This window comes from Tenrec ecaudatus, chromosome 17 (genome assembly GCF_050624435.1).
Source record: "Tenrec ecaudatus isolate mTenEca1 chromosome 17, mTenEca1.hap1, whole genome shotgun sequence".
Lineage (NCBI taxonomy): Eukaryota > Metazoa > Chordata > Mammalia > Afrosoricida > Tenrecidae > Tenrec > Tenrec ecaudatus.
In genome coordinates this window covers 55,225,364-55,280,077 of record NC_134546.1, presented here as the reverse complement: position 1 = coordinate 55,280,077, position 54,714 = coordinate 55,225,364, and the positions used below count along the sequence as shown (strand labels likewise).

At 50.3% G+C, this 54,714-nt stretch overlaps 2 protein-coding genes across 2 annotated transcripts; one reads left to right on the top strand and one right to left on the bottom strand.

Annotated features, from left to right (window-relative positions):
- Window positions 1-19,291: 19,291 nt before the first annotated feature.
- Window positions 19,292-24,545, bottom strand: CYP1A1 (cytochrome P450 family 1 subfamily A member 1). Its single transcript, XM_075535694.1, has 7 exons — window positions 24,437-24,545; window positions 21,946-22,800; window positions 21,172-21,298; window positions 20,994-21,083; window positions 20,776-20,899; window positions 20,540-20,626; window positions 19,292-20,380 (listed from the first exon to the last, which is right to left on the bottom strand). Exons 2-7 carry the CDS (start codon window positions 22,774-22,776, stop codon window positions 20,095-20,097), a joined length of 1,545 nt encoding a protein of 514 aa, XP_075391809.1. The 5' UTR covers window positions 22,777-22,800; window positions 24,437-24,545; the 3' UTR covers window positions 19,292-20,094.
- A 15,990-nt stretch (window positions 24,546-40,535) lies between these two features.
- CYP1A2 (cytochrome P450 family 1 subfamily A member 2) lies at window positions 40,536-44,909 on the top strand. The gene is made up of 6 exons (XM_075535475.1): window positions 40,536-41,366; window positions 41,735-41,858; window positions 42,271-42,360; window positions 42,596-42,719; window positions 43,878-43,964; window positions 44,612-44,909. The coding sequence occupies exons 1-6, from the start codon at window positions 40,536-40,538 to the stop codon at window positions 44,907-44,909; spliced, it is 1,554 nt and encodes a 517-aa protein (XP_075391590.1).
- The last annotated feature ends 9,805 nt before the right edge of the window (window positions 44,910-54,714 follow it).

Here is a 54,714-nt window from a genome sequence, read left to right as displayed (position 1 = left end):
GGCTAAAATAAGTGTTGAACGTATGAAGGAAGTACCCTAAGACTCCCTACATAGATGGATTTTTCCCAGAGCTAGGATGTTCTAGGCACCCCTGAAGTTGCAGGTGGCCCCCCATTAAACCTTTTGAAAAAGAGGCCAGCAGCTACCTTAATCCAGTGTGTGTTCTATTGACCTGAGTAACTGCTACATTGAGAGAATTGTGCTACACTCATATCGTTTGACCTGCACTTAATGGAAGACTCAATCACCCAATATTAAAAGCACTGTCATTTCGCCTCTGACCTATAGAGTGTAACAAAGAAGTTCATAATTAGAAAGATGAATATTCTTTCTCTAAACTTTCCACATTCTATTTCCAGGGCTGGCCATTCAAGAACTGAGAGAAAAAAAAATGTTTCCCCTTCCCGATTGAACCTGGAAAAGTTGTTCTTATTAACCTCTTTGAGAAACCCAAAGTGAGTACCCAAACCCAGGATTCCAACTCACAATGGTCCTATATAGGGTTTCCAAGGTAGGAAATCATTATGGAGAAAAAAATTAAGGCATTTTCCTACTGTAAGAAACACTCCATTGATAGCAGAGTGGGAAGGGAAGCGGAAGCGATAAGCTACAGAGTGGACCTGTGTTGATGGGTAAACAGTAAGAAAGAGGGAGAGGGGGTAAAGCGCGGAGATGGGACTAGGGCAAGCCATGGGTAGGATTGATGTTATGGAAGTTGTTGACTGTACAATGATCCGATACATAAACACCCCACCTAATTTACAAGAAAAAGTTAATTACAATCTTGATGGGACAGATGGCCTCATCTTTTCCCTGTGAAACAGCGGTTTTGAACCCCAAACTTGTGGTCAATGGTTCAACACTTACCATCAGCAGTCCTTAAAAGCGAGGACCAACCCAAGGCCCAAGTGTCGGCCAATGGAGATCCCCTCATAGAGGGGCTTAGGAAAGGAGATGGGTTAATTAGGGTGTGAGGTAGTATCGATGAAGAACACAGCTTTCCCCCAGATCCTGGATGCTTCCTCCCCCCAACTACCATGATCCGAATTCTACCTTGCAGGGCTGGATAGGACAGAGGCTGTGCACTGGTACATATGAGGGTTGGAGATACAGGGAATCCAGGGTGGATGATACCTCCAGGACCAAGGGCGTGAGGGACGATGCTGGGAGAGTGGAGGGTGAGTGGGTTGGAAAGGGGGAACTGATTACAAGGAGCCACATGTGACCTCTTCCCTGGGAGAGGGACAGCAGAGAAGGGGGGAAGGGAGACCCCGAATAGGGCAAGATATGACAAAATAACGAGGTATAAATTACCAAGGGCATATGAGGGAGGGGGGAAAAGGGAGGGAGGGGGGGGGGAAAAAAGAGGACCTGATGCAAGGGGCTTAAGTGAAGAGCAAATGCCTTGAGAATGATTGGGGCAGGGAATGTATGGGTGTGCTTTATACAATTGATGTATGTATATGTATGGATTGTGGTAAGAGTTGTTGGAGTCCCTAATAAAATGTAAAAGAAGAAAAGAGGAGAAAAAAATGATTAGGGCAAAGACTGTACAGATGTGCTTTATACAATTGATGTATGTATATGTATGAACTGTGAAAAGAATTGTATCAGCCCCAATAATTTGTTAAAAAATAAAAAATAATTAAAAAAAAAAAAAAGCGAGGACCATTCTGTATACTCAGACTCACTGCCAGCAAGTCCATTCCACCTAGCGATCCTACAGGACAGAGCAGAACTGCCTCGCGGGCCCACTGAGACCCCACATCTTTCACAGAGCCGCTGGGGAGTGAAGCGGCGGACCTTGTGGATTCAAACTGCAGCCCAACACAGAACCCACTCTGCCACCAGGGCTCCTGCATAGTTGTTAAAAACACAGGTCCGATGGGTTCGCCCCGAGAGAGGGGCTGGCATCTTGGAAAGCATCGCGGTAAAAAACAAACAAAACAAAACAAAAAAAACACAGGTCCGAGGCCTCCCTCTCAGAGCCTGACTCAGTAACTCTCAGGTTGTGCTTCCTAGGTGCCAACAAGTCCGTTCTGGCCCTAATGTAACAGCAGAGCAAAATGCTGCCAGGACCTGCGCCAGCCTCACAATGCCTGCGACTGAGCCCCTTGCTAACAGCCCCTGCATCAGTCCATCTCATGGAAGGCCTTCCTCTTTTCCACTGCCCTTCTATTTTACCACGCACGATGTCCCTTTCCATAGACCCGTCTCTCCTGCCTCTAAACAGCATTCTGGTTATACTTCTTGGAAGATCCGTCTGTTCTAGTAAGACCTGGTATATTTGCCAACATCATAATTCTTTGCCAACATCATAATTCAAATGCATCGATTCATCTTCAGCCTTTCTTTATTCAGTGTCCGACTTTCAGAATGTGGATGAGGCGACTGAAAAGATCACGGCTTGGAAGTGACCTACCAGTAGCCGGACAACAGCAGCAACATTATGTGGATGGTTTGTTGTTCACCCTTCCAGTCTCTCTCCCAGGGGCACAGTGATCGTGATGTGTTCTCTTCAGTGATGCGCACCATGTGCCTAGAATGGTGCCTGGTGCAGAGAGTTCCCAATAAAGATTTATTGATGGAATGAAAAGAAATAAAGTATGGCTTGGGCTAGGTGCACCATAGTCCTCAAAGTGACATCCTGTGCAGCAGATTTTTCCATTGCAATATGTCATTTGACTTCGTGACTGCTGCTTCCATGAGCATTGATTGTTGATCCAAACAAAATCAATTCCTCGGTGCGATAGTTTATTGTGCCAGCCTGGGCGATAAACACAAGTAGGATTAACTGAAGGGCAGAGGGATAAATGGCTCGGTGAGCCTCGCCTTGCTTGTTCTGTGCCTCAGTTTAAAGGGGTACACTACCTGTGGGATGCCTAGCCTGCGAACTGTGTCGCTGTAAGTTGAGGTCTCTATAAGCCCACACAATTGGAATGTTCATCACTGGAGCTGGGGACCGACAGTTGGGGACCTGCCTTGCTGTTTGCTGGCTGGTTATATATAACCCAGCTCTCTCTACAGAAGGGGACTGGCAACTGGCGGCTCTCAAGACTTAAAGGACTGCTAGTGTCTCACTGCTTTATAATTTAACTGTTAATTTCTTATATTATCTATCTGTATATAATTTAACGGTTCATTTCTTGTATTATAGATCTATCTTTATAAATATATTTATATATAATTACTAGCAATCTGGTTTGTCTCTCTAGAGAACCCTGTCCAACACACTCGGAAACTTTGATCTCTCTGTTGATCAGAATGTTCCCTAATGGTGCAGATGTGAGGAGTTTAGTTTTATTTGCATTGAGTTGTGATCCACACTGAAGGCTGCAGTCCTGGATCTTTCATCAGCAAGTGCTTCCAGTCCTCCTCACTTTGAACAAGCGAGGTTGTATCATGTGTCTCTCAGATTGTTAGTAAGGCGTTCTTCCAATGAAGTGAAAGAGCCTAACAACATTTCAAAGGGCAACTTGAGAAGAAGACAAAGTAAAGTATTATAATTAAATGTTCAGAGACCCGGAGTTAGAAAACCAAAACACAATATGCCCAGCATATCTCAAGCTAAAAGAGTTGAAGAAAAAAATTCGAGCCTCAAGTTTCAATACTGAAAGATGCCATGGGCAAAATATTGATTGATACAGAATGTGTCAAGAGGAGGTGAGAGAAATACACAGTCACTGTCCCAAGAATAATTAGTTGGCAGTCAATCATTTCAAGAGGTAGCATATGGTCATGAACTAATGGTACTGAAGGAAGAAATCCAAGCTTCATTGAAGAGATTAGGCAAAAACAAGGCTCCAGGAATTGATGGAATGCCAATCGAAAGGTTTCAAAAAGCTGATGAAGCACTCCCTCATCCTTGTCAAGAAATCTGAAAGAAAACTACCTGGCCAAGAGATCCATGTCTGTACCCATTCCGAAGAAAGTTGGCCTGACAGACTGTGGGAATTATCAAACAATATCATTTATATCATATGCAAGTAAAATGTTGCTGAAGATCATCCAACAATCGTTGCAGCTGTACATTGACAGGGAGCTGCCAGATTCAGAAGACGATGTGGAATTGGGGATATCATTGCTGATGTCAGATGGATCTTGGCTCAAAGCAGAGACTACCAGAAAGCTGTTGCTTGTTTTACTATGCAAAGGCATTCAACTGTTGAAACAAACCATGGATAACATTGAGAAGAATGGAAATTCCAGAACCCTTAATTGTGCTCTTGCGAAACCTATACATGAATAAGAGCTAATCATTCAAGCAGAACAAGAGAACACTAAGTGCTTGAAAATCAGAAAAGGTGTGTGTCGAGGCTGTATCCTTTCACTGTATTTATTCAATCTGTATACTGAGTTAATAATCCTAAAAGTTGGACTTACACAAAGGCTAATGTGGCATCAGTATTGGAGGAAGTCTCAGGCAGGATCTGGAAATCTTTGTTGGAACAGTTCCTCAAGGGATTATGATATTGGTGGCCAGAAGACTACATTTTTAGAGCTACTTCCAGCTCTTTGCTTAACATTACCTGGAAAAGCCACTCTGCACCACCTTGTCCAGTCCACGTACAGAAGTTGATTAGGTTCGCTGCTACAAACCCTGATTCGGTGCTTCATTAATTGGTGCAGGCAATGGGCACCACACACCCACTAGGATGGCTATTATAAGATAAAAAATGGAAGTCAACAAGTGCTCGTAAGGATTCAAAAGGTTGGAACCCCTGTGGATTTGCTGGTGGAAATGTAGGCTGGTGCACTCACTGAGGAAATCCATCGGAACTTCTTCAAAAAGCCAAACAAAATTACCATCTGACCCAGTAATTCCACTCATCCAGGCACTCGTAGACGAATGTAGCCAAATGTTCATGGAAGCTTTACTCACAATAGCCCAAAGTAGAAACACCCCACAAGATGAATGGATAAATAAAATGTGGTATAAATATTCAATGAGAGGGAAGTTCCAAGAGGGGAGAAGAAAGCTCTCCACGTGTGACGTTCACACCGAGGTTCTCATTCGCTAGGATGAGAAGAGATTAATCAGATAACATAGAAAGGAAGGTCATTCCTATAAGGTAAAGAAAGAGTCATGGTTGACGAGATAGGGAAAGCACCACACACCTGGGGAAATGCAAGTAGTTCAACGTAGAGCATTCGTGTAAAGGGAGGAAATAGTGACACGCTGATGGACAAAGGCAAGCAGGAACAGATAGGAGAGGATCTTCTCTGCCCCAAGGGGCTTGGATTTTATCTTAAACACAATAGGAAGCCAGTGAGGACTCTCAGGCCAGAAATGCCCTGGCCAGGTTTGTATTATGGGAAATGTACTTGACAATAGCCAACTGGAGGGAGGCAGGGCAAATGGCAAATGATAAGAGTACAAACTCAGGCCATAGCAAGTGCGGTTGAAGAGGAAACAGAAATCATGGAGAGATTTCGGTGATTGGATCCGTCTCAAGTTAAGGCCGAGGCAGATTATTTGAGGTTGCTGGGTTCTCAGATATGGACAAGAATAAAGAGGCAGGTAATAATGGAGGAGGAAAATAGGTAGAAGATAAATTCAAATCTGTATGTGTTGGTTTTGAGATAGTAATAATAATAACTATAGATAACCTTGAGAAGAATAGGAACTCCTGAACACTTCACTGTGCTTATTTGGAACTTGTACGTGGATCAAGAGGCATTTGTGTGAACAGAACAAGGGAGGACTGCATAGTTTAAAATCAGGAAAGGTGTGTGTCTGGGTTGTATTCTCTCACCATATTTATTCAATCTGTATGGAGTCAATCATCAGAGAAGCTGAAATCTATGAAGGAAACTGATATCAGGACTGGAGGAAGGCTGATTAACCACATACGATATGCAGACGACACTCCCTTGCTTGCTGAAAGTGAGGAGGACCTGAAACACTTGCTGATGAAGCCAAAGAAACAGCCTTCAGTCTGAATTACAACTCAATGTAAAGAAAACGCAAATCCTCACAACTGGCTCATTCGGTAACATCAGGATAAATGGAGGAAAGCTTGACGTTATCAGGGATCTCAGCTTGCTTGGATCCACAGCCAATGCTCACAGAAGCAGCCCTCGTCAAGAGAGCAAGGGACATGTTGTACTGGGTGGCACCAGATCTCGCTTTAGAGCGTTGAAAGGCAAGGTTGTTTGGTGAGTATGGCTTAGATTGTTTTTACATGTTAGCAAGGGCGTGGAGCACTTACTGGGTGCAGCCACTGCAGAGAACAGCGTGGTAGTGCATCCAAAAGTCAAAACTATCTGACCCAACAATTCTCAAAGAGAGTTATTCACCAATGTGTGTGTGTGTGTGTGGGGGGGTATATATAAATGCACGCGGCACTATTCAGAATAGCCAAAAGTTAGAGACACCCTAAATCAACAGATGAATGTTTAACCAAAATGTGGTACGTTCATATAAAGAATGCTACTCACCAGTAGAGAAGTGAAGTCTGGAGACGGGCTGCAGGCCCAATAGAAGTGGAAGACGTGGAGCTTAGGGAAATAAAGAAAAAGAGATGGAGCGCGTTTCCACAAATTGAAGAATGTAGCCAATGTCACTGAATTGCGCATGTCAGAGGAGTTGAATTGGTGTGTTTTTTCCATGGATAGTCTCAACAGGTGACTATAAATTTTTCTCAGCAGTTTTAGTCACAAGTAATTTACATATCCTATAATTCAATAGTTCCATTGTTCAATCATATCACAATCACCCCCACATCAATTTTAAAACATCCCCCTCCCCCATGGCCAAGTCGCCTTTAAGATGACTCATGCATTCTAGTACACCCTCCCCGCCCCCGGCTTCATTAATTACTCCTGAAATCCCCTTTCCCTCCCTATCTGAGCCCTCCCGCCTTATATTCCCTATATCCCTTGTATCAGTTATTATGCCTCCACTCCTACACTTCACAGCTGGGAGCCCCAATAGAAAACAAAATCGTGGTAAGGGTAAAACACAATGGTAAACAGACAAAAATACTAATAATGCGTAAGAAGACAAAGGCCCCCAACAATAATCAAAAAGGCAGGGACACAATTTCTGTCATTGACCAATAAGAGATACTTGCACACAGAACAAATTCAGGATGCATCAATAGGGTGGACAACTGGCCAAGTGTCGAGTTCAATCCAGCGTAATCAAGATTACAATGGTCGCTGCCTGATAGTAAGGCTGAGAGCAGATCTGCCAGTAGCTCAGTCTGATCAAACACTCTGCGGGCGGGTTTGGGGCTCTCACCGTGCCCCCCCAAAGCCCTCCACAAATTAGGTGCTCATAATTTCTGCTCTGGTGCTTTTCTCCTCATTTGAGCAGATTTGTAATTTGTCATCTTTGGATCACACAAGCTGGGGTGCCTCTTCCATGTGGACTTAGTTGACTCCTCACTTAGGTGGCTGCTTGTTTGAATACAAGCTGTTAGGGCCCCACACACTATTTTGATTGACAGCTGGGCACTATCTAGTTTCTTCACCACACTTTGCTGTAGGACCCTTATCTTCAGTGATCATTTCTTGAAGGTAATAATTTTTTTTTAAAGTAAGTGGAATTCACTTGTGTCTCTTCACTTATGAAAGGTGGCATTTGTTCAAATAGGACTTGCTTTTGCCTTAGGTGGGATTACACTGGCATGGTCTCACATGGACATCAATTGCTTAAGAATAGCACAGCACTAATTTTGCAATTCTTGATAGTACATTACATGGAGTTCTTGAAGGCTAGAGCTGAAAAGAACCTTAGAAACTAGCCACTCCCGCCACCACCACCACTCCCACACCGTTGTAATAGGTAAAGTTTTAACAAATGAATGATGGAGCCAAGGAAAAGACAATCCAATTCTCCAAAGTAGATAGACACATGGCCAATGAATACATGAAAAAATGCTCGACGTCACTTGAGTCATGAGGGAAATGCACAGTGACTGCAATGAAATGCTACTTCACACCCACTGAGATGAGCAGAACAAACGCAAACCTGAAGGGAACAAGTGGTGGCTGCAGGGAGACTTGCTGTGTGAATCTGCGAGAAGGCAAAATTGTACAACTGCTGTAGGAAAGCTTGGTGGTTCCTCAAGAAGTTGAGCTTGGCATTACCACTTGACCTAGCTATTCTAGTCCTAAGTATGTGTAGTCCAGAGACCTGAAAACAAGTTCACCCACTTGTGCATAAATAAGAAGAGTCATAGCCATATTACTGATAATATCCACAAAGCGAGAACCCAAATAGCCATCAACCGATGAGTGGATGTGATGTGGCCATCCAGTGAACTGTGATTCAGTCGCCCAAAGGAGCGAGGCTTTGATGCCCACCCTAACACAGACCAGCCTGGAAAACATGCTATGTGAAGAAGCCCTATATAAAAAAGCCACATATTGATTCTTCTGGTAGAGATGAGATCTGTTCGAGACCAGGAGGATGACAGAGGAGCACAGTCTTGGAGGTTCCACCAGTCTCTGACAAATAAACCTGGTCTCTTTGAAGATTTTGAGTTCTGTTTCACAGTTTTCTCCCACGCCGTAAAGTGTCTTTGAATCTTGAGGTGTAACAGAGCAACATTTCTAAGCCTTACGTTCTTGGTGTTGATGTGATTTTGTTGTTGTTGTTGTTGATGTTGATGTGATTTCAACGAACAGCATTTCCTAATAATCATTTACTATCAGATACATTGTTCGGTTTTTACAATCTCCTCTTTGAATCTTTTTCAAATCGACAAAAAAAAATCTGATTCATGTTCCCAGCTTTTCTGTGATCATCAGCTGTTTGAATTGCGTTGAGATTGTAATCGGCCCATTTTCCTTCTCCACAATATTGCTTGTCCAAGTAGTGACTGCGCAGCAGATGTTAAGACTCTAGAAGGCAAGCACTATGTGGCTCTAATGTAAACACACCAGTTAGAGCTGTGAGGAAGACTTGGAAGGTACTTACTCAAGGTTTCCCAGGAGCTAGCCATGAGATTCATGGTGTATGGTTCTATCACTTGAGCACTGCTTTGGCCCACCTTTCTTTGGAATGGGTACAAATATGGATCTCTGGTAGTCATTTAGCCGAGTAACTGTCTTCCAACTATCCTGGCATAGACAAATGCGTGCTCCCAGTGCTTCTTCAGCTTGTTGAAACATTCCAATAGGTGTTCCATCAGTTCCTGGAGCCTTATTTGGTTAATGCTTTCAGTGCAACTTGAAGATCTTCCTTCGGGACCATTGGTTCTTGAGCAAATGCTACCTCTTGGAATGGTTGAATATCAACTAGTTTTCTTGGTACAGAACAATATGACACTCAAGTTAAAATGTGCTGAGGATCAACCAATAAGGCTGCAGCAGTACACCAACAGGGAGTTGTCGGAGGTTCACACTGGATTCAGAAGAAGACACGGAACAAGGGATATCATTGCTGAGTCAGGTGGATCTTGTTGAAAGCAGAGAATACCAGAAAGATGCTTATTGGTGTTTTATTGACTATGCCAAGGCATTCGGCTGTGTGGATCATAAAAACTATGGATAGTTCCTTTAGAAGAATTATAAAATCATTTTATTGGGGGCTCATACAACTCTTATCACAATCCATAACTACATTAATTGTGTAAAGCACATTTGCACATTTGTCGCCCTCAACATTCTCAAAACATTTGTTCTCCACTTAAGCCCCTGGCATCAGCTCCTCATTTTATTCCCTCCCTCCTCTCTCCCCCCTCCCTCATGAACCTTGATAATTTATAAATTATTATTATTTTGTCATATCTTACACTGTCCAATGTCTCCCTTCACCCACTTTTCTGTTGTCCGTCCCCCAGAGAGGAGGTTATATGTAGAACCTTGTAATTGGTTCCCCCTTTCTACCCCACCTTCCCTCCACTCTCCCAGTATCACCACTCTCACCACTGGTCCTGAAGGGATCACCTGTCCTGAATTCCCTGTGTTTCCAGTTCCTATCTGTACCAGTGTACATCCTCTGGTCTAGCTGGACTTGTAAGGTAGAATTGGGATCATGATAGTGGGATGCGGGTGGGGTGGAGGAAGCATTTAGGAACTAGAGGAAAGTTGTATGTTTCATCTTTGCTACACTGCACCCTGACTGGCCCGTCTCCTCCCCGTGACAGATGGGTCTTTGGTCCGCAATCTGCACTCCCCATCATTCACAATGATTTGATTTTTTGTTCTTTGATGCCTGATAACGGATCCGTCTGGCACCTAGTGATCACACAGCCTGGTGTGCTTATTCCATGTGGGCTTTGTTGCTTCTGAGCTAGATGGCCACTTGTTTACCTTCAAGACTTTAAGACGCCAGACACTATATCTTTTGATAACAGGCACCATAAGCTTTCTTCCCCACATTTGTTTATGCACCCATTTTTTCTTCAGTGATCATATTGGGGAGGTGAGCACACAATGATATGATATTTTTGTTCTTTGATGCCTGATAACTGGTCCCGTCGGGACCTCTTGGTCACACAGGCTGGTGTGCTTCTTCCATGTGGGCTTTGTTACTTCTGAGCTACATGGCAGCTTGTTTACCTTCAAGCCTTTAATACCCCAGATGCTATATCTTTTGATAGTCTGACACCATCAGCTTTCTTCACCACATTTGCTTATGCACCCATTTGTCTTCAGTGATTGTGTCAGGAAGGTGAGCAGTTTCATGAAATGCCAGTTTAATAGAACAGAATGTTCTTGACTTGAGGGAGTACTCGAGTGGAGACCCAAAGTCCATCTGCTACCTTAATACTAAACCTATAAATATATGCACATAGATCTATTTACCCATCCTCATATATAAATATATTTACATATGTACATGCCTTTATTCAAACCTCTATAAATGCCCTTTGCCTCCTAGCTCTTTCCTCTATTTCCTTTGACTTTCCTCTTGTCCCACTATCATGCTCAGTCTTCATTAGGGTTTCAGTAATCCCTCTGGGTTACATTACCCTTGATCACGCCCTACCAGGTCTCTTACACCCTCCTCACCACCAATTTGGATCACTTGTTGTTCCCTTCTCCCTGGGCTTATTAACACCACTACCTTTCTCCCCACCTCCCTGTCTCCCAATAAATATATATTTATTGGATTCTGGGACATGTTTTTACTGCCCGAGTTTCATAATCTAGGTGCTTGGCTTCTAAAGCTACTACATGGACTAATAGTCATTTTGACTCCAACAATTTCAAGTTGCAATTGGTCAGTGAAGCCTTTCCAGAATCTTAAATGCTACCGCATAGTCATTGTCCACCCCCCCCCACCCTTTGTCTATCAGTTTGTCATTGTGGAGTGGTTTGGTGTTGCTGTGACAGTGGACGCTATGTCACTGGTATTTCAAATACTAGCTGATCACCCAAAGTGAACAGGTTTCAGCTGAGCCTCCAGATTGAGAACAAACTAAGACATAAGCAAATATGATGAAGAAAGCTGATGGTGCCCGGCTATCAAAAGATTTAGCGTCTGAGGTCTTAAAGACTTGAAGATAAACAAACAGCCATCTAGCCCAGAAGCAACAAAGCCCACATGGAAGAAGCACATCAGCCTGTGTGATCATGAGGTGTCAATGGGATCAGGTATTAGTCATGAAAGAATAACAAATCATATCATTGTGAATGAGGGTGAGTGCAGAGTGGAGACCCAAAACCCATCTGTAGACAATTGGACACCCCTTTACGGAAGGGTCATAAGGAAGAGGTGACAAGCCAGTCAGGGTGCAGTGTAGCACCGATGAAACATACAACTTTCCTCTAATTCCTTAATGCTTCCTCCCCACGATCATGATCCCAATTCTGCCTTACAAATCCGGCTAGACAAGAGCATGTACACGGGTACAGATAAGAGCTGGAAACAGGGAATCCAGGACAGATAAACCCCTCGGGGCCCATGTTAAGAGTAACGATACCAGGAGGGTGAGGGGAAAGTAGGGGGAGAAAGAAGGAACTGATCATACTGATCTACCTATAATCCCCTCCCAGGGGGGTGGACAACAGAAACGTGGGCGGGTGAAGGGAGACATTGATCAGTGTAAGACATGAAATAATAATAATATATAAATTATCAAGTGTTCATGAGGTAAGGAGGGTGTGGAGGGAGGGAAAGAAATGAGGAGCTGATACTAAGGACTCAAGTAGCAAGAAAATGTTTTGAAATGATGATGGCAACAAATGTACAAATGTGCTTGACACATGGATGGATGGATGGATGGATGGATGGGCTGTGTAAAGAGTTGTATGAGCCCCCAATGAAATGATAAAAACAAACAACAACAACAAGAACAAACTAAGAAGGAATAGATGTCCACTTCAGAGGAATTAGCCAATGAAAACCTTATAAATGGCAGCAGAGCATTGTCAGAGACAGTGCCAGAAATAAGACTGAGGAAGAGTTGCCTTCCCAAAGTAGAGTTGGTCATGGTGACATGAATGGAGCAAAGTCTTCTAGACATCCATTTGCTAATGGGGCATGACTCAAGACAGCTGCAAACATCCATTAATACCTTAGAATTATGAAATAGGAATCTAGAAAAATTAGAAGTCATCAAAATGAGACGTAACAAAGAAAGATCAGTATCTTAGGCATTAGTGAGCTGAAATGGACATATTGGACATATTGAATCAAAAATTATATTGTTTATGGGGAATGACACATCAAAAGGAATAGCATCACATTGTCAAAAAAAGGACATTTCAAGATCTATTTTGAAGTATAATGCTGTGATATCTCTCTATTTACAAGGAAATACAATAGTTAACTACATACAAGGAAATACAATCAATGCAAATATTATTTGACTTTATGCATCAACCACTAACACTAGTGATGAAGAATTTTAGCAACATTTCCTGCTGGAAATTGATCAAACATGCGATCCAGATGCATCGATGATTATTGGCGATTGGAACGCGAGGTTGGAAACAAAGAAGAAGGAACAGTAGTTGGAAAGGCTGGTGGTCTTGGCGATAGAGACAAAGCTGGAGTTCATAGGACAGAAGTCTGCAAGACCAAGGACGTCTTTATCGCCAATGTCTTGTTTCCAGCAGCACTAGAGGTGGATTCCTTCAGGTGGAATATACAGACTCAAACTGAGTCCATTGTGTGGGAAAGATGATGGAGAAGGTCAATATCCACACTAAAATGAAGCCAGGGGCTGACTGTGGAACCTACCATAAGGTGCTCATGTGGAAGTTCAAATTGAAATGGAAGAAAATTAGAATAAGTCCATGAGAGTTAAGAGACAATCTTGAATGTATCTCACCTGAATTTCAAGAGCATTTCAAGAATAGATTTGACCCATTCAGAATGAATGACAGAAGACCTGGGATGACATCAAGAACACCGTTCATAAACAAACAAACAACCACCATTCATGAAGAAATCAAACGTCCGAAAGAACAGATCCAGATGGGTGTCAGAGGAGACTGAAACTGATTCCTGACCACAAAGTAGCTAAAACTAACGGAAGAAATAATGATGTCAAAGAGCTGAATAGAAAATTCCAAAAGGCAGCTTGAGAAGACAAAGTACATATTATAATAAGATGTGCAAAGATCTAGGAGTTAGAAACTTCAAGAGGTAGCACACACTCAGCATGTCTTAAATGGAAAGAACTCACGGAAAATTTGAAGCCTTGAGTTACAATATTGAAAGATGCTACAGACAAAATATTGAAATATACAGGAAGCCTCAAAAGACGGGGGAAAGAGTACAGAGTCACTGTACCAAAAAGAACTAGTCAACATTCAGCTATTACAAGAGGTAACGTATGATCAAGAATGAATAGTACTGAAGGAAGAAGTCCAAGCCGCACTGAAGCATTAGTCCCAAACAAGGCTCCAGCAATCGATGGGCTACCAATGGAAATGTCCCAACAAACTGATGAAGCACTGGAAGCACTCACTTGGCTGTGCCAGGAAATTCAGAAGACCTGGCCAACTGCCTGGAAGAGATTCCTATTGGTACCCATTCCAAAGAAAGGTGACAAGCAGATCACTTAAATTATGGAACAATATCATTGATAGCACATGTAAGTAAAATGTTGCTGAAGATGACTCAACAATGTTTGCAGCAGTCCATTGACAGGGAGCTGCCAGAAATTCCGACCGGATTCAGAAGAGGGCGTGGAGCAAGAGATAGCATTGCTGACGTCAGATGGATCTTGGTTAAAAACAGAGAGTACCAGAAAGATATTTTACTTGTGTTGGATCGACTGTGTGGACCATAACAAACCACGGATGGCTTGAGAAGGATGGGCGTTTCAGAGCAGGTTACTGTGCTCATTTGGAACTTTCACTTGACGTCAAAGGCAGGTGTACAAACAGAACCAGGAAACGCTGCCTGATTCCAAACCAAAACGTGTGCATCAAGGATCGCAGCCTTCCACCTGGAGTGCAACTTAATGTAAAGAAGACCAAGCCCCTCACAACTGGCCCCATAGGCAACATCATGATAAATGGAGAAAAGATTGACGTTGTGAAGCATTTCATCTTACCGTATAGACTCGTGTATAAGCCGAGTTTTTTCAGCACGTTTTTAATGCAGTTTTTGTGGTAAAATTAGGTGCCTCAACTGATATTCAGGTCGGCTTATACTCGGGTATATATGGTTCTTGGATCCGCAATCAATGCTCATGGAAGCAACTGTGAAGAGATCCAATGGCACACTGCATTGGGCAAATCTGCTACAGTGAGGCAGAAGGAAAGAAAAAAGAAACAGAGGAATGAACAAGAAAATAAAAATTATATACATAAATGGGCATAAATGTAAAGATTTAAAGATAGGTGTATTTGTCTTTATCTATGGAAGCAGATGAACTTTGGGGCTCTACTTAAATCTTACCTCACTACAAGAACAGTTTGTTCTAATAAGGTGGCATTGCATCACATGCACCTTCCCAGCATTATCGCTGAAGACAAAATGGGAGCATAAACAAATGTAGTGACAAAAGCCGATGGTACCCAGCTATTAAAAGATACAGTGGCTGGGATCTTAAAGGCTTGAAGTTAAACAAGAGGCCATCTAGCAGACAAGCAACAAAGTCCACATGGGAAGATCACACCAGCCTGTGTGATCATGAGGTGTTGATGGGAATAGGTATGAGCAATTTAAAAACAAGAAATGAAATTGACATGTAGGAGCATAGACAAAGAGGAGACCCAAAACTCACCTGTAAGATAACTGACAGTCCCCACAGAAGGACCACACGGAAGGGATGACATATCCAGAGTGCGGTATAATACTGATGAAATACATAACTATCCTCTAGTTCTTTAATATTTCTTCCCTTACTATTGTGGTCTTAGTTTTAGAATATTTATTTGTATAATTAAGATTGTTTGAAGCATGAAATCCAAGGTGGACAACCCCTTCAAAAATAGAAATGGAAACACAACGTGCCCTCACTGACCATAGTGCTATGGAAGACAACACTGGAGACACTGTGCAGAGAGTGTGCCCACCGTACCTGGGGCAACAGGTGAAGGGAGGGCAGCAGGGCAGCAAGAGGAGCAAAGTAGCAAAGTCCCTGAGGAATCCTGAAAATAGACTTCTGACTCAGGGGACAGGGCTTGGCGCTACATCAGATCTGATTGGAAAACACTCATAAGGGTCACCAGACAAACATGGAACTATTGGTTTGGGTTTGGTTTTTCACTCTAGGTCTATCTATATAAGATAGACAGGACAAACAATCCCAAGGAGAAAACAACCAGGACCAGAGGTCATGCGGTGGGGGGACATGGGAGAGGAGGGAGCAGGAAGGGGGAGCAGGGAACCAACAAACTCGGGGATAAGGGAACAACAAGAGATATAAAATTGACAAGGAGAGCATAGAATGCCCGGTAGGGTTTGATCAAGTGTGATGTATCCGAGAGGAACTACTGACAATCAAATAGAGGGTGAACATGATAGTGGATCAGGAGGAAGGTATAAAGAAATAGGAGGCAAAAGCTATTTATAGAGGTATAGCTATAGGCATATATATGTAAATATATTTTTATAAAAGAGATAGAAGCCAATATATTATATATATTTATATGTTAAGTATTAAGATAGCAGATGGACATTGAGTCTCTACACAAGGCCTCCCTCAACACAAGAACCTTTTGTTCTAATAACCTGGCACTCTTTGATACTTACCTTCCCAACACGATCCCTGAAGACAAAATGAGTGTATGAGCAAATGCAGTGAAGAAAGCGGATGGTGCCTGGCTATAAAAATATATAGTGTCTGGGCCGTAAAGGCTTGAAGATAATCTTGCAGGGAAGCAAATAAGCCCACATGGAAGAAGTACACCAGCCTGTGTGATCATGAGGTTTTGATGGGATCAGGTATCAAAAGATCCAAAACAAACAGTAATATAAATGTGAAAGAGAGGGGTTGGAGTAGATACCCAAAGCCCATCTGTAGACAATTGGACATCCCACACAGAAGGGTTATGAGGAAGGAACCATTCAACCAGGGTGCAGTATAGCACCGATGAAGCACACATCATTCCTCTAGTTCCTGAGTGCTTCCTCTCCCCCCACTACCATGACCCAGTTCCTAGTTCTACCTTACAAATCAGGCTAGACTAGAGTACACACATTGGTACAGTTAAGAGCTCTCGACACATGGAATTCAGGACAGATAAAACCCTCACTGCTCAGGAACAGTAGTGAGAGTAGCAATATCATGAGTGTTGGGGCATAGAAGGGGGATGGGGAGAAAGGGGGAACCCATTACAAGGTTGGATATACTGCCCTCCCATCCCTGGGGGGACAAATTACAGAAATGTGGGTGAAGGGAGACAGCAGTGTAAGACACGAAATAGCAACAATAATATACAAATGATCAAGGATTCATGAGGGTGGGGGGGGAAAGGGAGCTGATACCAAAGGCTGGAGTAGAAAGAGGATGTTTTGGAAATGTTGATGGCAACATGTGTACAAATGTGCTTAATACAATTGAATGATGGATTGTTATAAGATTTTTAAGAGCCCCCAATAAAATGATTAATTAAAAAATAAAATGAAAAAATAAAGTCAAATACATCGAATGATATTGCTGGAAAAAATCAGGGGGTGGAGGGGGACTAATTATTCCCTGAGGGCACAGGAGGGGGGGATGGGGGGAGGGAGAGCAGATAGCAATGATGACGACTATGTAAGCCCGCTCAGGGGAATGAATAACAGAATTGTAGGTGAATGGATACATTGGATGGTGTAAGATAGAGCAGAAATTATATATAAAATATAATAACAAGAGTTCCTGGGGGAGAGGGTGGGAGAGGGAGCAGATGAAGGAGCTGATATCAAAGAGTTCAAGAAGAAAGAAATGCTTGAAAATGATGGTGGCAGCAATTGTACAATGATGCTTTATCTAATTGAATTATAGATTTTTATACTATCTGTGAGCTCCCCATAAAATTATGTTTCAAAAAAACCTGCTGCACAAGACCTCTTTAATGTGTTGAAAAGCAAGGCTATTGCTTTGAGGACTGTGGTGGTTAATAAATTCGTGTCAACTTGAAGATCTCTAAGTGTAGGGTGATATTCAGCCTGTCAATCAGGCCACAGTCCGACGGTGCCTCCTTGTGGGCCTGGCCTTCTCATAAGGAGGGTCCCGGGAGCCTCCCCTTCTCGCTCTGCCTTCACCTTCCTGCTGCTGGACCCTGGTGGTGGCCAGAGCCCTGTGATATTACCACCACCATTGCACCCACCAGCCGGTGATCTTGCTGCATTCTGCATCACTGCATGCGGCTGCGTGAGTTCGAAGAAGGGCTATGGACCAGTATCGGACTTTGGGGTTTCACGATCTTGTTTTGTCTGTCCTTGTTTGTTATGTTAGGTACCATCAAGTCAATTTTGACCCAAATGACAGAGTACACCTGCACCACAGGGTCACGAGCCACGCCCCATCCAAGATGGTTCAGGGGCCTCAGGACCAACCCTGTGAAGTTTCCCGATCATCAGGAGTGTGTGCATCTCAGCCATGGTTCTCTTCCAGCTCTGCAGTCCCACTTTTTTTTTTTTTTTCACAAGAGAAAAGCTTGTAGTTAGTTCAGGGATTGTTTGCTGGCCCTTAGGAGCGTTTTCCAATCCAGTCTGTTGGGGCACCACGCCCTGGCCCCAAAGTCCACTTTCAGCATTCCCTGGGGACCTTGCCACTCCATTCCCTTGCTGTTCCGCTGCACTCCCCCAGTGATTTGCCTCGGTGTGGTGGGATCAGGTCAGGTGCAATTCCCATACTGTGTCTCCGGTGCAGTCCCCTGTATCGCCCTTAGTCACTGATTGGCATCATTTCTCATAGTGGGGCCAGCCATGTTGTTCTCTCTGTGGACTGGCTGCTCTACTCAGGAACATCATCATCACAGCCTGGTGGGCCAGGCTGTGCTCCACTCTCTCCTCCTGCCCCTTCATCTTCTCCCGTGTGCTCTGATCAGATATGTTCATCTCTGCAGTCCCACTTTTGACTGATCTGCCGCTAATCATAGATTTGTAACAACTTCCTTGGTGGCATGCCCTCTGGAAGTAGCCACGTGGCTGGGAATCCTTGGACATCGGGAGGCCCTGGTGCTGACACGCGTCCCTCATCTGGTGGTGTTCTGTCACTGTCTTAGTCCTGTGTAAGACTCAATAAAAAGACCTACCTAGACCTGTGCTTTACAATCATCTTGAGATTTAAAAAAATCATAACCAACTGGGGATCATTAAAAGATAGATTCTGATTCGGTTGACGTTAGGCACAAAGGCAAGTTCTCAGCAGGGGGTCCAAGTCGAAGCAACTGCTTCGAAGCTCTGGAGCAGACCATTCACATTTCAGAGCTGAGGTGAGGATCCACCTGCTTCCCCGCCCCTCCCACCCCCATCCTGTGTTCGGAGCCTTAGCCCTTTGAACTTCAGCATCTAGTGCATGAGACCGGTGTGAGACTGCCCCACATCCTTCAAGGCTTAGCTGAGTTAGCACCAAGACCCAGTCACTTTGCCCAGGGCCCACCCAGCTCTGGACCTCATACTCTATAGGCTTGCCGGACATCAGTCTGAAAGAGCCTTGATGATAGTGGGTTGCAGGGATGTGTTTAGGTGCAGACTCCCCCAACCAATGCTCTTAGAAACAAGGATTCTGCTTTATTCCCCTTAAGCACCCCGTGACTGGTCCAGAGAATATTCTCCATCACCCGAGGGCTAAGTCAGAGAGGGAGGAAGCCCGGAAAGCAGTGGCTTCATTCACCTCTTCCGCCCCTCCTCCTCCTGTCCATGTTCACCTGCATGAGACAGGGCTCAGGGGGTGCATGGAGATCATTGATGACGTCATTCGAGATGCAAACATTCTCCTGCAGGGCCTCTGCATAATATCTTTATTAAGCTCAGGTAGCGATCTGCCAAACACTTCTGGATACTTGGGGGAGAATTTTCTCTCTTGCATAAAATAAATGGCTCTTAAACTGTAACATGTGATCAATGTAAGCATGCAAGTACAAAGTGAGCTAGAATTAAAAGGCGTTGCGTAGAAACTTTTTTTTTTTTTAGGAAGTCGAATGAAATGTGATTGGAATAAACCCTTCTGACTGAAACCTGGGGCCTGGGTACAGCATGCCCTCTGCCCTCGGCAGCTCCTGGAGACACAAGACCCCAGTCCCTCTGGGACAGGAGCCGCAGCCTCACTAAGCCAGGAGGAACCCTGTTCCTGCCTGCTGGGAGGGCAGAGGAAGGTGGTCTTCCCAGACCACTCAGCTACATAGCTTCGCCTTGTTCAAGTGCAGCACCCACTTCTCTGCCAGTGCCTGGGGCTGCCTTCACTCTTCACTGCTCCCAACTATTAAGATTGGGCAGTCTTCCAGAGGTTTCCAGAGAATTCGCCAATGAGTCACAGAGGCCTCAGGGCCACCTAATTTGACCAGACCTCCAAACTCCAGCACACTTCAGAAGACTGCATCAGCTCCTGTGTGCACTCTGCTGTGTCCGCTGTTTGTGGTCGGCACGCAGAGGGGCATGTCCACTCACACCCAGACAGTAAAAAGGCAGCCAGACCAATGGGTATGTGAGTTTCAGGCAAAGCTTGAGTCCTGGGCCAGCCCCCTGGCCTGGCTGCCCAGGTAAGCCAGGTAAACAGGGTCTAGCCCTTGAACGCCAAGGCCCTACGATCGCAGCTGTGCCTGGAAGTGCTCACAGCGGGGGTGCTTCATGGTCAGCCCATAGATGGGGGTCATATCCACCTTCTTGCCTGGCAACACGCTGAACTCCACCTGCTGCAGCAGGATGGCCAGGAAGAGGAAGACCTCCCAGCGGGCAATGGTCTCCCCGATGCACTTCCGCTTGCCCATGCCAAAGAGAATCACCCTCTCGCTCAGCACCTTGTTGATGGTGCCATCTGCGAGGAGAAACCTCTCAGGCCGGAACTCAGATGGGTCGCCCCACAGCTTCCTGTAACGAGAGTGAGGCAGCTGAGGTGGCAGGCTGAGGGCTTAGAGCCCCAAATGGGTTGCTCCCCAACCCCACAGGGCAAGGGATGGGCAGGTGGCCCAGGGACCAGAGGGCCTCAAATCTGGAGGAGGGTGAACCCAGGCAGTCCTGTCAACTTACTGGTCATGGTTGATTTGCCACTGGTTCACAAAGACACAACGGCCCTTGGGGATGTAAAAACCATTCAGATTTGTGTCTCTCGTGGTGCTGGGAAGGGAAGGAAGCTTGGTCAAGTTGCGGGGCCACACAGATAGCCCCTGCCTCCCAGGCCATGTCTCCTCCCCGAAGCGCTGAGGCGGGGCATGGACTTGGTTCAAACCCAGTGGGGGGGCTAGCTGTGGCTCATGGGGCCTCACCTGTGTGGGATGGTGAAGGGCAGGAAAGAGGAGTGTCGGAAAGTCTCCAGGATGAAGGCCTCCAGGTAGGGAAGCTGGAGCCTGTCAGAGAGTCTGGGCTGCCTCGCCCTGCCAATCACTGTGTCTACAGAACACAAAGGACCGGATGGGGCTCAGAGGACGCCCAAACCTTGTCCTAGCCACTTGTGGGGAGCCTTTGGAAGGGGGTAATCACCTACCCAGTTCTTCCTGGACCTTTTTCTGTACCTTGGGTCTTGTCACCAGGTACATGAGGCTCCAGGAGATGGCAGTTGTGACCGTGTCAAAGCCTGGACAGGGCAGAGTCAAGAGAAAGGTTAAAGCGATGACAGGCCAAGGAAGATGGGCGCACAAAGGACACGATAGGGGAGCTCGTACCAGCTCCGAAGAGATCCATGACGACATTAACAATCTTGCTGTCGGACAGCTGAATGTTTGCGTTCTCATCCAGCTTCTTGTCCTGACAGTGCTCAATCAGGCTGTCTGTGATGTCCCGGATGTGGCCCTGGGTAGAGCGGGCCAGGCGTGAGCGAAATCCCAAATGCAGACCCACCCCTCAATCTTGGTCTGGCCCCTCGCCATCACTGGCATTTTGCTGAAGAGGAGATCCCAGCTACTGTCTACCTCTCTGAAGCTTGTGCCTGCTTTAAAACACCGGCAATCTCCTCTCCAGGGCAGACACACAGAACTGTGACCTCTATTGTAGAGGGACCTGACTATTCAGTGAGCATTGCTATCTGGTGAATGGGCAGAAGGGCAGATCAAGAAAAAGGCCTATCTCCCAGCCAAGGATCCACTCCACCCCATTCAAACTCACTGCCACTGTATCACGCTGACTCACGGCGCACCTACAGGACAGGACAGAACTGCTCCTGTCGGTTTCTCAGACGAACTCTTGATGGGAGCAGAAACCTCATCTTTCTCCCGAAGAGCAGCTAGTGGTCTTGAACTGCTTACCATGCAGTTAGCAGCTCAACACATAACCCGCTACCCCACGAGGGCTCCGACCACTCCACTAGTGGCTTCCAAACCCTGAGTAAGGTCTCCCTTGAAGATCTGTCAAGCATCATGCCACTCCTCTCTCTGACTTCTTGGCCCTGAACCAATGCCCCCCGCCCCATCCCACATCCCTCCAGTGTTTCCCTCGTGTACCTTCTCAAAGGTCTTGTAGTGCTCCTTGAGTATCTTCTGGATGAAAACAAAGAACTTTTCATTCAGGTCCTTGAAGCCCTTCAGGGTGGAGTTGGGCAGGTAGCGGAGGATGGGGATGAAGTCGGCAGAGTTTCCAGAAGCGATCACCTCCCCAAACTCATTGCTCAAGTTGACGAGGCTAAGAAGCTCTTGGTCGTCATGGTCGTAGCGGCGGCCAAAGCAAATGGCAGAGATGACGTTGGCCACCGACACCACCACGTACCTATAGGGGTCAAAGTGCCCATCCTGTGCCATCAGCTCCTGGAACTTGTTGATGAGAAACTCAGCCTCCTTGCTCACGTGCTCCTCCAGGTAGCAGGAGGACGCAGAAGCTGGGTCTGCGGCCATGGAGAAGCTCTTCAGGGCGTTCTGGGCCAGGCGCCGGCGGGCAGCCCACATGGGTCCAGAGTCAGGATTGAAGGTCAGGCTCTGACCATCAGCGACCAAGCTGAAGCTGTATAGGTCAGGCCGGCCCTTGAAGTCATCCCCCTGCCGCACCAAGGCCTGCCGGATGGTGTCCAGGCCACTGAGCACCAGCACAGGTGTGCTGCCAATGCACACCTGCATCACATCCCCGTACTGCTGGCTCAGCCTCGTCAGCGCCAGGTGCGGGTTCTTCCCCAGGGTCAGCACGTGCCCGATCAGAGGCCAGCCCCAGGGCCCTGGGGGGCTCTTCAGGCCTTCGGGGACCTGTGCCTTCCAGCTTCTAACCACCCAGAATACCAGGCAGAAGATGGCAGAGGCCAGGAGGAGCTCGGTGGCAGAGACGGTGATTCCAAACACAGACAGCATGGTCAGCTCCACGTCTCTAGGAGGCTGGTGAGAAGAGAGGGCAAGAAGAAAGGGTAAGACCTCAGCTTGGGAAATGAGGAGAGCAAGGATCTAAAGCCCAGCATGCGAATCCGCGAGAGGGGAAACCCTGCTGCCCACAGAACTGGCCCCTGGGAGCAAAGGGGGCAAGGAGGTGGGGAGGAGCTGCTTGTTTAACTCCCACCGAGGACAAGAATCTCAGCCCCTGCTTCCGCCAGTTCTGCCCATAAGCCCATGAGGCAGGCTTCCGTGAGGCTAAGAGAGGGTAACTCGCCCAAGGTCAGACAGCCCAGAAGTGTGGGCTGGCTCTAGGCTCCTAACCTAAGCAGTCCATTTCCACAATCCTCTCTCTTGAACTATTGCAAACATTTAAAACAACGTTTACCCAATGTCAGTGCGATTTCCCTACAGCTCAGTGTTTTAGAAAATCACCTTTGTATTCAGCCACTGGCACCATACTAAACAGTAATGTCTCCGTGGGAGTGCTGGTTTGTTAGGACGTGTCGATCTGTTATCACCAGAAATCTTTTAAGTATGACCACCCTGCTGGTAAAACACCCCAACGGGAAGGAATTAGAGATGGTCCCCACCATTGACCTCATTTCACATTTGGGGAAACTAGCCTCCAGTAGAGGCACCACCTAAAGTCACTTGGGCTCAGACCTCTGCAAAAATTCCCTTGGGAAGCTTTTAGCTACTGTCCCAGGTACCACCTTGGAAGAGCAGTCAGACCAAGGAGGGCTGGCCTCTCCCTAGAAGCCCTCTCCACTGCTCAATCTCAGGCTCTAGGAAGTCCCACGAGACACTGGGACAGAGGGGAAGGGAGCAGGGGACAAGGCAGACACTGCTCATGTCACACTGCCTCAGCCCCAGGTGCATGGGCTCTCCTATATGCAACTGACCTACCGTTTGAATGTAGTCCGGGGCCAGCTAGATCAAGGCTCCCGGTCCCAGAATTCCAGGCCAGGGTTTTGGTTGTGTTCGATTCTAATGAATGAACTGCGGCGGGAGCTGCTTGGGCTTGCCAGTGTAGGGAATAGTCCCCTTAACCAGGCCTGCCAGAAAAGTCGGGAATGGAATTTTGGAACTCGGGAATGGATCTGGATTTAAACAGTGAGCCTTTCTGTCCAGACGGGGTCTAAGAGTCTCTGCAGAGAAGGTGTGCAAACTCATGGATCCAGCTCGCTGAGGCATCAGACTCTGAGTGTTTGCTCCGTGTAGTGGACTGCAGGTCCAGAGCCCAGCGCTCCATGGAGAGCCCTTGGACTATCCATGTTATCTCTCTGGACTGCCTGAGGAACCTGGGGAACCTGGGTCCTCCCTGACCACCCAGGGAGAAATGCACCTGCTCCCAGCTTCCCTCAGCTGAGTGTTCTCTCCAGCCACCTGATGGAGAAAGCCCAAGGTGGCCAGGAGTCCGTGGGTGTTGGAACTGGAGCCTAAGAGGAGGTTCATCTCAAAGTCTTTGGGTCTCTGGGTAAGTCTTGCCCTTCCTCTGGCCTCGTTCTCCCAACCAGGGGGCTTGGCTGCTAGTCCTCTTAGGTTTCTTAGTCTCCACTCAAAGGACATGTAAAAGCAATGTCATACCTAGAAGACCTTTTGTTAGCAGGGAAGAGGGCAGCCAGGAGCCCCCAGCACTCACCTGTGTCTTCCAGGAGGTGTTGAGCTGAGCTGAGAAGGTGGTCTCTGATCCCAGGGACCCCAAAGAAGCGCAGGGATGTTTCCAAGAAGCTCACCTCCGGGTGAGTTTATAGGCGGCCGCATGGCCACGCCTACTTCCCTGGAACCAATAAGGGGGTGGGGTGCGGAGAGGGACAGCCTAAGGGGGGTGGGGGGTAATAACTCTAGGGTGGGTGGGGGAGAATCCACTGTGCTGACGCGTCCTCTAAGTCCCTGCACGCAAAGGGATGGGGATTAGGGAGGCCTTGGACGCCCCCCCCCCAATTCCCAAGCACCCCACGAACAGTGCAGAAGCCAGCCGAGGTATTGCTGGAGGGGTGGCTAGGAGGAGAGGTCCCGGGCAGCTCCGACAAAGGGTCTGCGGAACCTCCCGGTCCCCTCCTTTTGGAAGCTTTCAGAACCTTGGACGCGCCAGTGCCTCCCTGGCGCGGCCAGCTGGGGGCGGGGCTGCTGGCTGGTGCTCTTTCCCCGGGATACGTTGTCCGGCTCGCGTGCGAAGCGCGGCGACCCCAGCCCCGAGGTCACAGAGGCCGGAAGGTGCCCCAGGACTAGCCCTAGGCCCAGAGCCCAGACAGGAGTTCGCAGCCCGGGTCGCCGGCCGCAGGGCTCGGGGTGGGGGTGGGGGTGAGGGGCGGCTCCCTCTCCAGACCCGCGGAGCGAGCAAGCGAGCGCTCCCTCGGGAGTGCTCCCTCCAGGGCCACCTTCGGCCAGCTGCCACCTCGGGGCACTGTCACCCCGAGCCCACCGGCCTTCCAGGCGCCCTTGCAGCCCACGGGCTCGCTAGCTCTTTGGCGGGGCGCCAGTGGGGGTTCGTGGCCAGCTCCAGACATCGAAGCCCTGGGGTCGCTCTGGGGAAGGGTCGCAGAGAGAGAGAGAGGGTGTGTGTGTGTGTGTGTGTGTGTGTGTGTGTGTGTGTGTGTGTGTGTGTGTGTGTGTGCTCGCGTGCCTCGGGCACATCCCTCCAGGGGCAGAGGTCACGCGCCTGGCCCGCCCCACCTGGAGGGGGGCGCGGTGCGGAGTCGAGGCGTTGCGTGAGAAGGGCCCGGCGGGGCCGCCTAGTTCCCGGGCCCTCGCGGGTCCCTGCACGGTCACGCGACGGGGAGGAGGGAGCCGGGGGCGGGCCCGCAGAGGGGGCAGAGCAAAGGGCCCGCTTGCGTGCGGACGCCTGCGTGTGCCTGCATTTTTTGGGTCCACGCCTGTGGCAGGACACGCAGCCCCAGCGCCGCCCAGCACGCCTGGCTGGCTGCCTTGCACTCCGTCCCCCGCCTGAGTGTGCCAGCTATTTCGTGATAGCTCCACCTGTCCCGGACGAGACGACAACAACCCCTGTCCCAGCCGTTGGCTCCAGCCGGGAAAACAAAGGCTCCGAGGTCACCTCACGCGATGCACAAACATCTACCAGGGGCCCACGGTGTGCCAAGTCCTGTTCCCGGCGGGCGCTGGGAGGACCCGTGGGCGTGAACGAAACGGAGCAGGCGCTGGCATTCTGGGGATGGGGCAGGGGACTGATGTGGAGCAGTTTGGAAGGGAAGTGGCCCCAGAAAGCCTCCCGAGAGGGTGCTCCTAAGCGAGGCTGGGACTCTGCCTTGGCATGAGGCACGTTCGAAGGAAGAGCGCCCTTGGCAAGAGGGATCAGCACGTCCCAAGCAGGGGACTGTGAAAGTGGGCAACAGCATTGTTGCCTGGGGCCTGGGGAAGTGTGGCATGTCGTGGGGAGGAGGGTGTCCTGGGGACGGCCAGTAGCACCCCCACTGAGAAACAGGGAAGTGCTTCTTATCACATGGAGACAGGAGACATGGTGGACTCTGAGGAGCAAGATCAGCTGGCTACCACGATTCTGTTTGATGGGACAAGGACGCATGACGCCGACGTGTCCAACTGCACTGCCACACCCTAGTCCAGGCCCCACCATTGCGCTAGAAAACCTAACAGCCACCTAGAGGGGTCCCTGTCGCGCTTATACCCGGCTCCGGCTGGAATTCCATGCACTTCCGGAGACACCCAGGACGGTCCTCTGACAATGCAAATGCTCCTTGTTCTGGCACCATACCTTAGCGCCTGTCACTCTGAACATAGATACCAGACGCTTGAGCCGCGAGACTTCTATCAGGTATGCCAAGGAGTCCTGGTGGCACTGACAAAGGAGCGTCGTGCTGCTTGTCTAAAGGTGGGCAGTTCAAACCCGCCACAGGAGAAAGATAAGCCTGGCTGCACCTGTAAAGATTCACAGCTTCGGAGAACTGATGCAGGGGCCCCATGAGTCAGAATTCACTGGAAGGCCGTGGGTTGGGTGTTTTAGTTTGTTTGATTTGGGTTTGGGCTTGGGGATTAGGTCTGCCCTGGGGAGCTCTGGGGACACCGTTAAATTTGGCCTGCTAGCCAGAAGGTCAGAGGTTCAAGCCCACCAGCAGCTTGTCAGAAGAAAGATGAGATTGTCTGCACCTATAAAGATTAGAAGCCCCGTGGAACCATTCTGCTCTGTGCTATAGGGTCACGATGTGTTGGAATCAACTCAATAGCAATGGGTCGGACTTTGGTTTGAGGTGTATCACACTCAAAAACACCAAACTTACTGCCACCGAGTTGATGCCAACTTCTAATGACCCTATAGGACTGGGCAGAACTGCCCCTGTGGGTTTCAGAGACTAACTCTCTACAGAAATAGAAAATGCCGTTTTTCTCCCATGGAGCAGCTGGTGGTTTTGAACTGCTGACCTTGTAGTTAGCAGCCCAATGCATAAGCACTATGCCTCCATAACTCTTTTGGGTTTTCAGGCCTGCCCATATCTGCTTCTGAAGTCCTCACTTTAATCCTCAGCTAAAATATCACCTCCTCCTGGAAGCCTGCCTGGGCTTCCCCAGCAGCAGCTTAAGTGTCTCCCGGTGTATGTCTTCAGCCCTCCTCAGTTCTCAGAACATCTGACCCCAACCTGCCACTCCTTCCTGCAAGTCCCAACGCAGAGAACCAGCCTGTGGGAAAGGGCTGTCATGAACCAGGTCCTTCCACTGGTGATATGAACAACCGGTAAAGGAGTTGAGAGGACCTCTGGTGGCGTGAAGAGTTACAAAATAATAACAGTATATAATTGATCAAGGATTCATGAAGGTGGGAAGGAGGGGGAAAAGAGGAGCTGATACTAAAGGCTCAAGTGGAAAATGTGTTGGAAATGATTATGGCAATGTATGTACAAATATGCTTGATATAATTGAGGTATGGAATATTATAAAAGCAGTAAGAGCCCCTAATAAAATGATTTTTTAATCATTTTATTGGGGGCTCATACAGTTCTTATCACAATACATACATACATACATTGTGTCAAGAACATATGTACAAATGTTGCCATCATTCTCAAAATATTTGCTTTCTGCTTGAGCCCTTATATCTGCTACTCATTTTCCCCCTCCCTCCCCACTCCCCCTACCTCATGAACCCTTCATCATTCATATATTATTATTAATTTGTCATATATTACACTGTCTGGCATCTCCCCCTGCCCTCTTCTCTGCTGTCCCTCCCCCAGGGAGGAGGCTATACGTAGATTCCTGTAATCAGTTCCCCCTTTCTACCCCACATTCTCTCCACCCTCCAGGCATCGCCACTCTCATCACTGGTTCTGTAAAATGATTTTTTTAAAGAGTCACAGTCTCAGAAACTCACAGGGGCAGTTCTACCCTGTCCTGTAGGGTCACTTCGAGTCAGAATCACCTTGATGGCATTGAGTTTGGGTTTTTCTAAAGCAACTGAGCACAACTACAAGAATGATGTTAAGCCCAAAGTGCTGACACAATAAGGGGGTATTTTAGACAGCATTTAGACAACAGACTAGGCAGGAGATGAGTGAGTTCTTGCTGGGGAGTTCTTACTGAGGAGCCTCATGGTACCCAAGGGAAGGGTCTCCTTCAGCCTCAGTTGCAGCTAGAGCCAGAGAGAGCAGAGGAGAGGGGAGGGGAGGGGAGAGAAGACTGCCTGTGTGAAAGCCTCATGTGAGGAGCAAGGCCCTCCCACCCCCCACCCCCCCTTGCTCTGAAGCCCACCCTCTCCTGCTCTTAGAACCTCCATAGTATGCCAGCTCTCAGGAACCATGGCCGCCCAGGCATTGGGGCTGAAGACCAGCGAGTGCTGGGATCCCTAACCAGGGACTCAGGAAAGCCCTTTGCTGGTTGGAAGAGGCAGAACTTTGCTCAGATTCCCTAATGGACTTTTGCCCTCAAGTAAATTAATTAGCTCATTAAGTCAGCTCCTCTTCTAGTTTTCAGTTGTAACTACCAATATGAGGAAGGAGAAGGCTCCGGGGACACATGGAAAGTCACAGTAAAGCCCAGAATTCTGCCCTCCTGCTTCCAGGCCATGGCTAGCCACAACCACCACCCCACTCCACCCAACCCCACTCCACCCACCATGGTTTACTTTCCACACTCCCACAAAACCCCAGGCGGTCAAACATGGACAGCTCCAACCCGTGGGCCAGCCCCGCACCAATCACCCATGCCCTGGAGAAGAGAGGGCCCCCTGGGATTCCATGCGGCCTGTGCACTTCCCATCACCAAGCCCTGTCTCAGCTGAGAACCCACAATGACCAGGAAGGGGGGGCCTCACTGAGCACGAAGCAGAGAAGGAGGGAGACAGGCAGGAGGTTAAAGGACCTTGACCCGAACCTGAACACCTGCTTGTGAGTCAAAGTTCACCCACCTTTGCGTGCGAAGCTCTTTGGCTAGGAACCCCCAGCGATCGATTCCAGGAACAGCAGGCCAAGGGGGCAGTGGGGAGGGGTGAGGACTCTGGCTGAAGCAATGCAGAAGGCTGAGGATCTTGGCCCAGCAGTTATCCCCGGTAGCACTTTTGGTTGAATCTCTGAGGGCTGCGTGGTAGAGGAGAGGGGAGTGAGCAAGACCCACACTAACCCCCACTCCACAGTGTAGGCGGAAAGTAGGCCCCAAACAGCGTAGGGCAAAGGCAGGAGCTAGAGAAGGCGAGATCCTTGTAAGCTGGGGGCCTGGAGAGACCCCTGGAGAACCCTAACCCTAACCTAACCCTAACCCTAATACTAAAAACCCTAACCCTAACCCAAACCCTAACCTAACCCAAGCCCTAACCCTAACCCTAACCCTAACCTAACCCTAACCCTAACCTAACCCTAACCCTAACCCTAACTTAACCCTAACCCTAACCCTAATCCTAACCCTAACCCTAACCTAACCCTAACCCTAAACCTAACCCTAACCTAACCCAAACCCTAACCCTAATCTTAACCCTAACCCTAACCTAACCCTAACCCTAACCTAACCCTAACCCTAACCTAACCCTAACCCTAACCTAACCCTAACCCTAACCTAACCCTAACCCTAACCCTAACCTAACCCTAACCCTAACCTAACCCTAACCCTAACCCTAACCTAACCTAACCCTAACCCTAACCTAACCCTAACCTAACCCTAACCCTAACCCTATCCCTCAGACCTTTGGAAAAGACTGGGGTCTTCACAAGGAAGCGGAGGAGGAAGTGAATGGGAAGACAGTCCTCATCACGACCTGCAAGGCCATTTCAGGTATGGATGCGGGCGTCTGCGACCTCCTCCTTTGTCACGAGCCTGCCCCCTGGCTCAGTGCTGTCCAGCCACAAAAGCCTCTTTGACCCTCCAGGGTCAGACCCTGCAGGAAGCAGAACATCTCCTCCATCTGGGTCATTGAGGAGAGTTGCATGAAGGAATGGATTTTAAAGATGGAGGCAAGGTGTAGGGGCACCAATGGGTGACGATGCAGCACCAGAGGGAGTGCAAGAGCAGAGCCAGAAGTTGAAGGGTAGAAGCAAAAGCTAAGACCCAGAAAGGGTGATTATGGAGAAGCTATGGAGAGGAAGTACTGTGTGTGGCCAAGGGTCCGAGCTGGCTTGCAGAGACGCTGCCAGGAAAGAGCCAGGGCATCAATGCCTCCGTCCACTCTCACCAAGTCCTCTCATGCCCTGCTGGCGCCCTGCTGAGTTGATTTAACCAATGTCAGAGAGCAAGGGGACCCGTCAATGTGGCCCGCAGGCAGGGAAGGGTAGAGAGGGGATATGAAGGGACAAACAGAAGACCCCCAGCCCTCTGACTCAGAGCCTTTGCATGTGCTGTTCCCTCCTCCTGGAAGCATCTCTCCCCAGGCCCTCTTGTTTTGTTTCTTCTCGATTTGGCCTGTGAAAAACTGTAACTGAGATTCCCACCGTCCCTGACTCTGTACGGAGAAGGGACACAGAACAGAATTTCAAATGGACACCAGAGTTTCTGGAGCCATGAAGGCTGGATGAGCCCCCAAAGGAATCTTTCAACCTTAAGCCAAAAATAGTCCCCTGAAGTCTCCTTAAAAGCAGTTATTAACCAGTAAAAAAAAAACATGTCTCCTTGCTTTTTCTTTTTTTTTTTCACACTAACAGCCTTATATTATTTATTGTTAAACTTGATTAGGAAGCAAAAAAACAAGGAATAAACCAGGTTATTTGCCAATAGAAGTTCAAGTCATCAGATGGGGACAAAATTTGAGCCTGGGAAAATGCGGCCATGCGTGCCACCCTTCAGGGGGCTCCTTACAGCCCCAGCTTGGTTCTTCTCCAATGTCTTCTCTTGGAGTTGTGCCTGATTTTATTACCGGTTTTCATTCGAATCCATTGGGGAATGGGCCAATTCTGCTTCTGTTTCTTGGCCAGGAATCTCTATATCCTGAAAGTCTTACAAGACGACATGCTGAAGCCTGGAGCACCACCACACTCGGGGTGGCAGAGAAACGGAGAGAGGGCGTCTCCTTGCTTTTTCAAAGATGCATCTACCAAGTGACAACCGCCGCTTGAAAGATTAGATGGGAACTTCGGGGGGTTGGCGGGGAGTTTCCTGTCCACGGGGAGGAGCGGTTCGAACAATGAAGAGCAAGGATGGCTGCATCCCTGGAGACTTCCATCAGTGGCACTGACTGGTACGGCTCCCAGCAGCTGTGTGTGTTGCTGTGTCTAGTCTCGACAACGAAACTCAAAATGAAAAATCTCTATGGTTCACAACTGTCTGCTCCCCAGCCAGTCACGAAGAGCGTGGAGGGCCGGTCCCAGGGCAGCTAGGAGAGGCAAGTTTGGAAAGGGCCCACTGGCTGGTAGTGTGGCGTGTGGTTTCTGGGACGAAGGGAGTTGGGAGTCTGCAGCAACAGCAGCCACTAGCCTCGTGTGGCTGTCTACATTAAAATTCAACCCGATTAGGAAAAAATCGGATGAGCAGTTCAGTTCCTCCTTTGCACTGGCCACGTTGGGAGCCCTCAACAGCCACGTGAGACTAGCGACTAGCCTCTTAGGCAGCACCCAGACAGGTCATTTCCGTCGTAGCAGGAAGTTCTGTCAGACCAGTGGTTCTCAATCTTCCTCAAGGCGCGACCCTCTCATGCAGTTCCTCATGTGGTGGGGACCCCCAACCATAACATTATTTTCATTGCTACTTCAGCACTAGCATGTTGCTACTGTTATGAATCGGGCCACCCCTGTGAAAAGCTCGTTCGACCCTCAAAGGGGTCGCGACCCACAGGTTGAGAACCGCTGTGTTAAACAGACCTGGCCTGGAGGTAGAGACACCAGGTAAGAAGTTCTTACAAAAGTCCCCATAGAACGTGGTGCCAAGGGCCTGCGCCAGGGCAGTGGCTGTAATAATGGAGAGAAGGGGTCCGAGGGGGCAAGAGGTGTTTGGACAGTAAGGTTCTGAGGATTTGACCAGAGTAGAATGACAGGTGGAGTGTCAGGTTTATGGCTGGGTGACAAGACCCAGTTTAGCATGCTAAGGAGGCAAAGGCAGAGGGCTCTGGGTGAACCTGTGTGGCAGGTGACTAAGTGCCCAGGTAGGAAGCTCGTCCATATCCAGCAGCCATACACATACAAAGCTCCCGTCTATGTACATACAGAGATCTGTCCCCTCTGCCAGGCCTGGGCACAGGCATGAGGGGACCCACCGGGTAGTGAAAGATTGGGCTCAGGGGTGCAGTGGGTTATAATGGCCACAGGGGACTCACAGGCAATACTCACAGTTAGGGGCTTTATTAGGGAAGTAACAGGTCACAGTGCAGGATCAGAAAAGGTTTAGGATACAGTTCTTCCATGAGACAGTCTCTTCTTAGTTGTGCCCACAGGCAGGCCTCACCCTCTTGGTGCTCTGGCCTTAGACCCTTGGGCTGACCTTGCCTTTGCCCTTCTCAGATAAGTGTCACAAAATGCTTTCACTCCACCCATAAGTGCCCAAAGGTACCCCACCCTTCCAGCAAGCCTCCCACCCAACAACACTCTACGCCTCACTCCATGATTTAAAGAGCAACATACCCAAGACCAGTTGCTTTTGAGTTGACTTCCACTTGTTTATTTTTTTTAATCATTTTATTGGGGGCTCATACAACTCCTATCTCCATCCATCCATCCATTGTGTCAATCACATTTGAGCATTTGTTGCCCTCAACATTCTCAAAACATTTGCTTTCTACTGGAGCCCTTGGTATCGGCTCCTCATTTTTTTCCCTCCCTCACCCACTCTCCCTCCCTCATGAACCCTTGATTTATAAATTATTATTAGTTTTTCATGTCTTATACTGACAGATGTCTCCCTTCACCCACTTTTCTGTTGTCTGTCCCCCTGGGAGGGGATTATATGTAGATCATTGTGATCAGTTCCCCCTCTCTCCTTCTGCCTTCCCCATCCCCTTCCCCTCCTGGTATGGTTATTCTCATTATTGGTCCTGAGGGGTTTATCCGTCCTGGATTCCCTGTGCTTCCAGTTCATATCTGTACCAGTGTACATGCTCTGGTCTAGCTGGATTTGTAAAGTAGAATTGGGGTCATGATAGTGGGGGGAGAGGAAGCATTTAGGAACTAGAGGAAAATTGCATGCGTCGTTGGTGCTACAGTGCACCCCGCCTGGGAGCCCATTGTTCCAGCCACCTTGCCAGCCCTCTTTCTTGTCGATCCCCCACTTTTCCAAGCATGATGTCCTTCTCCAGGGACTGGTCCCTCCTGGCGACACGTCCAAAGTACGCGAGACAAAGTCTCGTCATCCAGGGACATGCTGACTGTACTTTGGTCGCGACAGATCTGTCTGTTCTTTGGGCAGTCAACAGTGTTTCCGACAGTCCTTAGCAACAGCACGGTTCAAATGAATCAGCTTTTTCCCCGGCCGTCTTTGCTCGTGGGGCACGCGGTGGAGGATGTCTCGGCTTGTGCCAGGCGCACGCTAGCACGTAAAGTGGTCCCTGTGCTCTTTGACACTTTGAACGGTCCTGTGCCCCCGGTCTGCCCTGCACATCATCTGATTTCTTGATTGCTGCTTCCGCGCGCGTTGAATCTGCACTCACGTAAAACGAAATCTTTGATGACGTCAGTGTTTTCTCCGTTTGCCGCGATCTCCGTTGGTCCAGTCGTGAGGGCTCCTGTCTTCTCTGCACTGAGTAGTCACCCAGATCGAAGGCTGCAGCCTGGGACTGCCCTCACAACAAGCTTCAAGTCCTCTTTACTTTCCGCAAGCAAGCTTGTGTCCGCTGCATGTCTTGAGCGGACCCCACTCCTGATGTGTGTTTTGATTCAGGTAGTCTAGCTTTTTGGAGTGTTTGCATAGCGTACAGATTGACGAAGGATGCTGAAAGAATACACAACCGACACACACCTTTCCTGATTCGAAGCCCAAATGATGACGTTTGGGTCCAGTTCCAGGTCCTGCATGAGCACAATGAAGCCTCCTGGGATTCTTATTCTCCTCAGTGTGATCTGTAGCTTGTTAGACGATACGTGAGAGCACCCACCTCGTGGGTTGGCATCCTCAATAGGGCACAAATGAACAGCTTTCTAGTATTCTTTGGTTTGAGCCAAGCTCTGTCTGGAATCAGCAATGACCTCCTCCCTTGTTCCACATCCTCCTCTGAATCCAGCCTGAGTTTCTCAGAGCCCTCGTCGATAGACGGTGCTGCTGCTGTTGAAGGGTCTTTTCCTGGCACGTCGTGGTCTGAGTCATATTGTTCAATCATTTCCACATTCTGCCGGGGTCATTTTTCTTTGGAATGGGCGTAGATGTGGATCTCTCCCGGTCAGTTAGCCAGGTAACTGTCTTCAGATTGCTTTCCTTTGTTTTCTCTTTGGGCTTCAGATGTCTCGGCCCAGACAACCAAGTGCTTCCAGCGCCGCGTCATCTCCCTGAAGTCTTTCAGCTGATAACCTGTCAGGTCCTGGACCTTGCTGTCACCAGTGCCTCAAGGCCGCTGGGATTTCTTCCCTCGATACTGTTGGTTCGTGATCGAATGCTCCCTCTTGAAATGGTCAGGGGATAGACCAGCCCCAAACTCTAGCTGTCTAGTCAGAGGCATGAAAGGTGAAAAATGGAAGGGGAAAGGGCAACGGAGCAGGGAGTGCGAGGAAGCTGCCAATTACTGAGTTCCGTCCAGCGGCCAGGGTGATGAACATGTTGAGTGAGCAGGGGAGCCTTCATCTGCCCTCTCACCTTGTCCTCAGCCACACCCTGCCTCTCCCGGGGCTCCTGCCCTCTGGGTGGCGAATTCTGCAGGTCATCACAGCGATGCTTTTGGGCAGAAGGAACTGCCCAGAGGCTTCCCGGGGTGTAATCCGGGCAGAAGCAGGCTACCATAGAGTCTGACTGCTGGTTCAAGCCCCCAGCCTGTCCTGAGCAGTCAAGCACTTTAACCACTGTGCCACCAGAGCTGCCTCCTCTCTCCGCCGCCTCCTAATGTGGTCCTCTTCCCTGCCACGGAACCTGCCGCGTGGCTTGTCTCCTAGTTTCTGCCTCTGGGCCAATTACAGAGCATCTCTAGGCTTCCATGTAACCCACTGCATAGTGAGGCTCATGACAGCACCCAGCTCATAGGCTGGCTGTGAAGCCAATACAGAGCTGGCCGGGCCAAAGAGGCAACACATAGACCCAACACAGGAGGCGCCCAAAGCCATTGGAATGCTCTGGGACAGGTTAGCATTCTTACTTGTGAAGATAAAGGTATCTAACACAACTTGTCCGGAGTCTGTGCTATGTGTCAGACCATATGCTAGAGGCTGCCTAGAGGCAGAAGCTTGGGGCAAACAGCTGTGGGCAGTGGGAAGTTAGGGGAGAGAGCCCCAGACCCAACTGGGGTGGCGACAGACGGCCAGGTGTCAAGTGATGAGGAATTGGCCATGGGGCCAGAGTCTGGAGGGGGGTTCCAGCTAAGGTATTGGCATATGGAGCAGACAATGGTGGTAGGAGGGTGGAGAGGGGGCAGGTGGCAAACAGAGCCAGAGAGTTGGCAGAAGCTACTGTGCCCATCAGGGCTCCTTGCACTGACTCTATGACCTAGTGGGTCCACTCCTGGTTTACCCACAGCAGAAACGCACCCAAAAAGACGTGGGTACAAGAATGACCACAAGCGCAGGTCATTCTTGCAGCATGCACCCACAAGAATGGACGACCCTGTGACATGTGGAGGGACCTCACAGAGGTAGCGGATGGTAAGCGACAGAGTCAGACAGGAGATATGCACTGGGTCACCCGCTTACATAAAGAACAGAAGTAGACCCAGTGAGTCTTTGCGCCTAGAAATCTCAGTTCCTTTGAGGGAGGGAACAAGGGAGCTTATCGAACCAGCAAACCCACTGCTGACCCCTCCATTCCAACTCACGGCGGCCCCAGGTTAGTCAGAGGACAGCAGGCTGGCCCCAACCTGAGCTCTGCTGACCCCTCCCCAGAAGAACACACTACAGACAGCACCGAAGATACAGCCGCAGGTGTGTGTGTATGTATGTGTGTGTGTGTGTGTGTGTGTTCTGACTAGACCACAGTAGAGCAAACTTGGGGGGTGGGGAGAGAGAGAGAACAACATTCCTGCTCTGAGCAGTCAATGCAGAGAGAACCTTAGGGCCGGCCCCACCAGGAGACACGACGTCCCCTCATTGGACCACCACTGGAGACACAGTGTGGCTATTGTGCCTGGTCTGCCCCCCCCCCACACGCACACAGAGGCAAACACAAAGGGAGTGCAACAGAGCAGCAAGGGGAGCAAAGCAATGACGTCCCCGAGGAATCCTGAAAATAGACTTCAGACTCAGAGGGCAGGGCTTGGCACCTCTTCAAACCCAATCGGAAAATATTCATAAGGGTCAGCAGACAGACCTGGAACTATTTATAGGCTTCCCCCCGCCCCGTGTCTATCTATATAAGATAGGCAAGATTGTTTAAAATCCTGAGGAGAAAACAACGGGACTGATGGTTCCCCAGGGACATGGGAGAGGAAAAGGTGGCGGAAAGGGAGTAGAAGCCAACAAACCCAGGGACAAGGGAACAACAAGAGATCTCAAATCAATGGTGAGGAGGGTGTAGAATGCCTCGTGGGGGTTGATCAAGTGCAATGTAGCCGAGAGGAATCACTGAGAGCCTAATGAAGGTCAAACATGATAGTGGGACAGTAGGAAAGTCAAAGGAAAGAGAGGAAAGAACTAGGAGGCAAAAGACATTTATTGAGATCTAAATAAAGGCATGTAAGTATGTAAATCTATTAATACGTAATGATAGGGATATAAGTCTATGTAGATATATTTATAGGTTTAGTATGAAGGTAGCAGATGGACATTGAACCTCCACTCAAGTCCTCCCTCAATGTAAGAACACTTTGTTCTGATAACCTTGTTTTCTGTGATGCTCACCTTCCTGACAAAATCACTGAAGATAAAATGGGTGCATAAGCAAATGTGGTAAAGAAAGCTGATGGTGCCCGGCTATTAGAAGATACAACATTTAAATGATTAGGGCAAAGAATGTACAGCTGTGCTTTATACAATTGATGTATGTATATGCATGGATTGTGATAAGAGTTGTATGAGCCCCTAATAAAATGTTTTTTAAAAAAAGAAATTCGTTTTAAATTAGTATAAAAAAAGAGAGACGATACAACATTTGGAGTGTTAAAGGCTTAAAGTTCATCTAGCAGGGAAGCAACAAAGCCCACATGGGAGAAGCAGTCCAGCCTGTGTGATCACGAGGTGTCGATGGGATCAGGTATCAGGCATCAGAAGACCCAACACAAACAATCATATGGGTGTGAATGAGGGGGATTGGAGTGGAGACCCAAAGCCCATCTGTAGACAATGGGACATCCCCTCACAGAAGGGTCACAAGGAAGGGATGAGTCAGCCAGGGTGCAGCCTAGCACTGATGGAACACACAACATTCCTCTAGTTCTTTCATGCGCCCCACCCCACTATCATGACCCCCAGTTCTACCTTACAAATCTGGCTAGACCAGAGCATGTACACTGGTACAGATAGGAACTGGAAACACAGGGAATCCAGGAGAGATACAACCCTCAGGAACAGTAATGGGAGTAGTGATACCATGAGGGTAGGGGGAAGGTGGGGGGAGAAGGGGGGGAAAGAGGGAACTAATCAAAATGATTGACTTATGACCACCACCACCCCAGGGGTATGAACAACAGACAAGCGGGTGAAGCGAGACAGTGCACCGTGTACGATATGAAAATAATAACAATGTATCAATTATCAAGGGTTCACGAGGGTGGGAGGGTGAGGGAGGGAGGGTAAAAATGAGCTGATACCAAGGGCTCAAGTAGAAAGAAAATATTTTGAAAATGATGATGGCAACATATATACAAATATGCTTGATACAATTGATGTATGGCTCATGATAAGAGCCCCCAATAAAATTATTTATTATAAAAAGAGAGAGAGAGAATTGTGCTCCATCGGGGCTTCACCTGGACTGATTCCTTGAAATCAGATGGCCAGGCCTTTCTTCCAAGGTGTGTCTGGGTGGATCAGAAAGTTATGGCTAGCAGCCAAGGTCAGGACCCATCTACATCTTCCACAAGTGAACGGGTGCGCATAGCGCTCAGTCTCTTGACCTGAGCGCTGGTTTGGCGAGTCCATAAAAGTAAAAACCCACCAGGCAGTGTAATTTGGAGCCCTGGTGGGGTCGTGGTTACACAGTGGGCAGCCAGCCAGCCTCGTGGCCAGTCATTCAACAGCACCAGCTGCTCTGAGAAACCAACCCCATTGCAGTGAGCCTGTGATCTGTGAACTTCTCCGGCACGTGAATGCCAGTTAATCCCTGCCAACTCATAGCAACACTATAGGACAGAGGAGCGCTGCCCTTGTGGGGTTCTGAGACTGTAGCTCTTCACGGGGGTAGCAAGCCTCGTCTTCCTCCCTCGGAACGGCCGGTGGGTTCAAACTGCCGACTTTGTGGTTAACAGCCCAACATGTAACCTATTACGGCACCAGGCCTACTTGGAATTTTTCATTATATATACATATTTTTAATCATTAAACATCAAAAGTAAAGCGAGTAATAGTTATCTAAAACACTGAACGGCAATGCTGGGCTTTTTCATTGGTCTGGCCCCCATGGAGGTACGGACCGGAAAGGTAGACTTTCCTCTGCTCTCCTGCCCAGTGTTCAAACGCAGAATCGTAATCGCCTGTTTTGTTCAGATTAAAGATTCGGGCTGGACATTGGAGTGGGCTGGTGGCAATGCTGGGTCACCTTGGTCAGCAGTAGAAAGATGAGACTGCTGGTCAAGATGGACAAAGCTGAGGAAAGCCAATATCACATTCACACAGGTCCACTAGGGTGCCAGCTCCCTCTCCCTGGCATGGGCTGAGTGTCTGAGCAAGACCCTTCCTGCTGGGCACAGTGGGGAGGCAGGTTGGGCGAGCCCTGCCCTGGCTTTGAGAGAAACGGGTCTCCCCACTCTGACCCTGAGGAGGGCTGGACATCCCTCCCCAGCGACCCAGGGTCTCAGCACCCCTCTGACCTAACTCCAAACAACTACTTCCGGTCCCTGAGCAGTAGGCGGAGCTGAGGGATCATGGTCCACGGACAAGAGCAGAGCTTTCCAACTTTTGTTCAATGCTTCTGATATCAGGTGACCAGGACGGTCAGACCAATCTGATCGGTGTTTATAAAAGCCTCTCTTTCCCAGAGCCAGAAGCTCTGGACCAACCTCTTCAACCCTGCTGAACTGAAGCCCCTGCCTCCACAGGTACCTCCTTTGAGCTCATTTCCCTGTTTCTGGGACCCCCCTGCCACCATAAATCCTGGGAGCCAGTGAAGACGGGAGCAGGGTATCCCTGGGCTAGGGCTTGGAGGCCAGAGTCCTTGTCCTTGCTGCCTAGCTCTGGGTGTCAGTTCTCTGTTGGCCACGATGCAGCCTTCACTGAGCCACCTCTAAGGGTATTCGTTTGAATTTTCCTGGAAAGATGGGAAAGGGCCCTCACCTGGCCCCAAGTGAGTCCTGACTCTGGATAGAGCCCATCCTTGGGCTCTAAGATTGAAAGGGGAGAGGGAATAGGGACCCACCCCCCAAGGGGGCTCCCTTTTGGGTCTTGCTAGAGCGCCTGGGGGAGGTGAACCTCACGGGCTGTTTGGATCAGCTTTGAGGACTCTTGGCATTGTTGGGATGGGGGGGTGTCCCAGGAGAGGGGCCACAGGGGAGCAGCACTTTTAGGGCCTCCTTGGCACCATGTCCTAAGGACTGGCAGGGATGCTGTTTTGGGGTGGCCCTGTGCCTCTCCTACAGGCCCCTCCCCCAAAAGCTATAGGGATGGGTAGAGAAGAGGGCTAAGGCAGAGGGTCAGACACTGGAGCTGGGACTCTGGAGCCTCCCTTCCAGCCCTCAGACTCTGAGGCTCTAAGGAGGAGTCCTTCAGCACAGGGCCCGCGGTGGGTGTGCCTGAATCCTTCACTTGTGTCCTGGGGGGGCCAAGCGCAGAACAGGTGTCCCTGTTTATTGAGTGAGGAGTGAGTGAGTGGAGAGAGTGAGAGTGAGTGAGTTAGTGGAGTGAGTGAGTCAATCAGTGAGTGACTGAGTGAGTGAGGAGTGAGTGAGTGAGTGAGTGAGTGAGTGAGTGAGTGAGTGAGTGAGTGGGTGAGTGAGTGGGTGAGTGAGTGAGTGAGTGGGTGAGTGAGTGAGTTAGTGGAGTGAGTGAGTCAGTCAGTCAGTGGGTGAGTGGGTGAATGAGTGAGTGAGTGAGTAAATTCACCCTCATTCTGACGACTCCTCTCTGCCCCCACCGTCTGTAAAGATGGCTTTATTCCAGGCTGTTTCTTTCTCAGTCACCGAGCTCCTCCTGGCCTCTGCCATCTTCTGCCTGGTATTCTGGGTGGTTAGAAGCTGGAAGGCACAGGTCCCCAAAGGCCTGAAGAGCCCCCCAGGGCCCTGGGGCTGGCCTCTGATCGGGCACGTGCTGACCCTGGGGAAGAACCCGCACCTGGCGCTGACGAGGCTGAGCCAGCAGTACGGGGATGTGATGCAGGTGTGCATTGGCAGCACACCTGTGCTGGTGCTCAGTGGCCTGGACACCATCCGGCAGGCCTTGGTGCGGCAGGGGGATGTCTTCAAGGGCCGGCCTGACCTCTACAGCTTCAGCCTGGTCACTGATGGTCAGAGCCTGAGCTTCAACCCTGACTCTGGACCCATATGGGCTGCCCGCCGACGCCTGGCCCAGAACGCCCTGAACACGTTCTCCATGGCCGCAGACCCAGCCTCTGCATCCTCCTGCTACCTGGAGGAGCACGTGAGCAAGGAGGCCGAGGCCCTCCTGGGCAGGTTTCAAGAGCTGATGGCAGGGGGCCGGTGCTTCGATCCCTACAACCAGGTGGTGCCGTCGGTAGCCAAAGTCATCGGAGCCATGTGCTTTGGACAGCACTTCCCAGAAAGCAGCGAGGAGCTGCTCAGTCTTTTAGAAAACAGCCACGAGTTTGTGGAGAGCGCCACTTCCGGGAACCCCGTGGACTTCTTCCCCTTCCTGAGATACCTGCCCAACCCGGCTCTGCAGAGGTTCAAGTCCTTCAACCAGAGGTTCCTCAGGTTTCTACAGAAGACCATCCGGGAACACTATCGGGACTTTGACCAGGTTAGCCCGGGGCGGGGCGGGGCAGGGGAAGGCCCCAGAGGGAGAAGGCCTGCAAGTGGGGTCTTGACGGACAGGTGTAAGGGGCCAGTCTGAGTGAGGTCTTTGTTCCATGTGGAACCTGAGTCTCAACAGAGACTAATCCCCGACTCAGGTGACCCTTTGCTTCCTTCTGTTCATATCAACTCCTTCCTCCTCCGACATGGGATCTAGGGGGAAATTGAGATGACCGTCAATGGCACATGAAATGACACGCTAAGCCCTACACAAGACTTCTGCCCTGAGCCCCCACGTACTTCAGAAGCCAGAGGGGAGTCCCCAGCCCCCAGCCCCAGGGTCCCACGGATCCTGCTGAGCTTGTGACTCTTCAGAACAGTGTCCAGGACATCACGGGGGCCCTTTTCAAGCACAGTGAGAAGCAGCACTTCAGAGGCGGCAGCGACCCAATCCCCCAGCAGAAGATCATCAACATCGTCAATGATATCTTTGGGGCCGGTAGGCACCAGATCCCCGCCCCTCCACCCACCTGGACTTACCTTTCCCTCACTTGCCCGACCCCTGAACTACCAAAATAACCCACCAGCCTCCTCTAGAATGGGACAGGGCACAGAGAGCCGACCCGGGACTAGAGTGTGAGCCCTGGCTGGGCCGCCAACTCCCCAGGGGAAATTTGACCTAGTCCCTCTCCTCCTCTGGACCTCGGTTTCCCTATATGAACAATGAAGTGTTCTCCAACCTGGACGTCTAGGCCTCTGAGATTCCACCAACTAAGTAGGAAACCAGTGACTCTGGTCAGTGTTGAGAAGACCCAGTTCAAAGTCAACACCCGGGACCAGGTGAGTGCTTGGCACATGCTGACTCTGGTTCCGGCCTTCCTTCCTTCCTTTCCTCGCCCCATCCTGCCCAGGGTTTGACACAGTCACCACGGCCATCTCCTGGAGCCTCTTGTACCTGGTGACCAAGCCTGAGATCCAGAAGAAGATCCAGAAGGAACTGGGTATGCGGTGTGGCAAACCCTTCCAGCCTGGGACCTGGGGGCCCCTGATCATTTATCCATCCACAGGCCCTAGAACATGCCATGCTCTGGCCATACCCGGATGCCCCCAGAAGATGCTGGAGAAGTCAATAGGGTCTCAGACAAGGCACAGACCCGTTCAGAGTGACACAGTGTAACAGAGGCAGAGATGCCTGGAGCGGTCGGGGAGCCCCTGAGCCCTCTTTGTCCCCTACAGATGCCGTGATTGGCCAGACGAGGAAGCCCCGGCTCTCTGACCGACCCCAGCTGCCTTACACAGAGGCCTTCATCCTTGAGCTCTTTCGACACACCACCTTCGTCCCCTTCACCATTCCCCACAGGTGGGGCCTGTCCCTCCGCACTCCACCTCGGAATGCTCCCCTCCTGTGCAAATCCTCCTCAGAGCTTTTCAGCCCTGGCATGACTCCGGCCTCAGCATCTCCTTCCCGACCGGGACACCCAGCTCCTCACCTAGCCCAGCTCGAGGCTAGCCCTGTCCCATTCAAACATGCTCCAACCGCCCAGCTGGAAAGCCACACAGCAGACCTTGGCTCTCCTTCAATGCCAGGCACAGTCTCTCCCTTCAAGTCCCTTCTGCTCCACATAGCATGTTGTGCTTATCCTGAACCTGCGGCCTAGAATGCCTTCCCCCCTAGGCTCTGGCTGAATCCCACCCTGACTCAAGGTCAGTCCTGACACACAAACCCCCTCTCCCAGAGCCTCTCTGCACTCAGCCAGCTAACACGGCTTCACGCTTGGCTGTTCTACTGGACTTCCAGCCTTTGGTCCTCAATCCTGTCCTGGATTTGCATTCTTTTTTTTTTTAATTCTCCCTGAAAGTAAGTCTCTGTGACGCATATACCTAGATTAAAGAGAGTATGCAAATGTCATGTGCATAGAATAGTCACTAGGCTGAAGAAATGAATGATGGGTTGTATCATTCCAAACGTAATTGTAGAAAAGAGAATTCGTTATTTGGGCTGAAGCCAAAGAACCCTCTGCTTTCTGAATGAAGGTCTTTTCTCCTGCTCCCAAACCTCCATATCAGGACTTAAAAAATCTCTCTCTCTCTCTCTCTCTCTCTCACACACACACACACACACACACACACACACACACACACACACACACACACACTAGCATGTCCTAGGATTTTTTAAGCAGTAAGAAAGTCAGTGAACATTCATTTCTGCCCATCTGTTGGTCTAGTTACTTCCAGAGTGAGAGATTTGACTCCCAGCCAGGCTAGGAGCACCGCCTACTTCTTGGTGCCAGAGAATGCCCGCATGGCATAAGCCTGGGAAAACGTCAGCGGGAGCAGGAGTCCAGGAAGGGGAAGGGCTTTTCACGTGTCTTCCCCAGTCCCCACTACCTTCTGATGCAGGACTGGGAAACTGCAGGGGGCTATCAGGTGGGGTGGAGGTAAGAGCACATCCCCCAAGGTCATTGCCCCAGCTTTCCAGCCCCCCCAGGCTGACAAAACTCTCCTCTCTCTTCAGTACCACAAAGGACACCACACTGAACGGCTTCTACATCCCCAAGGAGCGCTGTATCTTTGTGAACCAGTGGCAGGTCAACCATGACCCGTGAGTACCGTCCCCCACTGACCAGCCAGCGAGCATGTCCAGCAGCCAGGAAGGCTGTCTGTCTGTTGCCTCCAAAGAACTATTTATTCAAGGAAGGAATGGAGCCTAACTGCGGTGTCCAGCCTGGTGTGGGTGAGTCTAGGTGGTACATAAGAAGCCAGCAGAAAGCTTGTTACAGAGTCTACGTCAGCCGGTCCCTCTGGTCCTTCTGATGTGAGTAGCCCAGGGATCTCTCAGTGGAAACCCCTGCTTCGGTCTGTAAATCGGAGGGCCATGAGACCTTTTTGACAGTGAAAGGGGATCCTCTGCATAATTACCTTAAGACAAAAAGCAATCACCAGGAGGCGCACCCAATGATTGATGAACAGGTAAACATGATTTCTTCCTTTCTTTTTTTTTTTGAAAAGCATGATTTCTTATTATCCTAAGTAGAGACGTGAAAGAGCACTGCTCTCCAGGCTGGTCATTTTCCATAGACGTGGGGAGAACGTCCGTGAGCAGAGGTCCCCGGCGCGACACTCCCTGGAGGCGGGCACATGCGTGGTCATCAATCGGGGAGCCTCCGCTCTGGGTTTCCTTGCGCAGGAAGCCTTTCCTCCCAGGGCCTCGGCAGCCCTGAGATTCCGTCTCCTCTGTCCCTGTCTCAGGAAGGTATGGGGAGACCCCTTTGAGTTCCGGCCGGAGCGATTCCTCACTGACCAGGGCAGCGCCATCGACAAGACCATGAGTGAGAAGGTTCTGCTCTTTGGCATGGGCAAGCGCCGGTGCATCGGGGAGGTCCTGGCCAAATGGGAGATCTTCCTCTTCCTCGCCACCCTGCTGCAGCGCATGGAGTTCAGCGCACCACCAGGTGTCACAGTGGACCTGACCCCCATCTACGGGCTGACCATGAAGCCCCAGCGTGGCCAGCTCATACAGGCCCAGGTGCGTGTCTCCGTCAAGTGACAGAGACCGTGCGGTCGCAGGGGCCTGTGGGCATCCGTGGGGCCCTCGCTTCTGTTCCTTAAACACAGAAACATGTGATTCCTGTCTTGAACTATAATTTCACCTGTGACTTCGTAGATCCACGAGACTGTTTCTGTATCACAATAAATCGAGAGCATTGTCTTCACTTGGAAAAGAAACTGCACCCATTAACAGCCACTGCCCATGTCCCCCCTGCTGCCCCCCACCCCCGCCCCAGTCCTAGGCAACTCTAGCTCCCTAGATCTGTCTAAGGAGGCCTGGTGGTGCTCATGGTTAGGCGTCGGACCACAGGTTTGGTGGATCAAAGCCACCAACCCCTCCGAGGGAAAGAGACGAGGCCGGCTGCTCCTGTAAAGACGGACAGGCTCAGAAACCCCACAGAAGGTCACAGTGACAGAGTCAATTTGGTGGCAATGGGGTTCTTTCTTTCTCGCCCTTTAATTGGTGGGTCCATTCATTCGGGACTCAAAGCCAACCTGATTGGCGTGGAGTTGATGGCAGCTCATGGCAGCCCTCTAGGGCAGGGTAGAACTACCCCTGTGGGGTTCAAGAGTGCCCCTCTTCACGGGGCTAAGTTCCTGTCTAAGGAGTCATACCGTATGTGGTCTTTTGTGCCTTGGCTTCTTCCACGTGGCAGATTCTTCCCAAGGGACATCCATCAAGTGTCCTTATTTCCTGAGTCCTGAGACCAGATCCAGGCCTGTCCCCTCAGAGCCTTGGGGCAGGCCTCTTTCGTTGCTCTCTATTCTTAGCTGAAGCACCCAGTGAGAAAGGGACCCAGGCATGGAGGTCACACCCAGGGGGTAAATGAGGTTCTCCATGTCCAAATTCAAAAGACAGAACCTGTGGCTTCGGGTGAGGTCTTGCTTTGTTTGCTCGTGTCTGGGGGAGGACAGACGGCCAGGAGTGCCTGGTTCCCAGCAAAAAGTCCATCTTTCCCCTCTCCCCTCCCAGCTGCAGGGTGGCACACCCCCAGAGCTGACCTCCACCATGGCACAGCCCACTGTCCTCCCCGTGGCCCCCGGGGACGGTTTCCTTGGATATTCTGCAAGAAGGCGCAGTCGTGTCAGGTGGTCCGGAGTCCCAGGCGCTGCCCGCAGGATGATTCTAAGCAAGGCCCTTCCTTGCTCTGGGTGCCCTAGTGTCTCCACCTACAAAATGAAGGGAGAGGGCTAGAGTAAGTGAGCTCAGCGAGCCCTGGGACAGCTTTGTTCTCTACAAAATGAGAGAGCTGTTGGTTGTGTTTACCTCCTATGTGTAAGCCAGGTTCTGCTGCCACACCCATGCCCCCTGAGAAACAGACAGACTGAGCTCAAGGATATCAGGCCCTCCTCCTCGCTGCCCATCTCCTCCAATACCCCCCCACTCCCTACCCTACCCCCTCACACAGCAAAACAGACCACCTGCTTTCTCTCACACACCTCCAGCACCGGGCTCTCTCTGAGACCAGAGTTTCATGCTCAGAGAGTCTATCTACCTACATAATGGGACCCAGGAGGCTCACCCAGAGATGCAAAACCCAGGAAAGAAAACAGATGGGCAGGTTCTGCAGGAAGAATCTGAAAAGAGATCAAAGAATAAACGCAGAAAGAATGGTGGTGCATACCATCTCTTAGGACCCTATCCTCTCTGGAGCAGACTCAGTAGTAGCCTCAGGGGTTAGTAGAGTGGATCTCTCTAAAACAGTTCTCAAACTGTGGGTCTCGACCCCTTTGGGGGTCGAACGACCCATTCACAGGGGTCACCCGATTCCTAGCAGTAGCAAAATGACAGTGACGAAGTAGCAATAAAAATAATTTTTCGGCTGGGGGGGCGGTCCCCACCACATGAGGAACTGCATTATAGGGTCGTGGCATGAGGAAAGTTGAGACCACTGCTCTAACATGACTATTGTCGTTACTGTTTCATCAGTGATGTGTTCTGTAGAAATATAACCACGTGTATTTTCAAAAACAATTCCATGAACAGATGATTCAAGGGGTGCTGTAGTCCTGGGAGCGCCCCGTGCCATGGGGTGAGAAAGCGGAATGCCTGCCTTCCTGCAGGAGGCTTGCTGGAGATGTGGAGTGCTTCCGGGCATTTTTCTGCAGAGCCAAAAGACCTTTGCAATCAGGGTCTGGGAGCACCTGCAGGCTGGGATGAGGCTGCCCAAAACCAAGACCTGGGTTGTTGGCAGGCACCATCGAGTCATGGTGGCTCCGAGGGACCGTGTGGTCAAGAGAAGGAGGCACTGCCCAGTCCGGGGCCATCTTCCGGGTGTCAGTTCATCTCATTGCGGGTCTGCTTCTCTTTCCCTGGCCTCCTGCGTTACCAAGCATGGGGTCCTTTCCCAAGGATGCGTCCCTCCTGACCACATGTCCAAAGGACACGGGAGATGAGGTCCCGCCATCCCTGCTTCTAGGGAACATTCTTCCAAATGCAGACGTGCTCTTCCGGCAGTCTGCAGGCATTTTCCTCTCCTTCTCTCGCACCATAATGCAAAGGCTGCGATTCTTCTTCGGCCGTCCTTCCTCGTGGTCCGAGTGTCACAGGCGTGTGAGGTGATTAAGGATGCACAGTTTGGGCGAGGCACACCTTAGTCCGCAGAGGGACATCTGTGCTCTTCCGCCCTTTAGAGACCTGGTGCAGTCGCTTTGCCCAAGGCAAATGTGTCATTTGATTTCCTGACTGCCGCTTCCCTGAGCAGTGATCGTGGATCCAAGCAAAAGGAGATACTTCTCACCCCCCATTTCCTGAGTCATTTCGGATCCTGAAGAAACTCATAACGGTAAGAAGGATCGATGAGTCCGCCGAACCCCACAGAGCCGCATGGACTGTCGTGGGAGGGACAGTGAGGTCAGACTGGTGAGGGGGTTGAAGAAGGGAGGCATGCTGATATCCAGCTCGTGGGAAAGGGCTTTGGGCTTGGTTCTCCCCCCACCCCCACCCCCTCGTGAAGCTGGAGGAGGTCAGGCACTGTCCCCACGTCATCTTACAGGGCTCCACACACCGGTCCTATCAATTATGATCCTCTGAGATGACATGAAAATGAGCAAGACCCTCATTTCCGACATGTTCACCTAGACGCACGCTCGCCCTCACGTCCCCGAAATGATCATGGGATGGCTGGGGCTCGGGGGGAGATCATACACCCAGGCAGCAAACCCATCTGGATTGGTGCTAGACTCTTGCGGGGAGGAAGTGCCCGCCCGCCGAGGGCTCTGTCTGCGTCCAGGCCAGAAGCAAAGATCTCAAGAACCTCCACGGGAGAGAAGACCCTGGCCAGCCCTGAGGAAGGCACAGCCCCGCCCTAGGACACCTGAGTCTGAAGAAGCAGCAGAAATCCACCCCAGGACACGCCGGACATGAGCTGGCCTTGGGCACCGTGGACTGGGGGAGGAGATATAGACCCACCTAGGGGCCCCAGTCTGAGGAGGAGTGTCCCAGCCAGAGGAGGAAGACGCAGCCTAGCCCCGGAAATCCCAGGAAATGACTTCGGCCCGTGACCTGCTCTTTGAAGGAGGAGACCCAGCCTTTGCTGGTGGTGCCCATAAACCTGGCCTTGCTCCAAAGGCCCTCGTCCAAGAAGGAAGGCAGAGCCCTTCCCTGAGCAGCCTAAACTGAAGAGAACACAGCCCTGCCCGGGTCCCATCTGTGGAGGAAACACATGCTCTCTCTTCCAGAGTTCCTGGCCTGGTGGGAAGCTCATGGACACTCACCAATGGGATGCATCGACTCCCAATAAGCCTACTCTGCCCTCCTTGGTCAATCCCACATTCAGCCAAGGTGCAATGACCTGGGGAGTTTCTCGCCAGGCCTGAGGTGACCCAGTGGTCACCACAACACCATCTGGCCCCCAGTGGTCAGGAGTTGGCCTGAGCCTCTCACGCACACCTGGCCAATCTTTAACTCACTGGCTCTGGCCTTGGGCTCCGTTCTGATCACAGCCAGGGTAAGTGGGAGTGGAAAGAGATTTGGCTACCCCCACTGCACCCAGCTGCCTGGCCCTCAAAGCAGGCTGGAGACAGACTGGACCAGCTCAGCCAGTGCCCTTCCGGGCATGCTGGGATGCACCGCACAACCCCCATCATTCTGCCCATTTTAGAGATAAGAAACCCAAGGCTCAGAAAGTACACGCTGGGGATCTGAGGAGCAGGGGTGCAGGTTTAGGGCTGCAGTGTTTCCAGACTCATCTCTCCCCCGCCCCACCCCCACCCCGTCGTGACTCCTCCCCCTAGTCAAGACTGCTTGGAAGAAAACAACTTTGAAAGGCAATGGGAACACCAAAGAGAGGGAAGTAAGAGGACTTGACTGAGATGGGGGAGGGTGGGTTGGTTAAGAGACTTGAGTTCAAGTTCTAAGTGTGGGTGGTCTTGGACAAGCTCCCTACCCTCTGTGGTTCTCAGCCTCTCAGCTTCAGCTACTTCTTGGGTTTTCCTTGTTTAACACCAGGAACTTGAAGGCTGGGCTACTAACATGGAGCCCCGGGCTGCCCGCCTGGCTTAGAGGGCTGTGGGCAAAAAGGGTTGCCAGTGAGGCGATAGACAAGGGCCTTTGAACTTGGAAGGGCAAGTGCACTACAGGGGGAAAAAAATAAGGGAGGCTGGGGGATGGGAGCTAATAACACTGAAGACAAGGAAGAAGAAAACGTTCTAAAATGGTTGGTGTTGATGATTGACAGCCTTCTTAATGATTGAACTACTGTGTTAGTCTGGGTAGACTAGAAACAAAATTCATACTCACTCGTATTTTATAAGAGAGAGTTTTACAAAAAGGGTAAGTGTACATAAGAAAGTATCCCTGGAGCTGGAGGCACAGGGAATCCAGGGTGGATGATACCTTCAGGACCAGGGGTGTGAGGGGCGAGGCTGGGAGAGTGGAGGGTGAGTGGGTTGGAAAGGGGGAACTGATTACAAGGATCCACATGTGACCTCTTCCCTGGGAAAGGGACAGCAGAGAAGGGGGGGAGGGGAGACTCCGGATAGGGCAAGATATGACAAAATAACAATCTGTGGATTATCAAGGGCTCATGAGGGAGGGGGGAGCGGGGAGGGAGGGGGGAAAAAAAGAGGACCTGATGCAGAGGGCTTAAGTGGAGAGCAAATGCTTTGAGAGTGATTAGGGCAAAGAATGTGTGGATGTGCTTTATACAATTGATGTATGTATATGTGTAGATTGTGATAAGAGTTGTATGAGCCCCTAATAAAATATAAAAAAAAAGAAAGTATCCCAACCCAGTGTTGTCCAAGTCCATAAGTCTGACATTAGCCCATATGTCTGACACTGATCTACAAAGTCCTCCTCCATCTCACAAAACACACACAATGACACTGACTGCAGGAGGAAAGCCAAATCAGTGAGCATGTAAGCATCTCAGTGCTGGCAGGGGTCTCCATGTGGCTTCTCCAGCACCTAGGGCTGCATCGGGGTAGGTCCAGTCCATGTGGCTTCTCCTCAGGGATGTCTCCCAGGAAGTGAGCCTGGCCAGCTGAAGCAGGGAACTGGCTAAGGCAGCCAGCCACATACTGGTCTGACCATCAGAGAGCAAGAGACAAGACAGGCAAGGCTCGCCGAGCCATTTATCTCTCCGCCCTTCAATTAATCTCACGTGTTCATTGGACAGGTTGGCACAATAAATCTCAACTATCTCAACAACTGAACTGTCTGATGTAAACTATATGCCAATAAAACTGGTTTATATAAATATTATTTTAATACATTTAAAACAAAAAAAAATCTCACGGCCATGGGGCTGAAACCAACCCATAGTGACCCTACAGGACAGAACAGAACTATCATTTGCTGTCTCCAAGACTTTAAATCTTTTTTTTTAATCATTATATCAGGGGTTCCTACAGCTCTTATCACAAACCACCCATCCATCCACCCATGCATTGTGTCAAGCACATTTGCACATTTGTTGCCCTCATCATTCTCAAAACATTTTCTTTCTACTTGAACCCTTGGTATCAGCTCATCTCCCCCACTCCTTTCCCCACCCTCCCTCCCTCATGAGCCCTTGATAATTTATAAATTATTTTTTCATGTCTTATACTGACCAATGTCTCCTTTCACCCACTTTTCTGTTTGTTTGTTTTTTGCCCTGGGAGGGGGTTATATGTAGATCATTGTAGTAGGTTTCCCCCTTCTCCCCCCACCTTCCCTTCCCCTCCTGGTATCACTACTCTCATTAGTAGTCCTGAGGGGTTTATCTGTCCTGGTTCCCTGTGTTCCAGCTCTGATCTGTACCCATGTACATGCTCTGGTCTAGCCAGATTTGTAAGGTAGAACTGGGTCATGATAGTGGGGGTGCAGGGGACATGAAAGAACTAGAGGGAAGTTGCAGGTTTCATCGGTGCCATACTGCACCTTGACAGGCTCATCTCTTCCTTGTGGCCTTTCTGTGAGGGGAGGTCCAATTGCCAAGACTTTAAATCTTTATGGGAGCAGGCAACCTCATTTTTCTCCCACAGAGCATCCCGGGAGAGCGGTGAGGCTGTCTGCTCCAGGAGCGACTCACAGCCTGGGAAACACAAAGCGGCAGTCCTGCAAAGACCTGCCGTGGGGTGGCTCGGAGTGGGACTCAGCCCTACGGCAGCGAGTTTGTCTTTGTTTGGGCTTTTTATCCCTGTCATTGGCTTCTGTCCTTGAGTGTGGTCCGTCAGAAGAGACCAACATATCCCGAACCAAGTCCCCAACCCCCAGCAGTTTCCCTCTGAAAACCAGCCCCCCGAAACCACCCACTGTGTCCCCTTCTGTTGTGACCCGACACCAGGTTGGCTGGAAGCCTGAGCGGAGGAGGCCTTGCACCATACATCCCAGGTGCTGCGGGGTGGGAGGGAAGGGGCCGGCTGCTTGGCAGGGCAGCAGAGGCACTGGGGCACAGGTTAGACCCCTTGCAGCCTCTGCTTGCCACTGAGGCCACCTGCACTCTGCCAGCGGGTTTTTCTGGTTTTAGAGGGATCACAAGGTGACACTTGATATGCTTGCCCTGGCCACCCCTTCACCTCTGCACCCCCCACTCCACCTGGCCAGCAGTGAGCCATCGCAGGGCCCAGCCCCCTCCAAAGGGCTAGGGAAAGAGGGCAGGGCAGGAGGCCGACTCACAATCCTAGGTCCAAACCCCAGTCCCCCCCAGGCACAGCCCTGCTCAGCTAGATTTCACATCTTGCACCTGGAGGTGATATGATGCCCACACCAGGGCAGTAGGAGGATAGTGGGTGTCAGGGGCCAGGGACTATGTCAATGTTGTCACACATGTGTCCACCCACGGGGATGCGCACACGCCAGGCGTGCAGGGAAGGGTGGACTCCTGTGGAGCACACAGGCGGCATGTGAGCTGTAGGCTGCCTTCCCAGCACCCTCTCACTGGGGGCTTTCCAGGACCTGGTCTCAACTCACTTCCTTCCGGTGCTCCCCCCACCCAGACGCTGGAGGTGGGGGGAGGGTGCTGGCGTGCCAAGGAACAATGGGCCCCCCAACCCCTTCCGGCCCATTGCGTGTGGCAGAGCTGCTGTGGGAAGGAAGGAAACCCACCTCCCAGTGGGACCCACCCGCCCTTCGCTCCCGCCCAGGACAGCCTGGAGACACCCCCCTGCTGTCTGGCGTTCCCACCCATGGTGCATCCTGTCCCTTCCACCTGGACTGCTTGTCGCCTCCCCGTGCAGAGAGGCACCCTCTCTTTCAACCACCCAGGCCCTCTCCATCTCTGCTTCCCCAGTGAGTGGCCTCGCCTGCCACAGTCTCTGTGAGTGTGGCCAGACTGAGTGAGTGACCGAGAGAAAGGACCCAGAGGCCGAGCCAGGAAAGGAAGTGGGTGCATCGTGGGCCCCTGTATAACTCCTGCCTGCTACAGCCAGGTGACAGGTTCAAACCCAACAAGAGCCATGAAGTCAGTTCCACTGGGTGGTGACCTGCACGGGTCAGTCCCATTGCTCCGGAGGGCTATCTGTCCCTTTAAGAGGATGAGTTTGATTGTTGCTGCTGACGTTGGGGTGCACGCAGACACCGGGGCGACAGTTTCAGGGACATCGATAGAAGGGTCCAAACGGATCTGGCTTAGCAGAGAAAGAAGATCACTAGGGGCCCCAGCAATGAAAACCTTGCGTGATACCGGCCATCACCCGGGTAAAGTGGCCGCCTGTGCTTCTGCAGCTCCCCCCGGGTCACTCCAGGGCCTCCCAGCGGAAGTCTCGCCCACTTTGGGAAGCACCGGGGTACCTTCTAGTTCTGCAACCACCCTTCCAGAGCTCCCTTCCGTTCCCAGCTGTTCTCCTCCGTCCACATAACCCCCTGCCCACTCAGGTTCCCAGCTCATCTTTCAAGATGCTGGTGTGGAATTGATCCTGGAGAAAAGAGCCCACAAGGGCCTCAGCCTCAAGGCAGGGTGTCTTTATTCATGAAGCCAAACTGTTATCTGGTTTTAAGATGACTTCAGGGGCCTGGGGGCTAAAAGCCACGGCCTCAGGGGGCATCAAGAGCATAAGGCATATGACCCACATCCCACTTCAGTGAGCATCCACTGGTGTCTGGAAAGCTTGCCAATGATGGTCTGCCCAGGAGTGAAGAAAATCCAAGCTGCACAGCGACAGTCTGTTCAAAGGGCTAACAGGTTCTGCAGACATTAGACCCGGTGACCCCGAGACCAGAAGAACTAGATGGTGCCCGTCTGCTGCTGCCGCCGCCACCACCACCTGCTCTGAATGGCATCATAGAGCGGAGGAAAATCTGGAACACAATTTTAAATGATGAGGAGACTCTCAAGACCAGCAGAAGCCTGAGAGGATGGTCCTTGGTCCCGCTTCAGCCCTGGAACTGAATTCAGCCCTGGGACTCAATTTCCAGGCAAGCAATAGACAGGCCTATACAGGAAACAATAGCACGAGGGACACAGTGCGCCTCCTTGGAAGCACCAACCACTAGAGATCAAAAGGGCAGCATTTGGGCAAGGACAAAGTTCCGGAGGCAGGAAGGGTCGAGAGAGGAGGAATGAACACAGGGGGCACTGGGAAGAAGTGGGGTGAGCGATGTCCCATTGGGGAGATTGCAGTTGAGGGTATGAAACAGAGTGTGTCTGAATCGCTTTGTGGAAAAAGAATGTGCTTTGTAGACTTTTGCCCAGTTCCCAATTAAAAAACAAAACAGGTTAAAACAAATAAATAAGTGAGAAGACATCGGGGGTTATTTTTGGCTTGAGGTTTAAAGATGATCCGGGGACAATTATTTCAGGGGTTTATCCAGCCTCGACGACCCCAGAGAGTGGGATTCCATGAGAAGTTTAAAGTCCATTCTGCATCTCCCTCGCACCGCTTTGGCTTGGCATTCTTCTATGGCATCCTTGATCGACGTGTCCTGTCACGGTAGTCAGGCCCTACTGGGCAGGGCTGGCCTCTGAGGACCAGGCAGCTGTTCGTGGAGACAATGACCCACCCGTGGCTATGGCCATCCTCTTCTCAACTCTTTCCGCGGTTGGCTCCAGGTGAGGAGGAGGAATGCTGGTGCTTTCAGGACCCCAGACACTGCATTGAACTGGGTCAGCCGCACGAAGTACGTCGGGAGGGCCGGTTCCTGGGGCATCCCGTGAAACTATGCTCCCAAACCTCCCCGCCAAGAAACCAAAGCCCTGAGGTGTCCCGCTGGACGTAAGCACCCTCAGCAACTGCTTCCTTCTGGTTGTCATTGTCACTCCAGCTCCGCACACAGGTTATGCAAACTCAGCTCTTTTCAGGGGCACAACTGTTGACAGCAGCGATTGCGCTCACCGACCATGCAACCCAAGCCTGAGTGAATGCGACGTGCGCATCAC

Bases quoted from the DNA above. Each gene is read 5' to 3' on its own strand.
- CYP1A1 (XM_075535694.1), bottom strand. From the start codon at position 22,776: ATGCTGTCTGTGTTTGGAATCACCGTCTCTGCCACCGAGCTCCTCCTG. The intron at 20,627-20,775 runs GTGAGGCCCCAT...TTCCCTTCCCAG, and splicing joins CCCTTCACCATCCCACACAG to CACCACGAGAGACACAAATC. The intron at 20,381-20,539 runs GTAAGTTGACAG...CTCTCGTTACAG, and splicing joins TGGCAAATCAACCATGACCA to GAAGCTGTGGGGCGACCCAT.
- CYP1A2 (XM_075535475.1), top strand. From the start codon at position 40,536: ATGGCTTTATTCCAGGCTGTTTCTTTCTCAGTCACCGAGCTCCTCCTG. The intron at 41,367-41,734 runs GTTAGCCCGGGG...GTGACTCTTCAG, and splicing joins ACTATCGGGACTTTGACCAG to AACAGTGTCCAGGACATCAC. The intron at 41,859-42,270 runs GTAGGCACCAGA...CATCCTGCCCAG, and splicing joins CAATGATATCTTTGGGGCCG to GGTTTGACACAGTCACCACG.